Source organism: Quercus suber, unplaced genomic scaffold, assembly GCF_002906115.3.
Source record: "Quercus suber isolate HL8 unplaced genomic scaffold, Cork oak 2.0 scaffold_46, whole genome shotgun sequence".
Classification (NCBI taxonomy): Eukaryota; Viridiplantae; Streptophyta; class Magnoliopsida; order Fagales; family Fagaceae; genus Quercus; species Quercus suber.
In genome coordinates, this window is record NW_027069511.1 from 1,806,547 (window position 1) to 1,877,837 (window position 71,291).

A 71,291-nucleotide genomic window follows, 5' to 3' on the forward strand; every position below is an offset into this window, starting at 1 on the left:
GTATTGGAGCAAAGGTTCAACTGTAGATTTGATATTTTGGGAGAGACCAGGTATAGTAAAATCCTTATACTTGTAATCGCTTGTTCTTAATTAGTGGATTCTTGGAGTGCTAACCTGAAATTCATTCAATAGGGTTTTGCCTTACGAGAGGTTCCTCCATTCATCAACATATCACCGTGTCAATTTAATTTCCATTGCACTTAGTTTATTTGGTAATTTGTTGATGCCTCCACGATTTGCATGTAATTTGATCTAATAAATCAACTTGGGTAGTTAAATTAATTAACCGGGGCCAATCCATTTTAACCCAACATCAGCAAAAGAATTCTTTGGGCTTTTTAGTGGAAATAAGTGTTTTGAGTGTTGATTGAGGAATGACAATTTCAATTTGATAGAAGTTTGTATCTAATGCCAAAAGTCTTTAACCTTGGTGATATTATCTACTCTTTTATGAGGAAAACCAAAATTTAAATCCCACTCTCCTATTGTTGTAACTATTGTTTGTTTGTTTTTTTGTTTTGTTTGTTTTTTTTTTTTTTTTTTTGTAAAGAAGGAAAATAGTGAAGAATTCAATAGTTTATTTAGTGGACATAAATGTTTTGAGGTTGACCAAGAATGGCAATTTTCAGTTCAATAGAAATTGATATCTATTCAAGTCTTGTAGCCGATGATTTTATTTTTCTATCTCTTTTATGAGGAGAATTAGAGTTCAAATCCCTCTCCCATATTGTTATAACTAATGATTTTTTTTTTTAATTTTTTAATTTGGATATCTAATTCAAGAGAAGGAAGGAAAACGGTGTGATTTGGTGAAATCTCAGAATGTTCAATCCATGATATTTTTGGTATGATATTCTTCTGCATTTAGGCTTAGCACTAATCAGTTTTCATACACATCCAGTTTGCTTGAACAGAACTAGTCTCTACCTGCATATAGTCACCAATCTTGACTACTAATGTTCCGTGCACTGGAGGAACGTCAACCCAATGATCTTGATGGAGGACCTGCAGGCCACCAATATTATCTTGCAAGAGTATGGTTGAGAGGATGGGTCTGAATGCTTTGTTGCGCCAAGGGTCAAGTCGGGTTCAGGACAAGCGAGTAATAGTGGCACACAATGTTTCTGCTTTCATGCATTCTATGTTTTCTAGGTACTCACTGCTCAGCCCAAAGCCTCTGATAGTAATTCTGATAGTGCCTTGCTTAGTTCAATCATCTGTTTCACATATTCAATTACAACCTCCCTAAAAAATAAGACAAAATAAAGTGTTAGCTAATTTTGCATAGACATAGTGTGTGTATTATATTGCATGTAGTAGTATTATTAGTACCTGCATACTAGGGGAAGTTCATCAGGGTTTAGAGGACCATCTTGGAATTCAAATAAAATTGAATCCCTCCAATCTGCTGCTTTGGACACTAAGAGAGCACCTTGCAGTAATACTTAGCTTGTTGCTTCTGATCACGCGAGTACCCCCTCCATCTTCTCTTCCTTTGTTTGCTCAGGAATTATCGCACAGCTTCTAACATGTCTAGCTATAACACTAACTGGAATTCCATGATTAATCATCTGGAAGAAGCCCCATATTTCTGACGCTTTACGAACTTGATCAACGATCTCCATCCTTCGGCAACTTCGTTCAAAGCCTTGGACATATCACTGGAACGTGGAAGTGCGTAGTGGCTGGAGATAGCATTGGAAGGCTCTCTGGTGGATGGATGAGGAACCTTGGGACCTTGGTCACTCCAGAGTCCACTAGTCCTTTTAACTCCAGCTTTTGTTTAATCAAATCCTTCACTTCCTTGGCTCTGTCATAGCCCAATTCATCTCCTGGAGCAAGTTTATTTCCTACACTAGAAGTGAGTTCCATCCTAGAGGTAGTGGAATTTGGATTGTCAAAATGGAATTACTTACAATTTGAGGGTTGGAAGTGCCCATATAAGCAAAATAAAGAGGGTACAAGATGCCTATGTTGAATAAACTGGTAGATCAGATGCCTACGATTGTTGGCCTTCAAAATCTGTGGACCTTACAATATAATTAATAATATGTCTTTTCCTTTGATCGTTGGCCCTTCACAGATCACCATAACCAAAAAAAGAATGTCATAGTGATAAGTTTCGGCTACATTTAGTCACTACTAGCCAAACAAAATGAGGGAACGGTTGTGGAATTATAATCAATTGTGGTTAAATAATCACTGTTGTATACATTTCCCAACTGCCAGACTTCAAATTGAAATTATCCAACTTGGATTTTTGACCATCTACTGGCAAAAATCGGAAAGAACTTGAGTTGTTGATGACTTAATAATGTATTACTCTCTTTTTCTTCTTGTTCCAGAAAAAAGATGTAAATTTTTAAAATAAATAAAAGTTAACAAATTTTCTATAATCATTGATTTAGGAAATAGTTTAAAAAAAATTTTATGGAAAAAGAATAAAGTAATTGATTTTGTTTTATAACTTTTTATATTTTCCATATAAGTTATATAAAAAATTTCTTAAAATTGTCGTCTATAAAATAATAAAAAGTGAAGATATAAATTGAAAGTAATGGCAAAAGTTTATTAACGTCAATACAAATAGCTATAGAGAACTTAACAACTTAGGAATTAAAATTTGCAATGCCTTAAACATCAATTCTATTAATTGCTAGCATAGTTTATAAAANTCATCCTTTGGTAGTGAGATTTTTAATTTTAACAACATAGAAACTAAATCTAAAATTAAGTGAGAAGTGACGGATTTATGAAGAAATAAAAGAGAATAGTTGAATTGGTGTGGACGAAGTTTTCTTAAATACTTTAAACCCTAACAGTTAATACAATATATTAATATTGGGAATACATATGTGAATGAAGTCTTATATTAAATAATAATGAAAAATGTAACTTATTAATATAATATAATTGGCCTTCAACTCATCGGCTTAGGCCTTTTGTGTTAAACAGTGTCCTTATATGTTATGTCAACAATTACTAAACATAAATTTATTGTACTTATAAAGGTAAAAATAGTTTTTACACATGTTAAATATTTTTTAATTTATTTTTATGTCAGTTGTTAGGGTCATATTTACTATGTAATTGGTTAATCTTTTGACAAAACGTACTTTACTTGTAATTGAGTAGATCTAAGTTAGGTTTAATATATCAAGAAGTATGTTGTTTAAACATAATAGATGTTATCATTAAAGACAAGAAGTTTGATAGACATGAAGTTTGATCTAAGAAACAAATGAAGAAAAGCTATTTCATTAAAGCTTGACACAAGCTCGACACTTGCTGCTATTGAGGATTGATGAAAAAACTAGACACAAGCTCGATCTATCGAAAATTACAATTTTAGAATTCTTAGATCTAAAATTCGGCCCATGATGATTTGAATGATTAGGGTTTCTCTTTACAACCCTAGTTATATATAAGGCTTATTTTAAAAGTCATCAAGTACGGAAACAAAAACTAGAACTCATATACTTTGTCTAAAGCTATTGCGTTTGTATGTCTTAGGGTTTTGTAACCAAGTGTTTCCTGATCTTCATCGTTTATGAAATGAAGAACTTTACATCAACAACAATCAATCGAGTTGCTAGAGTTAGTCACGTATTAGGATTCGTGCAAAGGAGTTAATCACATATTAGAGATTTTGTAAAGCAAAGAAGTCTACTACACGATTAAGTCCAATTAGGTATTGGAGCAAAGGTTCAACTGTAGATTGATATTTTGGAGAGACCAAGGTAATAGTAAAATTCCTTATACTTGTAATCGCTTGTTCTTAATTAGTGGATTCTTGGAGTGCTAACCTGAAATTCATTCAATAGGGTTTTGCCTTACGAGAGGTTTCCTCCATTCATCAACATATCACCGTGTCAATTTAATTTCCATTGCACTTAGTTTATTTGGTAATTTGTTGATGCCTCCACGATTTGCATGTAATTTGATCTAATAAATCAACTTGGGTAGTTAAATTAATTAACCGGGGCCAATCCATTTTAACCCAACATCAGCAAAAGAATTCTTTGGGCTTTTTAGTGGAAATAAGTGTTTTGAGTTTGATTGAGGAATGACAATTTTCAATTTGATAGAAGTTTGTATCTAATGCCAAAAGTCTTTAACCTTGGTGATATTATCTACTCTTTTATGAGGAAAACCAAAATTTAAATCCCAACTCTCCTATTGTTGTAACTATTGTTTGTTTGTTTGTTTTGTTTTGTTTGTTTTTTTTTTTTTTTTTTTGTAAAGAAGGAAAATAGTGAAGAATTCAATAGTTTATTTAGTGGACATAAATGTTTTGAGGTTGACCAAGGAATGGCAATTTTCAGTTCAATAGAAATTGATATCTAGTTCAAGTCTTGTAGCCCGATGATTTTTTTTTCTATCTCTTTTATGAGGAGAATTAGAGTTCAAATCCCCTCTCCCATATTGTTATAACTAATGATTTTTTGTTTTAATTTTTTAAAAGTTGGATATCTAATTCAAGAGAAGGAAGGAAAACGGTGTGATTTGGTGAAATCTCAGAATGTTCAATCCATGATATTTTTGGTATGATATTCTTCTGCATTTAGGCTTAGCACTAATCAGTTTTCATACACATCCAGTTTGCTTGAACAGAACTAGTCTCTACCTGCATATAGTCACCAATCTTGACTACTAATGTTCCGTGCACTGGAGGAACGTCAACCCAATGATCTTGATGGAGGACCTGCAGGCCACCAATATTATCTTGCAAGAGTATGGTTGGAGAGGATGGGTCTGAATGCTTTGTTGCGCCAAGGGTCAAGTCGGGTTCAGGACTAGCCGAGTAATAGTGGCACACCAATGTTTCTGCTTTCATGCATTCTATGTTTTCTAGGTACTCACTGCTCAGCCCAAAGCCTCTGATAGTAATTCTGATAGTGCCTTGCTTAGTTCAATCATCTGTTTCACATATTCAATTACAACCTCCCTAAAAAATAAGACAAAATAAAGTGTTAGCTAATTTTGCATAGACATAGTGTGTGTATTATATTGCATGTAGTAGTATTATTAGTACCTGCATACTAGGGGAAGTTCATCAGGGTTTAGAGGACCATCTTGGAATTCAAATAAAATTGAATCCCTCCAATCTGCTGCTTTGGACACTAAGAGAGCACCGTTGCAGTAATACTTAGCTTGTTGCTTCTGATCACGCGAGTACCCCCTCCATCTTCTCTTCCTTGGTTGCTCAGGGAATTATCGCACAGCTTCTAACATGTCTAGCTATAACACTAACTGGAATTCCATGATTAATCATCTGGAAGAAGCCCCATATTTCTGACGCTTTACGAACTTGATCAACGATCTCCATCCTTCGGCAACTTCGTTCAAAGCCTTGGACATATCACTGGAACGTGGAAGTGCGTAGTGGCTGGAGATAGCACTGGAAGGCTCTCTGGTGGATGGATGAGGAACCTTGACCTTGTCACTATTAATTGCTAGCATAGTTTATAAAAGCTTAAAATGAGTAAGGGCTGAGTTTCCTTCCAGTCCCTTTGATATATAGTGAGCAACGTATTCACTAATTTGAGTTTCCCTGTATATGGGTGGGTTGCTGTCAGATAGAAACTCCTTTATTGGCCCAAGTTTTCGTGCAGGACTTGGATGGAGAAAGCATGCAGCTGAAATTCTGGGCCCAATACGTCCAGCCAGTACCCTATGCTCCACACTTCTGAACTTGTCGTTTGTGATTAGCTACAATTTATTAAAAAAATAATAATAATAAAAAAAATGAGAACAAGACTATGACGCAAAATGGATTATACTATATACTAATAGCAGAAGTATTGAAGCAGAGTATTTGCCTTAATCTATTATATTATCGGATGTATGCACCCTCTCTTTTAAAGTATTTAGGTGAATTCCAATTAATAATGTAGAATTCAAGTATTATGAGGAGAAATTATGCAAATTCACACAATGCATAAGAATATATAATTATTTTGTAATGTGGTATAATATATAATTTATTTTCTAAAATTTATTGAAGATAGTTTGTTCTCATTAAAAAATTGAACTATTTCTAAAAGTATTTTCCATTTCTCTATCTCTACAAATATATCATTCTATTATTTTGAGTGTTTTTTTAGAACTTGAGTGTGTTTGACTAATATTATTCTTTTTTGAAGTGATCTATATTTTTCAAAATTTTGTTATTGTGTGTTATATTTTCCTTTTTTCTTTTTGGTACAACTAAATTTTTTTTTATTTCAAATTAATTATTTAAATTTCTCATTTTCTTAAGTAAATTATCATGATAATCAAACTTCATAACAAATTTACAAATGATATTACTCAAATAATCGATAGACATATTCAAATATATAGCCATGTAGATTTTATTTTGATATAAACACAAACTCTCACTTCCAAAAATATCTAAGATGGGGAACTGATCAAAAAACACACCACCAAAATCTATCAACCAAAAGTAAAGATACAAAAAACACAAAAAATCATCAATTCAGAGTAGAGTTGCATGAAAGAATAAATAATCCACAGAGAGAGAGAGAGAGAGAGAGAGAGAGAGAGAGAGAGATTTATATAGAAGAAGATGAGTAGAAGAATACTGAAAAGAAAATGTATAGTTGTAAACACTAAGTTATCCAAGCCATTTTACGAAATAGAATAACATCATATCATTATATATATACTATATAATGTCATATGATAAAATCTAAAAATAAAAGCAAAAAGATAAAAAATTGAAACACAGCCAAATCACATCATTCCAAAATAGAGTTCAACCCAAAAAATTCATCAACCTAAAGTAGAGATGCAATAAAGAATTAAAAATCCACAAAATGAGAGAGAGAGAGAGAGAGAGAGACAGAGAGAGAGAGAGAGAGATGGAGAGAGTATTAATCTTTTTTTGTGTAGAAAAATATAGATTGAATAGAAGAGAAAATAACAAATTTTTATGATAAATAAAATGAGGAGAAAAAGAGTCAAAATGAAAGAAAAATGAAGGAATGGTAGAATTGTAACATTAAGGTATAAAGTAGTAGGGAAATAAAAATGTAAAAGTAAGGGGGTAAATTTTGGTGGAAATATAATTGTAAAGTGAGAATTTAATAAGGAGAAAAATAATTTAAAATGGAAGGGAAGTATTGGAAATAGGTGGATGATGTGGTTCAACAGAAATCAAAAGTATAGAAACAATAAATGCTACACTTTAGCTTATATATATATATATATATAATTTGAGTGATTAATATAACATAATTGGCTCTAAACTAATGAGTTAAAGCATTTTGAGTTTAGTGGTGTTCCTATAGGTTATTTCAACTACTAAATTGGAGTCTCCCAAAGTGTTATTTTCCGGATGGTTACTAAACGTAAATATATTGTACTTTATAAAGGTAGAAATAGTATCCAACACATGTTAACCATTTTTTCAATTTATTTCTTTATGTCAAAAAAAGAATAAATCTTTAGGTTTTTTGGTGGACGTAAGTGTTTTGAGATTGACTAAGGAATAATATTTTTCAATTTGATAGAAGTTAAAGGTAGAAGTAGTATCTTACACATGTTAACCATTTTTTTTGAATTTATTTCTTTTTTATCAAAAGAATTAATCTTCAGGTTTTTTGGTGGACATAGGTATTTTGAGATTGACCAAGGAATGATATTTTTCAATTTGATAGAAGTTTGTATCTAATGCCAACAGTCTAGTAGCTTGGTGATATTATCTACTCTTTTTATGAGAAAATCAAAATTCAAATCTCCTCTCTCTTATCGTTGCAACTATAGAATTTTTTATTTTATTTTATAAAAGTTGGTCTCCAATTGAAGATAAGGAAGGAATATAGTAAAGAATTCATTAGTTTATTTGATGGACATAAGTGTTTTGAGGTTGAGCGAGGAATGGAAAATTTCAAATTGATAAAAGTTGATATATAATGCCTAAAGCCTTGTAGATCGGTGATTTTTTCCCCATTCTTTTATGAGGAGAAATAGAGTTTAAATTCCATATTTCCTATTATTGTAACTATTGAAATATATATTTTAAAAAATAGATTTCTAATTCAAGACATGGAGAACGGTGTGATTTGGTGAAATCTCAGAGAGTTCAACCTGTGATTTTTTGGAATGATATATTTTCCTTCATTTAGGCTTAGCACTTCTCATTTTTCTTACACATCCCATTTGCATGGCACACGACTGAATAAAGACGGAAAAAGAAATATGTGAACAGAACTATAGTTTCTACCTGCAGAAGGTCACCAATGTTGACTACCAATGCTCCGTGCACTGGAGGAACGTCAACCCAATGATCTTGATGGAGAACCTGCAGGCCACCAATATTGTCTTGCAAGAGTGTAGTTAGAGAGGATGGATCTGAATGCTTTATTGTGCCAAGGGTCAAGTCTGGTTCAGGACAAGCCGGGTAATAGTGGCACACAAACAATTCAGATTTCATGCATTCTATGTTTGCTAGGTAGTCAGTGCTAAGCCCCAAAGCTTCAGATAGTAATTCTTTTAGTGCCTTGGATAGTTCAATCATGTGTTTCCAATAATCGCTTACAGACTCCCTGAAAATTAAGACACATATAAGATATAAATCATATAACATAGACAGTATAAATATATTACATGTATTTTTGCATTCATTTTCACTAGCTAGAAGTATTATTAGTACCTGCATGCTAGGGGAAGTACTTCAAGGTTTAGGGGACCATATTTGAAATCAAATGAAATTGAATCCCTCCAACTTGCTGCGTTGGACACTAGGAGATCCATATTGCTGTAGTACTTAACTGGTTGCTTGAGATCACGTGAGTACCACTTTATCTTCTCTTCCTCTGGTTGCTCATGGAATTGTTGAACTGCTTCAAACATTTTGTCCATAGCACTAACTGGAACTCCATGATTAATCATTTGAAAGAAGCCCCATGTTTCTGATGCTTTACGTATTTGATCAACGATCTCCATCCTCCGGCAACTTTGTTCAAAGCCTTGGAGATCAATCACTGGAACTTGGAAGTGGGCAGTAGCTGGAGATAGCATTGGATTTGGAAGGCTCTCTGGTGGATGGATGAGGAACCTTGGGACCTTGGTCACTCCAGAGTCCACTAGTCCTTTAACTCCAGCTTTTGTATCATCAAATTCCTTCACTTCCTTGGCTCTGTCATAGCCCAATTCATCTCCAGGAACAAGTTTATTTCCTACACTAGAAGTGAGATCCATCCTAAAGGTGGTGGAATCTGGATTGTCAAAATGGAATTACTTACAATTTGAGGGGTTGGAAGTGATCATATATATAAGCAAAAGAATGGTACAAGATAGATCGATGCCTTTGTTCACTGAACTGATAGATACGATATCTATGATTATAAAAATGCATGTAAAAGATAACTTACAAAAAGGCCAATAGAGATATTCACTCTTAGACTTGAGAAAATGCACCATCTGATAGATGTATATTTCTTTGCTCTCACATGAAGGTGGACTCTACATATATGAGGCCCACATCCATATGAAAGAAAGGAAACATGCATTTTGATGTATGGTATACCACATCTTTAGACTTTGGCCTAGACATTTACAATAATAATAATAATAATATATGTTGAACAGAAAATGTCATTAATTCCAAAGATCACAGATAAATATCATTGTTAATGAGGAAACGCTTGCGCAACTAGTGTAGGTTCATTGCCTAAAACCTGGATCAGTCTAGCTTTTCAATATTTTCTTCCTAGTTGCTTTCTAAATAATTGCTCTTTGTAAATTGTTTTTTCTAACTTGACTTTTTCATCACGGAAATGTGCAATGAATGAGCAGAACGGTGAAGTTTTCTGGTTGATAGTCTGTTTTCAAAACATTATCCTGAATACGTACAAAAATAGATATTCAAAGTAAGACAAAAAAAAAAAAAAGTAAGTGTTTTGAGATTGACTAAGGAATAATATTTTTCAATTTGATAGAAGTTAAAGGTAGAAGTAGTATCTTACACATGTTAACCATTTTTTTTGAATTTATTTCTTTTTTATCAAAAGAATTAATCTTCAGGTTTTTTGGTGGACATAGGTATTTTGAGATTGACCAAGGAATGATATTTTTCAATTTGATAGAAGTTTGTATCTAATGCCAACAGTCTAGTAGCTTGGTGATATTATCTACTCTTTTTATGAGAAAATCAAAATTCAAATCTCCTCTCTCTTATCGTTGCAACTATAGAATTTTTTATTTTATTTTATAAAAGTTGGTCTCCAATTGAAGATAAGGAAGGAATATAGTAAAGAATTCATTAGTTTATTTGATGGACATAAGTGTTTTGAGGTTGAGCGAGGAATGGAAAATTTCAAATTGATAAAAGTTGATATATAATGCCTAAAGCCTTGTAGATCGGTGATTTTTTCCCCATTCTTTTATGAGGAGAAATAGAGTTTAAATTCCATATTTCCTATTATTGTAACTATTGAAATATATATTTTAAAAAATAGATTTCTAATTCAAGACATGGAGAACGGTGTGATTTGGTGAAATCTCAGAGAGTTCAACCTGTGATTTTTTGGAATGATATATTTTCCTTCATTTAGGCTTAGCACTTCTCATTTTTCTTACACATCCCATTTGCATGGCACACGACTGAATAAAGACGGAAAAAGAAATATGTGAACAGAACTATAGTTTCTACCTGCAGAAGGTCACCAATGTTGACTACTAATGCTCCGTGCACTGGAGGAACGTTAACCCAATGATCTTGATGGAGAACCTGCAGACCACCAATATTGTCTTGCAAGAGTATAGTTAGAGAGGATGGATCTGAATGCTTTATTGTGCCAAGGGTCAAGTCTGGTTCAGGACAAGCCGGGTAATAGTGGCACACAAACAATTCAGATTTCATGCATTCTATGTTTGCTAGGTAGTCAGTGCTAAGCCCCAAAGCTTCAGATAGTAATTCTTTTAGTGCCTTGGATAGTTCAATCATGTGTTTCCAATAATCGCTTACAGACTCCCTGAAAATTAAGACACATATAAGATATAAATCATATAACATAGACAGTATAAATATATTACATGTATTTTTGCATTCATTTTCACTAGCTAGAAGTATTATTAGTACCTGCATGCTAGGGGAAGTACTTCAAGGTTTAGGGGACCATATTTGAAATCAAATGAAATTGAATCCCTCCAACTTGCTGCGTTGGACACTAGGAGATCCATATTGCTGTAGTACTTAACTGGTTGCTTGAGATCACGTGAGTACCACTTTATCTTCTCTTCCTCTGGTTGCTCATGGAATTGTTGAACTGCTTCAAACATTTTGTCCATAGCACTAACTGGAACTCCATGATTAATCATTTGAAAGAAGCCCCATGTTTCTGATGCTTTACGTATTTGATCAACGATCTCCATCCTCCGGCAACTTTGTTCAAAGCCTTGGAGATCAATCACTGGAACTTGGAAGTGGGCAGTAGCTGGAGATAGCATTGGATTTGGAAGGCTCTCTGGTGGATGGATGAGGAACCTTGGGACCTTGGTCACTCCAGAGTCCACTAGTCCTTTAACTCCAGCTTTTGTATCATCAAATTCCTTCACTTCCTTGGCTCTGTCATAGCCCAATTCATCTCCAGGAACAAGTTTATTTCCTACACTAGAAGTGAGATCCATCCTAAAGGTGGTGGAATCTGGATTGTCAAAATGGAATTACTTACAATTTGAGGGGTTGGAAGTGATCATATATATAAGCAAAAGAATGGTACAAGATAGATCGATGCCTTTGTTCACTGAACTGATAGATACGATATCTATGATTATAAAAATGCATGTAAAAGATAACTTACAAAAAGGCCAATAGAGATATTCACTCTTAGACTTGAGAAAATGCACCATCTGATAGATGTATATTTCTTTGCTCTCACATGAAGGTGGACTCTACATATATGAGGCCCACATCCATATGAAAGAAAGGAAACATGCATTTTGATGTATGGTATACCACATCTTTAGACTTTGGCCTAGACATTTACAATAATAATAATAATAATATATGTTGAACAGAAAATGTCATTAATTCCAAAGATCACAGATAAATATCATTGTTAATGAGGAAACGCTTGCGCAACTAGTGTAGGTTCATTGCCTAAAACCTGGATCAGTCTAGCTTTTCAATATTTTCTTCCTAGTTGCTTTCTAAATAATTGCTCTTTGTAAATTGTTTTTTCTAACTTGACTTTTTCATCACGGAAATGTGCAATGAATGAGCAGAACGGTGAAGTTTTCTGGTTGATAGTCTGTTTTCAAAACATTATCCTGAATACGTACAAAAATAGATATTCAAAGTAAGACCAAAAAAAAAAAAAAAATGATCTCATTTATACAAATCCACAACTATATATTTGGACACAATTTAGGCACGTTTATTTGCGAGGGATATATTTACTTATTGTTGAATAAAATGATACGTTTAATGATGTCAAAGGCTTCCTATTGCACGGTGCATATTTTTTTTTTGATGAACCAGCAATTTTATTAAACAAAAAACAGAACTACACAGACAAAGAAGGAGCCTCAGCTCTAATAACAGAAACAAAGCAATGCGGCCCCAGACTCACATCAAAAGAGCCAAAGTAGTTGTTTGACAAAGACCACTTGGCTAAAACATGAGTAGCAACATTTGCTTCTCTAGCCACCCAACTGAATCTACAAATTGAGAAATTCAACTTTAAGGCTAAAACATCAGAACAGATGGTTTTTATTCTCCAAGGAACACCCGGGTTAGGACAACTCAGTGCATCAATGCAGGACTTTGAGTCACTTTCGATGGAAATGGAGTCGACATCCAAGTTTGCTGCCAAGATGAGGGCCCAGATAATAGCCTCAGCCTCTGCTTGGAGAGGGAGAGTGGTGTTCACTCTTTTAGAACAAGCAAACACTACTTCCCCTCTCCAATCTCTAGCTACAGCAGCAATAGATGAACTCACAGAATTGCAAGCAGCATCTACATTGATCTTAATAGTGTCCCTATCTGGATTAGACCAAGCTGAATGAATCCTATTGCTTGTTGACCCCATCAGGATATCAAGAACCTTCCAAAACTCAGCAACAGATCTGGAAATCTTTAGTAAGGTCCCATCCAAATTTGGAGAACCTCCCGCAAATTGAACTTGGTTTCTTAACTTCCAGACCTCATCGCATATCACTGCACCGAATAATAAAAATTCTGCCTTGTTAGTTGAATTCAACCCAACTGTATCCGGAGGGGAGATTAATGTTTGAATGAATTGGGAGGAGGAGGAGAGGCCCAAACCATCAAATCTAAACCCCCAATGGCTGTTGAACCAAATAGCTTTAGTCAATGGGCACATAACAAATAAATGGAGACAAGTCTCTTCTTCCATGCCACATAATGAGCAAGACGTGTCTCCAATATTTATATATCTACGTGCACTGGAGGAACGTCAACCCAATGATCTTGATGGAGAACCTGCAGGCCACCAATATTGTCTTGCAAGAGTGTAGTTAGAGAGGATGGATCTGAATGCTTTATTGTGCCAAGGGTCAAGTCTGGTTCAGGACAAGCCGGGTAATAGTGGCACACAAACAATTCAGATTTCATGCATTCTATGTTTGCTAGGTAGTCAGTGCTAAGCCCCAAAGCTTCAGATAGTAATTCTTTTAGTGCCTTGGATAGTTCAATCATGTGTTTCCAATAATCGCTTACAGACTCCCTGAAAATTAAGACACATATAAGATATAAATCATATAACATAGACGGTATAAATATATTACATGTATTTTTGCATTCATTTTCACTAGCTAGAAGTATTATTAGTAGCTGCATGCTAGGGGAAGTGCTTCAAGGTTTAGGGGACCATATTTGAAATCAAATGAAATTGGATCCCTCCAACTTGCTGCTTTGGACACTAGGAGATACATATTGCTGTAGTACTTAACTGGTTGCTTGAGATCACGTGAGTATCACTTTATCTTCTCTTCCTTTGGTTGCTCAGGGAATTGTTGAACTGCTTCAAACATTTTGTCCATAGCATTAACTGGAACTCCATGATTAATCATTTGAAAGAAGCCCCATGTTTCTGATGCTTGACGTATTTGATCAACGATCTCCATCCTCCGGCAACTTTGTTCAAAGCCTTGGAGATCAATCACTGGAACTTGGAAGTGGGCAGTAGCTGGAGATAGCATTGGATTTGGAAGGCTCTCTGGTGGATGGATGAGGAACCTTGGGACCTTGGTGTCCACTAGTCCTTTAACTCCAGCTTTTGTATCATCAAACTCCTTCACTTCCTTGGCTCTGTCATAGCCCAATTCATCTCCAGGAACAAGTTTATTTCCTACACTAGAAGTGAGATCCATCCTAAAGGTGGTGGAATCTGGATTGTCAAAATGGAATTACTTACAATTTGAGGGGTTGGAAGTGATCATATATATAAGCAAAAGAATGGTACAAGATAGATCGATGCCTTTGTTGACTGAACTGGTAGATACGATATCTATGATTATAAAAATGCATGTAAAAGATAACTTACGAAAAGGCCAATAGAGATATTCACTCTTAGACTTGAGAAAATGCACCATCTGATAGATGTATATTTCTTTGTTTTCACATGAAGGTGGACTCTACATATATGGGGCCCACATCTATATGAAAGAAAGGAAACATGCATTTTGATGTATGGTATACCACATCTTTAGACTTTGGCCTAGACATTTACAATAATAATAATAATAATAATATATGTTGAACAGAAAATGTCATTAATTCCAAAGATCACAGATAAATATCATTGTTAATGAGGAAACGGTTGCGCAACTAGTGTAGGTTCATTGCCTAAAACCTGGATCAGTCTAGCTTTTCAATATTTTCTTCCTGGTTGCTTTCTAAATAATTGCTCTTTGTAAATTGTTTTTTCTAACTTGACTTTTTCATCACGGAAATGTGCAATGAATGAGCAGAACGGTGAAGTTTTCTGGTTGATAGTCTGTTTTCAAAACATTATCCTGAATACGTACAAAAATAGATATTCAAAGTAAGACAAAAAAAAAAAAAATGATCTCATTTATACAAATCCACAACTATATATTTGGACACAATTTAGGCACGTTTATTTGCGAGGGATATATTTACTTATTGTTGAATAAAATGATACGTTTAATGATGTCAAAGGCTTCCTATTGCACGGTGCATATATATATGCATTGCCTGCCGTAAATTATGTTAGTGACGTTAGGTAAGATGCAAGGGACATTTCACTTGTCAAGCTGATGCAAATAATCTTCGCAAAAATAGTATTTTTATCAAAAGCCTCCTCTCATTTTTTATTTGTATTTTTTAATTTGTTAAGAAATATATAATTACTAAATATATCTCTCCTCAACCTCCCTTCTTGGGCTGGAACCGAGTTCCAACATACCCCCAGGCCCCATGCGCTAAAGTGCATAAATAGGGAGATACCATCGATTAGGACTAAGAGCATTCGCATCAACTCTGGTATATATGTGTAAAATACACATTTTGATCACTTTTACACATTTTGAACCAAAAAACACTCCACATCAATCCTTTTAAAATCATGTAAACTTGTGGAAATTTATCAACGAGCTACAGTACCCGTGTATATTTACACGAGCACTGTAGCTCGTGTATTTAATTTTTTAATAATTTTTTCTCCCTCCTCTCTAACTGACGCTCATCTCCTACCTCTCTTCCCCAACATCCAGCGCGCCAGAATCAACTGAAAATGAACCCAAACAAACCCACACACAAACACACACACACACAAACAAACCCAAATGGACAGAGATATCGGTGCTTATCGGAGCGATCTGGGTCGCCGGAGCTCGTGGGTCGGCCGGTGAAGTGTGGAGCGGCCAATGAAGAGAGGATCTGGATCGCTGGTGAAGCGTGGATCGCCGGAGCTCGTGGATCGGAGTTAGGGAGATCGGAGTTGTGGATCGGATAGAGCTTGTGATCGGAGATGGCTATAGAGAGATAGACCGAGAGGGAGACCGAGAGAGATAGACCGAGAGGGATACCGGGAGAGATACGAGAGGGAGATCGAGATAGACTGAGAGGGAGACCGTGAGAGATAGATGGGTATAGAGAAATAGAATCAGAAAAAATGGAAAGAGAGAAAGAGAGAGAGAGAGACAGAGAGACAGAGCACATATAAAAGGGTAGGTGCGTGGGAAATAATAAAATAATTGAAAAATTTTATTATTTAAATAGAAGAGGGGATAAAATAGATGAACTGATGTGGGCGAATTGTAAAAGTGAATGTGTAAAATAGAAAAAGTAGGTTTTTATGTGTAAAATAGACACAAATTTTACATGAGCTGATGCGAATGCTCTAATAATGAGTTTGGTAAAAGCCTCCATGTTGAGCATTATTGAGCGTACTCATTACTCACCTTATCTTAATACAAAAGTTAAAGACTTTTAGGGCATCGCATATATATGAAATGAATCCAGCCTCGTCACCCACAAAGTGTTTGACAAGTTTCCTAAAGCTAAATTCAAGTTTGCTTCAATTTTTTTCTTTGATCTGTTTATGTTGTTGTGGATTTTCATTATTGTCCAAAATCTATTTGTTGATCCTCATTTGACACTTTTGAGGTTGGAAGAAAAAGAGGGGGCCCTTTTTTATAATAAGCTATATCTTCAAGTCAAATTTAATAAGTTGATATGGTTATATCATTGCTATTTTCAACCTGGTAAATGGATGGAATTGACTTAGTTTGTTGGGCATTAACTGCAAGACAACGAAAGTTCTCAAATTGAAGGATTTACATACACAAAGTGTTATTTTTGTTAGGTTAAAAATTATTACAAATATGTGTATACACATTTTTGTGTGTGGAAAGAACTGCACACACACACACACACACACACACACACACACATATATAAATTGAAGTGTAGTATTTATTTTTACTATACTCCTGTTGAGTCACATCAACAGCCACATTATCCCCCCATTTTTAATATTCTCTCTCTTATTTTAAACTCTCTCTTTTCTTATTAATTTCTCAATTGTTATACTTTATCTAACTTTTCCCTTCTTTTTTCATCTCTCCACTACTATATATCATAGTATCACTTTTTCTCTATCCTTTTATCTTCCTATAATTTTTGTTTTTCTTATTCCCTTCCTCCTACTATAAATTTACAAATCTCTTTCCCATTCTATACATAGTTTTCTCACACACAAAATGCTCTCTCTCTCTCTCTCTCTCTCTCTCTCTCTCTCTCTCTCTCTCTCTCTCTATTTTTTTTTTTCATTTTTGGTGGATTTTTTTTTCTTGCATCTCTACTTTAGTTTGATGAATTTTGTATTATTTGGAACTCTACTTTGGGTTGATGTGATTAAATTTTGTCTTTAAGTTGTTATCTTTTTTATTGTTTTTGATTTCATCAATGTTATCATATTGCATTATAAAGATAGTATATAATAATTTTCCTTTAAAAAAAAATTAGTATATAATAATATTATGTTATTTATTACATAACATGACTTGAATAATTTGATGTTATTACTATATGTTTTATTTTTACCTTTTTTTCTTCTCATATTAATTTCTACAAATTTCTTATTATTCTCTCACATTCTCTCTTGAAAAATGGTTATTTTCTTTCTCTTGATTTTTTATTCTTTTTTACAACTCTACTTATTGATGAATCATTGTGATTTTTAAAACTCTATTTTGGTTCATACATTTTGGTATTGTATTTTTCAGTTCTTCATCACAAGTACTCTCTCTCTCTCTCTCTCTCTCTCTCTCTCTAATAAAATTTAGAGAATAAATTATATATATTCAGTATAAATTTGATATGAGTTTTAATTATCGTGATAATCTCTTTTAAGAGAATGAAAAATTTATTTAAATAAAAATTATACATACATACATATATTTATTTTTCTTGAAAGTATAATCCACTGCATGCAATTCATTTAAAAGTAATGACGTTAAAACAAATGAATAACTATCTTAAAGATTACATTTGTATATTCGTAGCTATTAGGTTAAGATGGCTTGACTCCTGTTAATTATTCAATTACCCAAGTTGATTAATTAAGTTCAATTTGTATGCAAAATGTAAAGGAACCAACAAATCGTTGTTGATACCGTATTTTGTCTGCCCTCGATTTGCGTGCTAGACCTTGAAAAATCCAAAAATATTATTTTCTCTCCACGGGGCCATGACAACATCGAGAATGATGTGGCACAACCCGTTCGGACATTAAAGCAACCAAAATGCCTTTTTCAGCTAAAATGATCAAAATGCCCTTAGTCGACCTAAAGTTGACTAAAGGTCAAACAATGTCAAAGTCCTCACAAAACAACACTTTTCATGGTTTTTTATCAACCTCACAAAACAACACTTTTCATGGTTTTTTATCAAACCCAAGCTTCTAGGATATTTTTGGCTACTTTAACCAAGTTTGACTAAATTTGACCCGAAGTTGATCTCGGGTGGGCCAAAAAAGCCTAATTTTGATCCAGTTGTCAGAACGAGTTAGAACCAAAGTCATTGCGAAGATTATCAAATTCTCATTCTAATGACTATTCATGGGTCGTAATCGGAGTTAGAACGGCCAAGATATCACAAAAACTAGGATAACGCACCAATTGATGCACCACTAACTTTCGAGAGCCATAACTTTCGATCTAACCGTTGGATTTTTAAGATCCATACCTTTTCAGGAACTGAAAGTAAAAATAATTCTAGGGGTGTCAAGATCAACCCAATCCATGGCCATTTGGAGGTGGTGGCCCTTGAAGGGCCACAGCCTTGAATGGCGTGCCGGGGCCATAAAAGGCCCCAAGCACCCTTCAGACAAAAAAAAGAGGTCTCCCTTGGTTCTGCTCTCTGCCTAAACGTCTTCTACACATTTTTCCTCTCTTCCAAACACAAAAAACACACAAAAAACATATCAAAGTTTCTTAATTCTTCTCTCTTCACCAAAAACACAAGATATTGTTCTTATACCCAATCTTCTTCTCCTTGATTCTACATCTTGGATTTGGGGTTTAGGGGTGTGGATGTAGCTTTCTAGTTACTATCCACACCCCTAACCTTCTAAATCTTTTTTCTAGTATTTATTTTGCCTTTATGCTTTAATAACATGATTCATTGCTTTCTTTAGCATGTTGCTTACTTTATTTGTGCTTCTAGCCTAAATCTCCTCGCTTTTTATGTCTTATGCCATGTTTCATGCTTAGATATACATCCTTATATGTTTAGACCCACATGCCTTATGTTATATGCCACGTTTTCCTATGTTTTTTTTTTTTTTTTACTCTTTTTGCTCTATGTTGATGTTAGGGTTACATACTCACATTCTTGTATGATGTTGTTGGCTATACCTTACTTGGATCTATGTGGTTTATGTGTTTATATCCATGATATATGGTTAGATCCTTATCTTCACATGCTTATAAACTTGGATTCATGTTCTTCCACGTTTATGTGCTAAGTTTCTACATGTTTACGTGCACATTTCCATGGCTATATGTTTAGAGCTATGTTTTCACATGCCTATGTGATTGGATCTATGTTCTCTACATGCTTTATGCTATCTTCCATGTGCTTGCATGCTTCATGCCTTGTTTATGTGCTTAGGCCTAGACCTTGTTTGTCATGTCATGTGTTTCGTTCCTTCTTATCGCATTTTCTTATGTTTTAGCCTAATGGTTAAGACCCAATCTAGACCCTATGGTCTTTGTCATTGTTCATACATCAAGGCCCACATCAAAGGGTTTGGATCATCCTATTTGCATGTTTATGCTTGCTTGCTTCTATGCTTTATGCTTGTGTTAGCCTCTTTAGTTCTAGGCTTTGCCACGCTTGATGCCCTTAGTGGGTTTATGGTTGTGTGGTTACATTCGACGCCTATGAGGCCTTGTTTGGATGTTACCATTTAGGATGCATCACCATGATGCCGGTTGCTTCGTGCATACCTATCCCCTCTTCCAGTTCGTGTAATGATATGCTTACCATGCTTTTTTGTACTTCCCGTTGGCTTTCTATGCATCTTTACACGCTTGCTTACATGTCCATGCATGAGTCGTACTTGTTAGTGTGTCGTTCATGCTTCAACACAATTAAGTTATGGACATTCGATCGAAACCTACATTTGTTCCTTGCGGACACCACCTTTTGTTTGCTTTCTTGCTTGTTTTCCTTCTCGCTTATTTGCTTGCTTTCTTGTGCTTTGCTTACCATGTCTAACGTGCTTATCTGCTTTATGCCTCCTTCATATGCACTTTGCATCTTTTCCTTCCATTGCTTGTCTACTGGTTTCTTGTCTTTGCCTTTACATGTACACACATGGAGTGAGGACATATGGATCTAGGGCAAGGTCTCCTAGGTGCAAGCAAAAAGGGCGTGGATGCAAGCATGTAGATATAAGCTAAGTGGCTACGTTCAGTTAGGTTTAGGGGTTCAGCCTCTCCCTTTTGGTCATGTAATCTTTTAAAACCCCTTCCTCCTTCTTCCCTTTCTCTCTTAGATGGGTTGTATTAGGGATATCATGCCACGTACCATTCGTCCTCATCTCTAGAGTATGGTGATCCCTATTTACTTTCCTGTACCTATATTTTGGGCCATGCTCCAAGGATGCAGGCATTTATTTTCCTGCTTTGTGTGCTTGCATTATGCATGACGTATGTATATATATATATATACCTGCTCGCCCCTTTCGGTGTAATTGTCACAGCCCGTGCCAACTAAGGTGAAGCGATACCTAATTTCCACCACGAAAGTAGGGTAACATGTTGCCGGATTTTCGCCGTGAAAATCTGGTACTTTGCCTAAATGCCTTAGGAAAACATAGATTGGGACCACACCTATTCAAAAGTTTGTTAAGGTCTAAAAAGTCATGAAGTTACACCAAGGCCCAAAATGGCACAGAGAATTGAACTCTATAAAAAAAGTATACTTGAGCCCGCAATAAAGAAAAAGGATGGTAGGCCTAATATCCATTAAGGTTCTAGGGAAGAACCCAAACCCACGTATGAGTAAGCTTTAGAACTCATGAAATGAAGGGAAGAAGAAAATTTCAGCCCACCAAGGTCATGAAATCGCTAGGGAAGCCCAGTGGCATGACTCGGGCCAGGATACCTAAGGACTGCCAGGAGCTTAGGATCCTCGGGATGTGCAACGAAGCCAAGGTTGGATTAAGACAGATCAAAGAGGACGCCAAGAAACACAAGGAACGAGAATAGATATGTCCCTATTAGCCACCCAATGATGCAGAAAGGAATCACAAAACTTGGGAACCAACAATTCATGAACAAGGTGCTGGTATCTCGAGGAACCCAAAAAGAAGAACCATCAAAGGAAGTGGCTAGGAAACTTTCAACCTAATAGGAAGGAATTAGCTCACTTGGAAAAAATGACAAAGGGAAAGATAGCCAAAAGTTGAGTCTGAAAAGATGGGAACTAGAAGCCTTGAAAGGAGAAAAAACCCAAGGTTAGCTCTTCAAGACATACTAGAACGGAAAGACAGCAGGAGACTTTTAAGGAAAAAACACCAAAAGAATAAAATTATGAGAAATAAAGAAAGAATCAGCCACAAATGTTGCTGGCACAACATTGGTTCTGGTACCCAATGGAACAAATGGGGGGAATCAGTGGTACCTCAAAAACCCTAAGATGACACTATAAAAGAGGGAAGCAGCTAACAATAGGGGGGCATTCAGCAACAATGAAGTAAAATAGAATCATTGAGAAAAACTTTGTTAGAATTCAAAGAAAGTAAGAAAAGAGACGGAAATACCGCCCGGTATCCTCAAACAGCTACTAGAGAACACACTTAGATTCAAAGGGATTCAAACTTTGCAAGTCATAGAGACCTGAAAAGCCATCTAAGTTTGTAATTTTTGAACTTATTTGGACCTTGTGATACATCCTAGTGAGCATGATGTATTACATAATTGAAAAATTAATGAAATATTTCACAGTATCTTAAGGACCTTTAACGTTTATTTTTTGTCTTTCTCTAACGCATTGCCTCTTTATTGTTTCTTGCTATTCAATGCATATATTTCTTGTTTGCTAGTACGTATGTGTTGTAGGATTCCTACTCTATGCACCATCTGGTTCGTAATCAGTCCATTTAGCTACGGTAAACCAAGCCCAGACCCTTAAAACAACAAGTAAGAAGGCCTAAAGTCCTCGTTTCTACTTGGGCCTAGGTGTTGTCCAAAAAAGGACCCTCACAAAGCCAAACCTCAAAGCACCCATGCATGTTAAGCCCCAAAAGCCAATGTTAAAATTATGTTTTTATTGTCAATATCCAAAAATTAAGATTTTATCAAAATAAAGGACTGTCCTTAAACAAGCGTTGTAGGGTGCCTAACACATTCCCCACACATAACGAAACTTCCGAACTCAAGAATCAAGATATTTTTCCATTCACATTAGATTAGGAAAAATGCCATTTTTCTTAGCCTAGGATTGGTAATAAAATCAACTAGAAATAAGTAACCAATCACACCTTAGAAAAACCCAATGACTGGTGGCAACTTCACTTATCTTTGGTAATCCCTTAAATTTGGCTTATAATCCTACCACAACGCCAAAGGTAGACCTACCTTCCTCCACCGAAAGAGAGAGCACTTGGAGCCTAACCACACCATACACTGTTACACATGTGCACACCTAATCACTAATCAAGAAGGGGCCTCCAATGGGCCCCTGCACGCACACGGGAGTGTCGCCACGGCGGGTGATGAAACGAAGGCCCGACGACGGTGGCGGTTTTTCTGCTACCGTTTTCAAGGCCAAGCATCGACAATCACCAAAAAACTAAGTGCAGCGAAAAATAAATTTAACACAGTGATTTGTTGACAAATAGGGATAACCTTGCAAGGCAAAAACCTCACCGAATGATTTTAAGGTCATCACTCTTAAGAATCCATTAATCAATAATCAAGTGGTTACAAGTATAAGAAATCTTACCAACTATCCTTGGCCAATCCCGAAATACCAACCTACAGTTAAACATTTGCTCCAATACCCAATTAGACTTGATCTTGTAGTAGCCTTCATTCCCTTGATGCACAAACCTCCAATTTGTGACTAACCCTTTGCACGGATCCCAAGTACGTGACTGACTCCAGCAACTTGAATAGATGTTGTTGGCTACAAAGTTCTTCACTTCATCAACAATAAAGATCTAGAAGCACTCAATTACAAAATCCTATGGTGTACAAACGCAATAGCTTCACATAGAGAATATATGTCTCTTTTTGTCTCTAAATCTGTGTGTGACGGCCTTTAAAGTAAGCCTTATATATGTCTAGGGTTGTATGAAAAGAAACCCCAAACAAATACACAAGACTGGGCTGAATTTCAGATCTAGAAATTCTGAAATCGTAATTCTCGATAGACCGAGCTGCTGTCAAGCTATCTATCAAGCTTCACATTAAGTCTCGATAGCAAGCATCTCTTAAGCTATTTGCTAAGACTTAATAAACAGCTTTTCCTCACTAGTTTTTTGGACCAATCGTCATGTCTTTAATACTTGACTTAAACAACATGTTTCTTAAGGTACTAAACCCATTTTAGATCTACCCAATTACAAGTAAAGTACATTTTGTCAAAAGATTAGCCAATAACACAAAATATGACCCTAACAATAGCCTTTATGTTTAGAAAGACTTTCACTTAAATTTAGCTGTACCGAAGTAGACTAAACTGCTACGTTAATGTAGTTTAACAAAATCGTAGCAATAATAACCACTGTGCTTAAGATTTTAGATATTTTAATAAATTTGGATTTAGAATAAGTACTTTCAACCCAAACATGTCCTTTCCCATTATGTAACTACACAAAAATAGATTGAAGTTGACCAAATTGGACCAAGTGGAATAAAGTGGACTGAATGGACAGATTATGACCGAATAAGAACAAGGCGGACCAAATAGGACCGAAGTAGACTGAATAGGACCAAAGTGGACCTAATAGGACTGAATAAGAATGGACAGATTAGGAGCAAAGTAGACAAAATAGACCGAACAAGGACCAAATTAGACTAAAGTGGACCAACGTGAACTAAATAGGACTAAAGTGGACAAAATGGACCGAATAAAATCAATGTGGACCGAATGGAACCAAAATGGACTAAATAGAACCAAAGTATACCAAATTGCACTAAAGTGGATAGAATGGATTGAATAAGACTAGAGTGGATAGAATGGATCAAATAGGACCAAAATGGATAGAATGGACCGAATAGGACCAATGTGGAATAAGACCTAAGTAGACTGAATATGCCCGAATGGACTGAGTAGAGCTTTAGTGGATAGAATTGACTAAATAGGACTTAATGGACTGAGTACAACCATATGGATTGAATAGGACAAAATTGGAACGAAGATGATAAAATGGACCAAATAAGACTTTTGAACATTTATCATTTTTATTGCATTTATAGGGTTCATATTTCTAATTTCTAATGCCTATTTTCTCTGTATTTTTTAACTCAAAAATAAAGAGTTTAGCCCAAATATAATAATTTAATACTTTTAACCCAAAAATTGAGAAAAAAAAAAAAGAAAAAAGAAATTTTGAGCTAAACTTGAAAAGAAAACCTACAAAAGGAATCAACTTAAGGCCCAATTAGTCTAAAATGCAAGGAAGGGGACCAAAATTGGCCGAGTGGACCGAATTGGACCGAGTGAACGAAATTAGACCGAATTAGACCTAATTGGACCGAAGTAGACAGAATTGGACCGAATAGAAATTGTTAAATTTTTAGGGAAAATTATATATTATATTACAATAAAAAATAATTATTTATTCTCGTGCATTGCGTGGATCTGTAGCTAGTATGTATGTAACAAACAATGCTCTTTTTGTTAACTGATTTTATTTGTTAAGAGTTTCATCCTTATTTTAGTTAATTTGTATTCTCTTGATTTTGTCCCCATTTATGCTCTTATTTACTATTCCTAGATACAAAGATAAAAAAGTTTTTTTTTTTTTTTTCACTAATGAGTAAAAGATTGAAGAAGCAAGAAGGAATTAAATAATATATAGCTTTCATTTATTACATATATTTTGTTCTTCTATCATTTTTGTGATGATTGATATTCAATTGTTTTATTTTTCTTTAATGTTTGAATATTTCACAATAAACATGATTCCAGTTTGAAAGTATGCTTTGAGCCATATTATAGAGTAAATATATATATATATATATTTACTAAAACATGTTTTGCAGATTTACAATCAATTCTGAGTAAAAACTTTTGGTTCAAAAGATCACTTTGAAATTTTGAAATGCATAGTACTATAGATAAAATTTCTTTTTTAATAGTACTATAATTGAGTTGTGTGGGAGTCCAAATTCCTGAATGGAAACAAACAATTTTTCAGGGGAAGTGGGACTAACACGCTGAAGGAGAATACACCATAACCAATGTTAGAGGCATCAGTCTAGACAATCTTGAAGGAATTTTCTATGGAATTCCTAAACAAGGGAGAGACTTGACATATTTTTTGGTTGCTTGGACAATGGTAGTATGATTTGAGGTCCAAGGAGGAGGATTAGCGCGAAGTCTATCAAAAAGGGGTTTGCATTGCTGCCTGAGATTTTGATAGAAATCAGCTATGTAGTTGAGAGATCCTAGAAACCTTTGAAGCTGAGTTTTATCTAGGATTTCATCTGGAAACTTATCATCAAACGAGATAGCTCTATCTATGGGTTTGATGACACCTGGTGGATATCAAAGCCTAAGAATCGAACTTTAGTTTGGAAAATTTAATTTTTGGGGCTGAAACAACAAGACCATTGAACTTGATAATATTAAAAAATGTTCTCAAGTGTTTCCAGTGTTGGTTCAGGTTTCTGAGAAAATGAGTACATCATCAATGTACACAATGATGTGACTGGAGAATGGATTAAAAATCTCATTCATGATGTTCTGGAATTCAGAAGGTGCATTTTTTAGTCCAAAGGGCATTACATTCCATTCGTAATGGCCAAAGGGTGTGGTGAAGGCTGTCTTATACCTATCAGACTCTGTGATTTGTATCTGCCAAAAACCACTCTTCATGTCAAACTTACTGAAAACCACTGCTTTGCTAAGCCTGTTAACTAAGTCCTTTTTGTTTGGAATAGGGTATCTAATCCATGCTAAGACCTTGTTAAGGGGCTTGTAATTTATGACTAATCTAGGAACCTCTTTCTATTTCAGCATTTTTTTGGACATAAAAGGCTGAACAGGACCAAGGGGACCTAGAATTCCTGATGATTCCCTTTCTAAGGAGATCCTCAATTTCTGCTCTCAAGTATCCGTCAGTTCTTGGTTCATTTGGATAGGTCGAGCTTTGGTTGGGATGTCCTTTTCTGGAAATCTTTGACATAAGGGAAAGCAACCTCATGCCTCTTCCTATGCCAGAAAGCTTTGGTAGATCAGAACAACTCCTGTCTAGTTTCTCTTCGAACTTCCTGATCTCTTCTTGGGTATTTTTACAAGCTAGTTGTTCTTCAACCTTCTTGTATTTCAAATCATCCTGGAGGTAATTAAGTTGGTGAGTTTGGCATGGATAAGGTTAAGGGTCTTAGAGAAGCTATTTCCTGGAGAGTGCTGATATCTCTAGGTTCAGGGCTCCTAAGAAACTTAAACTTAACAGGTTGGCCAAAAGGATGGGTAGTGATTCCTTCACTATCCGTGGTGAAAGGGTATAACAAACACATAAAGGGATTTCCTAATATCACTCTATCTGTCATGTTCTTGACAAGGACAAATGTGCTTTGAAACATGCGTTGTCCTAGCACACATGGGCTTTGGGTATTTTGAATTCAATCTGCATTTTACCACCACTCGAGAACTTAACCTTTTCTAGTTTTTCTAAGTACTTAATGGGAATGATTCCTTCCTGAATGCAGTTGAGATCACACCTGAATCCATTAAGGCATGGTCTCGAATTCAAACTCTTTGCTGATAACAATCCTGACTTTGGAATGCCATTTCTGGAAATTAATCCTACTAATGGCTACTAAGAACTTGTCATTGGATGGACAGGGTCTTGAACCATATCAGCAGTTGGATTAACTGTATCTTCACCTTCTTCATCCAAGGGTTTTGAAATGAGGTTCCTTCCTCATTGCCTTGGTGAGAATTACTTTCCAAATTCTTTAATCTTTGATCAAGGAAATTGTGATCAACTCTAAGGATGGTAAGCTCTTGCTTAAGAGTTCTAACCTCAGACTTGGTTTCCTTGATTTCCTTTTGACGGTCGTTGACTGTAACTTCCTTCTTGGATTTGGTAAATCTTTTTAGATTTGTTCCAAATCAACTTTGGGTTCTGAAACTTAGTTTCGGGTTTACTAGTTTCCTTAACTAAGGTTCTCTTAAACTCTATAAGCTTCTAGGCTTTGATGACTGGGTCTTCGATCTGTTCTATGAGATCTAAGAGGAGTTCTTCTTGCTTAGAAAGAACGTTGAGGGTTTTGTTCCTACAACAACTATCCATGCAAGCTATGGGTTCATCCGGGCCACTAGAGGTGCTGAAGAAGCTCTAAGGGTTCAGAGGATGACTGGTAGATCTGACGAATCTCACTACTAAAAGACTCACTATTTGAGTGGTTGAGTTCTAGGAGCTTAAAGATTTCATCTTTACCTGCTTGGTCACTAATAGGGTATTGATAAGGGTTTTGGCTTATTTTACACTCTTTTCTGAAATGACCTCTTTTCCACAGTTGAAGCATTTTCCAAATGCTTTGGGTATGAACTTTCCTGTGGACTTGGACTTTCCTTTCTTATAGAAATCATCTTTGCTATACTTCTGCTTTCTATAATACTTGGATGAAGTTTTCTTCCTATGAGGGTGCTCAGAGGATTCTTTGCCTCTATACTTGGATTTCCTTTTGGGAAGGATGGAGGGTAGGCCATACTGTGTACAAAATTTCCTACTTCGTACTTGGCTTTTCCTTTGTTGGCTTTGCTCTGGATTTTGAGATCTCTGCACATCTTCATTCTTTCACTTAGAATGGTGCTAGAGATGTCTCCATAGGTTAAGTTATCATAATCTATGACACCTAAGGGGTTATACAAGGTTTCTTTGACCTTTTCTCCAAAAAGGGTAGGTAAACCATTGATGAACTTCTCCTTCCAAAATGGAGAGTTGCAATCACTTCTGTGCATGGCTCTGGTAGTAAACACATCTTCGTACCACCTAAAGTCACCAAGGTTTTACATCTAAGGTTACTCAACTGGTCGTAAATCCTAGATGTGATGTTGCTGGGTTTTCTACGAAGTGTTTCATGATCGTATAGACCAGAGTATTGACTCCGTCAGGAATACCTCTACCTAAGTTGGTATCAAAGATGGGGATTCCTTCCTCATCTTTCTGGACAGCATGCTTAATGTCTTCCTTAGACTCTTCTGTTAGGCAATTGTTCCACCATTGGAGGAGTTTACCTGTGAATCCTAAGGAGATGAGCTCTATAGTTACAACTCACAAATACCAGGTTCTAAGTTAAACAACTTAAAGCATACATAATGTCTCACATAAATAACTCAAAGCAAATAACGATGTCAGTACCTGATGACTCACATAAATAACACAAAAGTAATAACACTGTTTCAAACAACACCATAAACACCAATCATCAAAACCAAAATTTTGGTTTTCTTTGATGGGTTCCTTAAAGTATGGTTGATCATTATAAACAACATTCTCATCATTGTTAGCGGAACTACATATTTCAAACCAACATACCCTTCGGTTTTGAGATGTGAACAAAGAGGAGGAAAATGGGTAGTGAGCTTGGCTAGGTTCAGTTGACAGATAGAGAGCGAATTTGGTTTTGTTTGAGAGAGAAAGAGAGCGACAGAGTGAAGGGAAAAATGGGTAGAGGGATTAGATGATTGGGTTGAGTGGCAACGGCAACGATAACAGCAGCAACTACTATAGCGACAACGGCAATAGTAGTGGTAGCTGCATGGGAGAGAAAGAGAGAGCAATGGGTAGAGAGAGAAAGCATTAGAGGGGAGAGAGAGAGAGAGATGAGATATGAGAGACTAGGAAGAGATTAATTATTTTGGTTAAAAGAAATAGAGAGACATAACAAATAATATATTTTATTTTTAGCCACACTCCTACAATAATCTATAAGAGCATTAGCATTAGGGGTTATAAAATCCTTAGATTACTATTTTACGATCCCAAAATGTCAAAATCCATCTTTATCCGAGAGTGTAAACCCAAATTGTTTTACAACCATGCTACAGTGAATTCTTACTTATAAGAATTATTGTAGCAAGTTGTTATAAATTCTTTATTGTCAAATATTTTCTCTCTCCTCTTCCTTTTCTCAAGAATTCTCTCTCTCCTCTATCTTCTTTTCTCAAGAATTTTCTCTCTCCTCTTTGTCTTGTCCTTCTCTCTCTCTAGCCCTTTCTCTTAAACCTTGCCACCACTTCCTCCAAGGTGTAGATCGATGGTTGTGGTAATGGTTGTTCATTGTTTTGCTTGGCTTCGTTTTGGGTATGTGGTTGTTTCGATTTGCGTATGTGATTATTTTGATTTGGGTTGATGGGTTTGTGGTAGGTGGTGGATGGGTTTGTTGTTTTGGGTTTGTGTCAGATTTCGTTGGGTTTGTGGTTTTGGTGGTGGCTGTTGATTGTGGTGTGGTGGTGGCAATTTTGGTTGTTATGGTTGGCAGTATGACTAATTGTGGTGGTTGCTTTGGTTTTGGTTGATGGTGGTGGTGGGTTTTAGTTTCCGTTGTGTTGGTGGCTAAGTGTTAGGGATTGGGTTGATTTGGGTTTAGGTGTTGGGCGATAGATGGGTTGTTTTGGGTTTGGTTTTGGGTAATGCATGGTTGAAAGAGAGAGAGAGACAAAGAGGAAAAGAGTCTGAATCAAAGAGGATGAGAAAGGAGAGACAGATCGGATAGTTTTATATTTATTTTATTGGGTAGTTTATATTATTTTATTAGGTTGTATGTAAAAATAAGAAATGAGATGTTAGGTGTATTGTTAAATGAGTTGGTAAAATATATAAAAATAACTTTTTAGAGTTAAAATAGGTATTTTTTTAAGGAACCCGAATGCGAATGCTCTAAACGTAGCAGCCTACTATAGTAATTTTCTAAAAGAATTTAGCAATAGCAACCCGAATGTTGCTTCAATTTAGTAATTGAGGGGTAAAATAAATTATTTGGGGTTTTACCTACCTGCTCTTTAGCATTTATGGTGCTAAAAAGCCAAATTGCTATTTTTAACACCTCAAATACTAAAAAGCATTTTGCAATGATGGTGCTACTATCTAAATTTTTTTGCAATATGTGAACAATAAACTCCTATCTTTAAGAGAATATTGTAGCTCCAAAGACTATTTTTTATTCATTTTTCTCATTAAAAAATTTCTTTCTCTCTCTCTCTTTTTCTCTTGCCCAGCCCTTTTCTCCCTCCCTCTTGATTGAATTGACGAATCCACTAAATCCAAAGTTTGACTTAGATTTGTGGTGGAGATGGCAAAGGAGATGGCGAAACCACCAAACCCAAAACACCGAAGATCCATTGATTCTTTGGGGTTGGGTTTTATTGGGATGGTGGAGGGATTGATCTGTTGTGGCAAATTGTGATGGTTTAAAAAAAAAAAAAAATCAAATTTGCAACAGGCTATGGGTGTTTGGGGTGGCTGGTTGTGGGTGTTTGAGGTAGTGGGTAGTGGGCAGTGGGTTGCGGCGATTTTGTGGCTATTTGTGGTGATTGTTGAGGTGAGTATGTGGTGGTTGTTGAGTTGAGTTTGTGGAGATTGGGCTTTTTAAAAAGAAATTAGAGTTGCTATAGTTTTTTGGTGTGTTTGATATGAAATATATATATATATATATATGTATATATATATATTTGGGACGATGAGATTATGGTCATGGGTTGTGGTGGCTGGTTGNAAAAGATGTTGTTTTGGACACACCGACACACAAAAAAACAATGTCATTTTTAGGCAGGGTATCAGTGAAGATGTGACAGACCTAATGTAAGGCACATATTGATATCATTGCAATAGTTGGGGTGTAAATTGCAAGTTTTGAAAGTAAATGGGCCAATTTAGAAGAAACCTCAAGGTGAAAAGTGCATTTTAGCAAACATAAATAAATAAAAGTGAAAAGCAATTATAAACCAAAAATCTGCAACAACATTGCAATGATGACTTCCACATCAAAAACGGTGATCAACAACTTTCCGACCAACAGGTTTTCAACAACTACCTTTGCTAGCATCAAAATACAAACAAAATCAGATAAGAAAGGATACTTAAACTAACATCATCAACCATTAGAAAATGAAAATAGTTTTCATCACATTACAGAATATTTCACTGTGTCAACTACTGCCAATCAGTATGAGGGGGTTTGAAAAATTATTAACATTTTTCTGCACTTATGTCAAGATACCATATCTCCTTCTTTTTTCTTTTCTAAAAAGAAGAAGAAGAAGAAGAAGAAAAGTTCAAGACCATATATCCTTAATAAGAAAACAAATTTTAAAATTTTTACCGCATGATCTACTTATAATTTTTAATGAAAATTGATAAATAATAGGTTAAAAATTAAATCTAATAAGTTTAATCATGTATCAAGCTCCAAGAGGGTGAAATGAGAAAAGAAGGGGGGGGGGGGTTCTTGTGGTTTTAGCTTCAGAGAAACAGGTCCATCTTATACATTTCCCCATTCAATAAGACAATCTAGAACAAAAATCCTATTAGGTGCTTAGACGTGTCTATGATGAATTCAAGGTCTATATTAGCCCCTCTGATTGTTTGCAATTAACCGCTGAACTGAACTATGAACAAGGATTGATAACATAATAATAAGGGCATGCTTTCACTTGATATGGCACTCATTCAATCAGTTATGAGTGATATTCATACAAATGCAACGTATCACTGCTGGGCCATTCAAATTCTTAAAATTTTATTAAGAACGTGCATTCTAAAATAGGCAACCGACAATGTTGGATGTATCAAGCTTTTGAAATATCCATTGAAATCAAAAGTACAGGTTAGAGAGAGCGAGAGAGAGAGGACATCACACATATATAAGAAAGTAGAGCAATAACCACGCATCAACAAATTCAGATAGAGCAATTCGAATATTTAGACACGCATAATCAGAAAGTAACAATTATGGAAAACTTTAAAAACAGATAAATGATTTTTTTTAATTATCATACCTTTATTGTTGCAACAAGGCCCAACCTGAAATATCCAATGATTGCATCAGCTTTTCTAAATTTTTGGTTATTTTATTTTTTTCTTTAAGGGAGGGGATGTTGAAGAATAGTACTATAACAAAATGCAAAGTTCAACAAGAACATGACAAATTAAAAATGTATTATGTATACTTATTCTCTGTACAAAATCTACTTCTCTAATTACTAAAATTCACCAAATTGAGCCAATGAAAGGAGCATATATTGAAATTACATTGCACTGCTTTTAGCAAATCATTAGAATCTTTAAGGGTAGAAAAACAAAGAGAGAGAAAATCCAGTTGCTCGAATTACAAGAAGAAAAAAGACTAAACTTTGAACAATATTTTCCTAACCATAATTGGTTTAAAAAGAAAAAGAAAAGGAAAAAGAAAAAGTAATACTTTAGACTAAACTTTCATAACAGATTATGAAAACCACTTAAAGTAAATCCCACTCAATCATCCCATTAGATTACTTGTCCAACTTCAATAGTAGTATAGGACTCATTCTCATTATCCAAAAAGACAAAAAGATTAATAAAAAAAGACAAACACAAAGGACCTACCAATTTTCAACTCTTTTCTACTACTTTCTCACCCAGCAAACAGAGAGGGACCTGAGCATAATTTAAAATCTGAAATTGGTTCCTTCGAAAACCAAAAAGTCAGCTTCACTTATCCAAATAGATAGGAAAGTCAGTCCAACTCAATAACTTGGTTCCATCATATACAGTAATTTCAATTTTTTGGGAAAACCAAAACAAAACACTAACAGCCCTTTCCATTTCGAACTTTCTCACCAACCAAACGGGAAATTAAGAGGCCCAAGTTTGAATTTTTCTTTCTCTACAGTAAAGTTTATACTTTCCAATTTCAGGAAACAGAGACAACACATAACTAAACCTTTCAGAATTGTCTCTAGCTTCCCTCTCACTTTCTCACCAACCAAACACACAAACAGACTCTTAACTCTTTTAGAACTACAATTTTTTTTTTCCTTTTTTCAAAACTTAGTTCAATACTTGAAATTCAAGAATTTTATTTTATAAACAAAAAAGAAAACAGAGGAATTTAAACGTTTTCGAAGACATCTCATTTTCCTTCACAACCGAACAAAGTTAACCGCTAACCCTCAGAGAGAGAGAGAGAGAGAGAGAGCGCATAAATACCTAAAATTTGCATGGAAATTTTAAAATTTGATCAGACAAAGAAAACAAAAACAACCGCAATTCCTAAACTTTCCCTAGCTTTCTCACCAACCAAACAGAGTATGGATACCTAAACCTAAAGTTACATAGAAAATTCAAACTCAATAAAAGTAGAAAACAAAGACAGCGAATTTCCAAAGTTTCTCTCATTTTCTCATACTTCCTCACCAACCATACAAAGAGAGAAACAGAGTATGATTATCTAAAAGTTGCATGTAAATCTTCAAATTCAATCAAACATGAAAAAAAAAACCGCAACGCTAAAGTTTCTCTTCCCCTAGCTTTCCCTCTAACCAAACAAACAGAGAGAGAATATAACTATAAACAGCTAAAACTTGCATGTAAAAACTTCAAAATTCGCTAAAAACAAAAGCAGTCCTAACAAAACTTCCCAAACTTTTTTCTCAGCAACCAAACAAAGAATAACATAAAAAAGCGCGACCCAAACGAAACGAACCTATCAGACATGGAGGCAATGGCTTTAAAAGCTTGAAGAAGCGAGCGATCCGGGTTAGACCCACGGCTCTGCCACCGGCCCAAACCCGAACCCAAGAAGTCACTCCCACCGTTCGCATTATTGGGTCTTGAAGATATCACGGTGGAGAGGCCGCCGTCGGAAAGCAGAAGGTTGGAGGGCCCTCCGACGCGAACGGGGTCGTTGTCACCGGACTCGTTGGTGAAGGTGCGCCACTCTGAGGTCTCGTCGATGGAGTGAGCCTCGAGAACTAGGCCACACTCGGAGCACACGGTGTCGCCTGCTGAGTGGTCTAGCACCACCTCCGTTGCTCGCTTGCACTCTGGACATAACCACTCTGACGATAATGATGATGCTGACGATGCCATTATCTTCCACAATTGGATAAGTCTTTTTCTATTCTTTTGTTTCTATTTATGGGGTTCTGTCTGTGTTGTTTTTAGGATGTTTCGTGGGTCCCATGTTTATTATGTCCAAATTTTTGTTAAAAAGTAATTTAAGTAATCGGATTAAAAGAACAAATAGCAACTTACGTAATGGTTGGACACACCTTCTCACCCTCACGTTGCGTTTTTGTAAGGACCCACATATACCGTGCAGTTTGTCCATTTACGTAGTTCAGCCACCGTGTGCTGTGCACGTGATTCACGCAGTTCAACCACTCCATTCATGCAGTTCAGCATGCGTAAACAGTTTGTCCAATGCTCATGTGTGCACTGTTTAGTTTTATTTTAAAATTATTTGGTACAGTATTTTTAGTTTTTAATAAAATAAGTGATATTTAAATAGATTTATCTATGATTTGTTGTGAAAGTATTATAAAAATATTGCATATGTAACACTTCTCTATGTTTAATATATCTTGCAAAAGTCTTGTAATTCAAACTACACATCTAGCTTTCAAATCCATAATTTCTTGTTATAACTGCTAAATTATCTTTAAAAAAGATAATGTTTATTATGGATCTGTTTGGGTACAGTTGAAAACTAAAAACTAAAAAATACTATAGCAAATAATTTTTAAATGTGTAAATAGTACCGTGGGAACTATTTTTAATGAAAAAGTTGTGAAAAAGTGAAATTTGTAGGTCCATGAATAGTGTATACTATGCACTGTTCACGAAAAAAAGTCAAATATTGCAGCTACTATTCATGAACAGTAGCCGCAACAGTGAATGAACAGTAAAAAATATTAGACGAATACGCATGAAAAAAAAAAAAAAAAAAAAACTGAAATGCAAATGCGCGTTTCAACTGTTTCAGCCCAATCCAAACGAGCTATATATCTAGTTTAACAAAGTTTTTTCACAACTTAGTGTGCGTTTGGATTGGGATGGAAAATTAAAATTATTTTACTATTAGCTTATTTTTGCTAATATTCATAGGCTCATTGCACTTTTTGGTACTATTCATGAACTTCACTGTGCTATTTCAACTAACTTTTACCTTTATTTACAGTACTTTCAATAATAAGTTTTCAGTTTCAGTAAAATAAGTGATATCCAAACACACCCTTAGTGTTTTAAAAGGATAATGTTTACTATATCTAGTTTAATAAAGTTTTTTCACAACTTAGTATCCGTTTGGGAACAACTTATTTAGTTGAAACTGAAAACTTTTTACTGAAAATACTGTAGATAAATATAAAAATTAGTTGAATAGTACAGTAAGATCCATGAATAGTACTAAAAAATGTAGTGAGATCCATAAATACATTGAATAGTAGTAAAATAAGCTGAAATTACAAATAGGTTGAAATTTTCAACTTGTCCAAACAGACACTTAGTATAACTAAAGGACGACAATGAGATGCAACAAAAATAAGATCATAAGTGTTTTGTTTCTGTATTGTCTCCTCTTCGAAGCGTGAAAGCCTGCATAGGACAAGAGTGGAACAAATTAGATGCAAGACTTAATTAGGTGGCTTCAATCTTTGACATTGGTTAGGGAGGAAAAATGAGAAATGGTTGACAGAGTGGGGCAAGGAAAACTCATTTCCATCGTGTTCCCTCTTTTAGGCAAAGCATAGCGAGGTAGGGGTATGGGGGGCTTTTTTTTTTTTTGGATAAATGTATAATAACAGTGGTATCAATAGTTAGCTCAGTTTGGTAACAGTGTTTAAACAACGAAAATTGTTGTTTAAATACCATAACACGTAATTTCTTATTTTTTTACTCACATGTATTTTTACAAAACTACACCAACGTTATTGGACATCTCTTACCAAACAGGCCCTAATTCATGTGAAGTGATGTTCAAAATCACAATTTGCCTATAATTTCTCTAGCATTGTTGCTTTGCATTAGTATCCATTTGATGTTATTGTCGTCAGATGTAACTATTTCTTAGGACTAGTATTTTTAAGATTTTCTAAGCTTATTGGAGAGGGAATGAACTTCGTCTACCCTTTGAAAAATCAACAATCTAACATCTAGATTGGTCACTTGACACCCAAATCAACCAGCAACGCGGATCACAAATGAGCAACAATAAGGCTGTGTTTGGTTCTCGTAAAATATTTTCTGAAAAATAGCCTATTTTTTGGAATTGCTATTTTCGGGAAAAGAAAATATTTTCAAGTGTTTGGTTGCATTATGAAAATTGTTGCAGAAAATATTTTCATGTGTTTGGTTCTATTCTGAAAATGCTATTTTCCTACATATTTTTCACATTTTCTCAGCATCCAAACAAATTTTATTATGAAAAATTTCAAAATCATAGCCAAATCCCAATCCACAGAACAAATCACAGCCAAATCCCAACACCACACACCACCGAAACTCCAATTCAACCCACGGTAACAAATTCTAGCAATCAAAAGCCATAAAAGAAACAAAACCAAAGAAAAAAAATCATCAAATTTGGTCAGATCATTGTGGTGAGGCGACTGGGTTTGAAGGTGAAGGCGTGTGAGGCGATTGGGTTCGATCGGCGCGGTGCGACTCGCTGGGTCTAGGTCGAAGGTCGAAGGCGAGGGGTCTGGGTCAAAGGTTGAAGGTGATGGGTTCGTTGGTTCGTGGCGATGGGTCTAGGTCTGGGTCGAAGGCGATGGGTCTGGAAGTGCAATCGACGATCGGTGTGGCACGGCGCGATGCTGCGATCGACGATCGGGGTTTGCCGGCGAAGTCTCTTCTTCCTCTCTCTTTGCGACTTGGGCTCTCTCTCTCTCTCTTCGAAAATGCTTTGAAGTGAAAATAGGAACTGAAAACCATTTCCGTGGTCAAAGGGAAAATAGGAAATGGTTTTTTGGAAAATTTTATTTTCCGTAACTACCAAACACGCAGGTCAGGTGGAAAATAATTTCCTAAAATTGTTTACAACCAAAACAAACGCAGCCTAAGTGACAAAATACAAATGCTTTGTGAAGAGAGAGGGGGTGTTAGAATTTAGGATAGAGGGGAGTTAAGAATAAAAATAATTAACAAAAATTGGACATAAGATTCTATAATGACTAGCCAAAAAAAAAAAAAAAAAAAAGAAAAAGAAAAAAGAAAGAGAGTCACTATAGCAATTTTATTTGTTCGAGATTTATAGTTCCAATAAGTTCAAACCTATAATAGGCTCATATATTTCTAACACGGCCTTACAGTCTAGTTTGATCTTGGCCAACTTCGCATAGTACTAAAATCCAACACCCCCTCATACATATTAAAACCAACCACAAATTCTTGGGCCATAAAAACTTAAACATTATTCATGTTGTCGAGTGAGATGTAGCATAGTTTTTATGGGCAACTCACAATAGTTTGACTAAGAAATGATATGTCTAATAGGGCGTTTATGCTTTAAAATTATCCCATTATCTATACAATTTAGAATCGCTTTAAGAACTCATTTTTGATAATTTAGTGCAAGTCAATATATTTGCTTGATAATGCATCCATACACAATCAAGAAACACTCCTAACTACTGTTTTTATGAATTTGCTCCTCCTTTGCCAACTGCAACTCCCAAAAGGATTGCACAAGCCTCTGTTGCTATTAAGCCACTACTTCAAGAACTTACCATCCTAATCAGATAATATCACTGATAATCTAGCTATATTCCACTCTCACCACCCTTAATCCTCTTATAAAACTATCACCAAAACCATCAATTTCTCCAGCTAAACATGAAACCCACGTTCATCACCAAAACCATCAATTTATAGCTATTACCTCTTCTCTTTTTTTCAACTCATTAGCCCATGGCCTTCCAAATTTTGTGGCCTAGGGATGGCCACGGCCCAAGTTTGGGTTGTGTCTACCCAAATCTAACCCGAACCCAATACCTAAAACCTGATTCAATGGTGTGGAACATATGATATTTATTTGATTTCATGTGTATTATATGAGTTTTTTTTTTAAAGATAATTAGGTTTTTTTTTTTTTTTAATGGCAATGGTCTAGTATGATTGGATTGATATATCAATCCAATCATACTAGACCATTGCCATTAAAAAAAAAAACCTAATTATCTTTAAAAAAAAAACTCATATGACCGTCTCCTTCAATTGTCTCGTAACGAAGCTTTGCAGCCCTTGCCATGAAAAAAAGAAAAAGAAGCAAGCTTGAACGTGTCTCAACATTGGATGGGCTTGTGGATGGATACCTAGGTATTCACGTGAACTTTAAATGTTATAAAGAATTGGAAATAAATTGTTCTCGATTCTTTTGTTTGACTAGTTGAATTGGTAATATCATAAATACTTTGTTTAATATATTTAAAATTATAAAAATAAATATATAATAATTTTATAACTAGGTATTTACAAGAAAATATTTAAAATAATTTGTAGTTCAGTTTTAAAATTTAATGAGTTTAAGCTCTATACTTTTCAATAAATTTGAATTTAGAATAAGTATTCTCAACTTAAACTTGTCTTTTCATATTCTTAAGTAAGATCTGATCGTCCAAAGTAAATCGAAATGCTATGCTTATGTCGCTAAACATGAACATAACAACAATAAACATTACAATTAATGATGATTTTTGTTAAAAGATTGGAAATACGCTAATTAAGGAGAGAATTGCATGCATGCATTAATACATTTCAAATGTGGGCTTAAACCTAGGCATCTCATATGGGTTGTGATGATGTTCGAAAATAAATAGGCTGGAATGCTTTAGACTACGGTGATGGCTTTAGGACTTGAATGAAAAGAAAAGACTATCAAGGGTAACCGGTGTAACTCGATCAAAGATCCTTCGATGGTTAAGTCAGTTTTCTCTCTAGAGCACAATGATGGGAATCTGTGAATAGTTGAACATACCTTTATTGAGGCTTGATCCTTTTATAGAGAACCAGAAGTGGGTCTACTTACTTGAATCCACTATTATCATGGGAGATGTGTGGAGTTAATGGAGAAAATAGAGTGAATTTATGGGAACCCTACCCATGTTCTGGAATGATTGATCATGGTTTGGTTGTGTAAAGTTTGTAGATAATTCTTCTGAAATTTACTAAGTGTCGTATGACCGTCCATACCTTCGCGATCTATCTTTGGATGGTCATCCTTGGTCGTCCTTACCCTTGTGAGCCATGGACGATTAACTTAATTTGGACAGTTATAATATCTCATGGAGGGATATTGCTCAGGTTGGGGGTGCTTATATTGGGCTTCTTCCTTTATAAAACCCATTGGACGTGTTCTTACCATCGACGACCATCATGGACGAACCAAACTTAGTTTGAACCCTATCAGGCTGCATTCAAGGATTTAGTTCTCCCTTTTGTTAAAAAAAAAAAAAAAATTGTTGAGAATTTGAGAAATAGAGAATAGTCAAAAAAGTAACACAACCCCCATAAAAAACCGAAGTTAAAGTGGATAGCTTGGGCCAGAACTGGTAGTGTAACTAATAAAAATTGGTCCACTCTTGTTAGTAAAAAACTGTCGAACTCGGCCCATTCGAATCACAAGGCACAGCCGTAGCCAGTAAGTGTAGTACCAATGAATCCAAATACCCACTAACACCAGATAAGGGCTTTAAAGCCTTGAAAAAGTTAACCTCTCTCTCTCTCTCTCTCTCTCTCTCTCTCTCTCTCTCTCTCTCTCTCTCTCTCTCTCTCTCTCTCTCTCTCTCTCTCTCTCCCTAAAAGCCCATGGGCCTCCAGTAAATCCCAATGAAAAATAGAAATCGCAAAAAAAAAAGAAAAAAAAAAACCCTAGTATATATACCACTAATTAAACCCTAGCAACTAAATTCCTTTGCCCTCAATGATCAAAGTATCAAAAAAACACCTGGAAACCCTAGCAATGGAGACATGCAAACTTCAACCTCCCCTTCACTCACCTCCAATTATCGGTGTATCATCAAAAAAAGCTAATAGCCTACCAATAATAAGTAGATTTCCAAAGCACTTGGGTTTGCAATTAGCTAAGCAAAATCTTCCCAATGAAGCCGAGAAGGATTTCGAAAAAAAACTTGGCTTGCTCACTACTATCAATTGCTACTATGATGAATATGCTTACTACGGGATCAAGCAAGTATGGATTGAAGGATAGGCTTTCTTCTTTGGGTTGCAAAACCAGGATGACCTCAACAACCAGTCTTTATAACTAATGGACATTGTATCGAGTAAGGACACTTGGGAGACTGGAGATCCTCTTCTCACCTTCGTTAATGGTTGTTGGATTGACCAAAGGTTTTCTTTGAAGCCTTCTTTTACAAAAATTCTCCAAAATATTTATAAAGTTGAACCTAAGGCCTTGGATTTTGAAAACAATAAGGTAACCTCCATTTTATTTTTAATTTTTTTACGTATATGTTTTTTTCTTTATTTAAAAAATAAAAAATAATTAATATATATCTAGAAATTTGGAATTTTTTTAGATACATAGTAGTTAGGAAGTTGATATTGATTATTTCTTGTGATAGACACTATCTTTAAGTTCCTTTACGTACTAGAAGTACTGATGTATCCAATTGATTCAACTTAATTATGGGGAACATTTAGAGCCTTTTTATATGGCATGTTAGTTTTAGTAATGAATCCATTCATATTGTTTCCCAAAAAGCAAAAGAAAATAAAAGGTCCATTCATATTATATACAGTGGCACACGCAATATGTGTAGCTTTTTTTTTTTTTTTTTTTTTGGGTTAATTAATATATAAGTCTCTCCTAGACTTGGGAAAGGGTGCTAGAGGTCTGGATGTGCTACACTGGGATGCAGGTCTATCTCTAAGAGGGATAGGAAACTGCGGGAGGTGGGTTGCTTAGATGTAGGGAGCTTGACAAGAGGTTTCTCTAGGGTCTTGACAGGTTTGTTAGGGTTTCCTGGCTGGGGAATAACCTTGCTATCTACCTTGTCTTCTATTCTATCAAGCTGTTTTTCGATGACACCTAAACACTGGTTGGTGTAGTTGTTTTACTCTATAACCTTCTTCACTACCGTTTCTATATATATTAATTATAGGTGTGTAGTGTAGTTATAGGCATAAGAGGTAAAGAAAGGTTAATTATTTGAATAGCTATAAAGAGTTATTCAGGTTTTAGAAGAGAGACTTGAAATGAATGGAGGAAAGTGAAATTAAGTGGTTCTAGAAGCCTAGATGGGAAAAAGAGTAGTTTTGTTTTTGTTTTTATTTTTTAGAAACAAGGCATCAACAAGAGTTGGAATATGAGTGATAGTAGTTTATGAATTACTAAATTTGGAGTCCAAATCTTTTGTCCCACCTTTCCTGCTCCACTTTATACTCTACTAATAAATACTTGTCATATGTTCACCTAATTAATTAAATACTACTATTAATTAATAACTGTAGTATTAATAAGTCAATAATGATAATATTTAATTAATTAGGTGAACACGTGGCAAGTATTTACTGGTGGAGTATAGAGTAGAGCAGGAAAAGTGAGATAGAAGATTTGGACTCCTAAATTTGAGAGGTCTAGACAAGAGTGTTTTGTTGTGTTGTTGTTATCATCCTATATACTATATTTAATTATTTTAAAAACATATGGATTTCAATTTAGTATTATAGATTTATTGGGTTATTATTTGAAACTCAAAAGAATTAGGAAGTCGATCCTTTTTCATAAATGATAAAAATGTTGTGTTTTAATTTTGAGAAAATTTATGGACACAACTTTTGTGGCACAACTATTACAATAACCTTAACATGGTTGATTGTAAATGGTGGAAAAAAAATGATAGATTCATTTGAAAGTAATAGACTATCATTCAAAGATTGTCACATTAGAATTGTGATATAAGTTGTGATATAAAAGTTATAGCGTTGGAAAAACTTTTTAATTTTAATACATTTGGTAGGTAGAATAGATACAAGGAAATTATTTATGGCGCCTATGATAAAACACCCTCTATTTCAGTAAAGAAACGTTTTTATATATGATCACTAATTCTAATAAATAATAAGATAGTTTACTCAAAGAATATCAAACAAAATTTAGGCAAATATTTTATTTTTGGGTTGCTTAATTAGTAGTATAGAATAGTTAATTTTAATCGGTTTCAACTAATATATAAGATGTGTCAGAAATATTAAAAAAGAAAAGAAAAAAGAAAAGAAGAATTAAGAAGCTCAACCACTTCCATATTGTTATATATATATATATAGATGTTTTCCAATATACGTGATAATCGTTTTTTTATTTTTTATTTTTATAAATAATAATAATTCGACTATTGCTACCTCTCATCTTGTGATAAATTAATTGTTAATCGTCGAAATGATTTTGTGAAGGTTGATGTGGTGGAAAAAGTGAACTAATGGGTTAACAATGAAACTAAAGGGCTTATAAAAGAGATTCTAAAGAATCTTGATGATCAAACAGCGCTCATCCTTGCGAATGCTCTTTACTTCAAAGAAATTTGGGAAGATCCCTTTGTCGTTGAAATGACTAAAGATGATAAATTTTACCTACTCAATGGAGAAGAAGTCGAGGTTCCCTTCATGTACCGGGGACCTGGCACACATCTTTATGGATCCTTTGATGGTTTCAAGGTTCTCAAGTTGCCTTATAAAAACAAGCAAGACCAACGACAATTTTCCATATATTTTTATCTTCCAGACGAGAGAGATGGGTTAAAGAATTTACTACAACAGCTTAATCCCAATTCAGAGTTCTTAAAGCATCAACTTATGTTGAAAAAAGAGCGAATTAGAAATATCAGAATTCCAAAGTTCAAGTTTCCATATGATTTTGATGTTTCAAAGGTTATTGAGTCATTGGGAATGACACAACCTTCCATAGTGCTTCATTCTCCTGATGGTAATGAAGTTGTTGTACTTGGACCTGCAACAGCTATTGAGCACAAGGCATATACTGAAATGGGAACAGAAGCAGCCGCTGTCACCTCTAATTGTCTTGCAGGTTGTGCTCAATTTCAAAAAACCACCGCCGCCCTTGACATTCAAGGCTGATCATCCATTCATGTTCATGATCATGGAAGACATGTCTAGGATACCCCTTTTTGTTGGAGCTGTGGTTAATCCTCTCTTGGAAACATGATGTTGTTTTCTTTGTTTTTCCTTATTTGTCATTGGGATGATAAAGTTTAATATTTTCTTTTTTGAGTAACAATACTTTCTCGTATATGAATTGTTTTTAGCTTTTAATATATATATATATATATATATTTTCAATGTTATAAGCTTAAATCTTAGTGCGGAAGGTAGAGTGGTAGACATAACGTTAAAAAAAATCCTACTCACATTTATGCTATATCTACTAGGCAAATAACCCATGCTTTGCATAATATGTCTCTAATAAACAAAGTTGAAACAAAGTTTTTTTCTATCCGTTTATATAACCTTTCAAGAGAGCTTCATAATTGTATCGGACTTTACAAGAATTTCTATTAGCAAATATGTATGTGCGAGCGTGCGTATGTTGAAAAGTCAGTTAATGCTCACTATTAACTTTATTTCATGTTGGCTCCGGTGTAGAAATTATACTAAAAACATATGTGAATTTTAAATTCTTACTTTTATGGTGTAGAGATTATACTAAAAGCATACATGGATTTTAGATTCCTACTTTTATTCAATGATGAATACAAATAAATGATAGAAATTAAATATGATTATTTCTTCTTCTTTTTTTGAGAAAACAAATATGATTGTTTCTAAATAGATAGCCATTGCCATTCTTGCATAATTTTAAATTTAATTAGGCCATTAGAACGGCTGTTCCAAAATCTGCAGTACATGAACTCAGCAATTACAAGAGATAATTTAAAAGCTATGCTCTGGAAGATGGCATGGAAATTGAATAAGGATTTTTTTTTTCTTTTCCTCAATTTTTTTTTTGTTTTTATTTATTTATTTATAGAATTCGATATTTATAGTTGAAGATGAGAGATTGCACCTTAAATGCCTTCATTAGAAATATCAAGAGATATCAAGTATTAACTAGCTAAGCTACAAGGTTCTGGATAGAAAGTTGACAAAACATTGGTCAAGTTCACATCAATACATAAAACAAAAAACAATTGCAAGCCTCTCTCTCTCATTATATAGCTGGCCATCTTGCATGCATGAACTCACCCTTTCATTGCATTTTTATGTGGGTAGGAAGTGCCATTTGAGTAAGCATTCGTTGGCTAGTGGCAAATCACAACTTGAGACCTAAAACAACAAATTACCATCGAAAATAATGTTACATAGAATAATGTTACATAGAATAAAATAACTCACCTAGATATATGCATGTGCACTATGCTTTATGCCTAGTCTTGGACAATTACAAACTATTGTAGAATGGAAGCTTCTACAATAATACCAAATATTCTTGAGAGAATCATGGAAATTTTGCAAATGAAAGTGGGTAACACCAACCTATTGCTTTGGTTTTTCAGCTTTCCAAAAAATCCACAATGTTACTGAACAGGCTCTTCTGTTATTCATTTCCTATTATCACATTCAAACATACACCTTTATTTCATGTTGGCTACTACTCTTTGGATATAGTTTACTTTCAAATCGATGTATAGGAATTATACTAATAGTATACGTACATACAAGGTTGTCAAAATCGGGATCCTACGTAGGATCGTGGGAGGTAGGTAGGATCGTGGATTGCAGGATCGAATCGTGGATCGTAAGATCCTATCTATTTTCAGATTTTAAGCAAAAAACCTATTGATAATGACTTTGTATGTTATATAATCACTTAAAATATGAATCCATCCATTAAAAAAAATTGCATAATAAAATGTAATTTGCACATACTACAAAGTTCTTATGTCATTCTATCGAAACAAAATATATTTAACTTTTGACATAATGTATCTAAAAAGTTTAGTACATGTTTAATTAGCAACTTAGTACCAAAATATTATCTACACATATGGAAAATATTTTCCAAATTCTAAGTTCCAAATCCAAAATAAGTTAGGCTAGTTAGCATATAAAAACTAGCTAACATAACTACAAATTTACAATATGTAATCCAAAAGAGATTTCTCAATCTAAGGTAAACTAGCTAATTGTGTGCAATTCTAAACTACTAATTGTGTTTACTAATATTTCTCAAAGAATCAAATACTGAAGATCCTGTTTCATAATTTTTCAAATTTTACTTAATTTAGTTAACAAAATAGAAAAATAAAAACTTTAAAAGCTTTGTCAAAATCATATACACAACACAACAATCTGGAATCAAGCTATCAAAGTACAAATAAATGATAAACTACTAACTACCAAAGCAAATTACCATAAAGCTTAAAGGCAACAATGGGATGGCTCACGGCAACATCATTGAGAAGGCTGAGAGGGGCTGGGTTTTCGACAGAGGGCTGTGGAGGCGCGGGACAGAGGTGCTGGTTTGCTGGAGCTTAGTGTTTCTAAAATATTTAGGTTTTGTTTTTGAAAACATTTAACTTAATACTAAAGGTTTTTTTGAGATTTTATGTTGAGATAGGGGTAAATTTGGGACTTCAATTTATTATTGGGTTCTGATAACCCATTGGGCTTGTGGGTTTAGGACCTTTAGGTGGACCGTGGATTATCTTACTGGACTTACCCAAATGACCCAAATGAATCCCACATTAAAAAAGAAAAAAAAAAGAAAAAAAAAAAAGCCAAATGGTAGGATCGGTAGGATCCCATACGATCCTATGATCCTATACGATCCTACACGATCCTACCTACGATCCTAACATTTTTACGATTTTACTACGATTTTAATCTTTTTGGTGAGGTGGGATCGTAAAATCATGCGATTTTACGATCCGGATCGCGATTTTGACAACCTTGCGTACGTAGATATCAACTTTCTACTTTTATAGTATAATCTTCAATATATATATATATATAAATTTTAAATTATATGAAATTAAAACTATTTGATGTTGAGTAGAAATAAATAATAGAAATTAAATATGACATTTTTTCTAAACCGATAGCCATTCTTACATAATTTTAAGTGTCTAATCTAAGTTATCCATAAAAATCACTAGGAAATCCTGACCATAATCTACGTACAACAGAATTCGCATTCAGCCGGAAAAGAAAATTAAAAAATTGACACTTTCAGGCAGAATCAACGCATAGCATGCCACACAAAAAAAAAAAAAAAAAGAAAAAGAAAAATCCAAAGAGCAGCATTATTTCTGAGTTTTTATGCTGTAAGAGGTGGACTTTGTGTGTGGCCTTTTCTCACTTCAAATCCCCCACCTATGCACCCATCAGTACTCTAACCAAAGAATAGATTGCTCTTTAGCAGCTAGTGAGGCGACTCAGTAGCATCTTTGTGAAAAGTATGGATATGCTTATCTAGTGAAGGAATTGATGATTACCCTTGAATTTGAGTGAGGGAGAGAGATAATGAGAGAGGAGGATGTAGCATCTAAGAAACTATATTTAAGTTTTGCTATTTCGGAATATATTTTTTCATGGTTAGTGGTTGTTAGCTGATCAAATAAGTCTTTCCTTGAAATTTATCTTTTAAGTTTAATTATATATCTTTCTTTGGACTCAAAAAAAAAAAAAAAGATTTTTGAATTATTAGTTAATATACTTTTATGATCTTAATTTAATTGCTGTGTTTTTGAGAAAATTAATTTGAACTAAATAGTAGAGCTAGTTCTAAAACTAATGAAAAATGGAAACCAAAAAAATCATATTCTCTTAATAAACAGGAACTAGGAAGGGATAAGAGATAAGATTATATTGCTTTTGGTGAATTATTGGAATCTTAAGGGTAGTAAACAGAGAGAGTTGTTAAAAAAAAAAAAAAAAGAAGAAGACTACCAATTTGTCATAGTTAATAAATATCAAGTATGAAAATAATGTCTTTCTTAATATATATATATATAGGGTCCGTTTTTGTAGCCCAAACTCAAAAGATATGGGTTGAAAGCCCAGCGAACCCAGGACAATAAATTTGTAGAGAGTGGACGAAAGAGCTAGACTGGTTATGAAGTAAACAATGGTTGGCTAAGTTACTTGCAGTGATGATAACATGAACTAATGCTTGAACGACTCCATAAATGAATGTCCGAAGAGATGTTTTATTAAGTGAGCAATGGTTACAACATTCAAAGTTACAGTAAAACTTTTCTCTTCCTTTTTCTCTCTCTCCTCTGTCCCCCTGTTATCAGGGACCCTTCTTCTTTATATAGCATCCTCTCCTATCATCTCCATCGTCCACCTGTTCTTCATCTACGTATCTACTCAAGTGCATGTCACGTTATGTGTCTACTTTAGTTCTTTATGAGTGGCGATAGCCGAGGTTACACTGTTCAGGGGTCTTCTCCACATAAATGCGGCCAGAAAAGCTGTTGCAATGCATTAAATATGGTGGTAGCAGCTTTTCCTTTAGATATTTTTTAGTTCTGATCATCTCCGGATCCACCCAGATCTTATCATTATCATTGGGATTGTTAGGAAGATTATTCGAACCTTCCACACGTTTGTTTAATCAAGGCTATTTGTGGCCGAGGAGTAAGACGTCTTCGGACCAGTAATGACCCCTTCGGACGGTACTCCCCCTTTACTTCTGGGCTTCCTGCTTCAGATGGGCCGCCCCAACTACCTATTGCTCCTCGGAAATATAATAGTCCTTAACAGGGTGTCCCGGGCCCATTAAGTAGCTCTGGTTTTTTTCTCCCCACAATATATATATATATATTAATCCCTGAAGTTTACCCTATATGTGTAATTGGTCCCTCAAATTTCAAATAAGCACAATTAGTCCTTCAAGTTTTCAAAATAAACAATTGCACTCAAGTTAACCGAAGAACTTATTTAGAAAATTTAAAGTACCAATTATGCTCACTTAAACCTTGAAGGACCAATTGCGCACATATGATAAAATTCAAAAACTAATAGAGTATGAAAATAATGTAGAGAGAGAAAGCCTTAGCGTGAATACATGACCTTTCCAGTTTCTGTGACAAAATATATATTAGCTAGTGCAAAATCATAATAAAACCCTAGCAGGCTAGCACTAACAAGCCGTCTTTGTTCCCAGCCAAAACCATGGACTTCAATTTGCAAATAGTGAAGCAAGCCCTTCTCAATGAAGCCAAGGAGGGTTTTCACAAAAACTTTGCATGCTCACCATTGCCAGTCGCTACCATGCTGAGTTTGCTCACTGCGGGAACAGATGAGCATATGGATTAAAGGACTTTCTTTCTTCTTTGGGTTGTAAAAGCATGGATGAACTCAATAGCAAGTCTTTAGAATTGATGAATGTTGCATCAAGTAAAGGCTCTTGGAAGCCTAGAGATCCTCTTCTCTCTGTCGCTAATGGTTGTTGGGTGGATCAAAGATATTCTTTGAAGCCTTTTTTCAAAGAAACTCTCCAAAGTATTTATAAAGTTGAATCCAAAGCCATGGATTTTGAAAATAAGGTAATCTACTCGTGTCTTTCTGTGTCTTACGTATTTACTCTTTTTTTTTTTTTTTTCTTTTTAGAGTTCGTTTGGATACAACTTATTTTGCTGAAAACTGAAAACACTATAGCAAAATAATTTTTAAATGTGTAAATATTGCTATAGGACCAATTTTTAATGAAAAAGTTGCTGAAAAGTAAAAAATGAATAGTCTCATGAACAGTACACAGGAGAAAAGTCAACAACTGCGGCTAAAAAAAAAAAAAAAAAGAAGAGGAAAACGCTGAAAAGTGAAAACGCAGATGCGCAAACGTGAATCCAAACACTCACTTAATGTGAAAACCCTAGCAAGATTTTTAGCAATTGAAATCTTGTAAAAAGAAATTTCGAACATGATGAATCTTGCCTTTGGTTAATTATGACTACGTTTTGATAATCTGTTTGCAACAAGATTTTTTTTTTTTAATAAAAAAATAATAATAGCTTTTACAATTTAGAATATTAAATTGTCTCCTTGGCCAAGAAAAAAATTAATATTTTCTTTTGAAGAGAAAATTTGATATAATCATTGAACAATTTGTTACTGATTTTGACTAAGTTTAAAAAAATTGATAGTTTCTATATTTTCCAAACCAAATAGATGAAAGCTGGAGTCAAATGCCGATTCAAATTGAATCCAAAATCAAATGTTTAAATATTAAAATTAATTTTGTATTTGAAGATTATTATGAATAAAAGATGAATGTATGGATTGAATGGTAAATAAAATTTGATTTAAGAATATAGTAAATATGTAATTCAATGAGATTCAAAAGAAAAAAAAAAAATTAATTGCACAACCTTTTTTTGATTAAGTAATTCGACTATTGCTGCTACTATTCCTCCTCTGCATGGTTTCTTTGGCTGTAAAGTGCTGATGAACATAGATTGATTGTTAATCATTGATATAATTTTGTGAAGGGTGATGAAGTGGTGGATGAAGTAAACTCATGGGTTAAGAATGAAACCAAAGGGCTTATACAAGGGATCCTAGACAGTAGTGAAGATCTTGATATGCTCAAAGTTATCCTTGCAAATGCTCTTTACTTCAAAGGAACTTGGGATCCTATCTTTGATGTTAGCAATACTTCTGATAAAACTTTTATCTACTCAATGGAGAAGAAGTCAAAGCTCCCTTCATGTACCAGGGGTATGGATGGGAACAATATGGATCATTTGAGGGTTTCAAGGTTCTCAGGTTGCCTTATCAAAATGAGCAAGATCAACGGCGATTCTCAATGTATATCTATCTCCCAGATGAGAGAGACGGGTTAAAGAATTTACTACAACAACTTAACACCAATCCTGATGAGTTCTTAAAGCATCAACTTATGTTAAAACCAACAACAGTGAGCTATTTTTGGATTCCAAAGTTTAAGTTTTCGTGTCGTTTCCGAGTTTCACAGGTTATGCAGGAATTGGGATTGAAAGAGCCTTCTATAATGCTTTGTTCTCCACACGGTCAAGAATTTCCTGCATCTGCATCTATTAATCATAAGGCAGTTATCGAGGTTAATGAAACAGGAACAGAAGCAGCTGCTGTTACTGAGTTAGATTGTGGTTGTTGTTTAGATGCTCCACCACCCGTACCATTTGTTGCTGATCATCCTTTCGTGTTCATGATCATGGAAGACGAGTCTAGGATACCCCTTTTTGTTGGAGCAGTGGTTAATCCTCTCTTGGGATAATTGATGTTTGGTTTTTGTTTTTCTCATTATAATTTCATGGTAAGGGGATTATAGTATTGTTTTATGTGTTGCCAATGATTTATGAATATTTTTTCTTTATTCTCTCAATTGTGATGGTTGCTTTTATTCCTAAAATAAAAATACCAAATTATTTACTCTAATTTTATCAAACAAACAAGATATGATTTCATTTAATAAATCTTTTCCAAATTGATCAGTTTGACATGGAAACTCAATGCTAATCTAATTTGAATTCACTCAGCCATTGTCTTTTTGTCTAATTATATCATTTGGATTCTCTTGATTATAGTAATATTAAGATTTGTTTGTGAAGTACTACGAATGGCTATCAAATAGATAAAATTTCTCTCCCAACTAAGTTTACAATGGGCTTTCAAGTAGCGGTCCAAGATTTTATTTATCAGGATTTGGTTTTGGCTAATATGCACATTAGGTTGTTGCACACAACCATACACATACACACAATTTGCAATGAAATATTTGTGTATGATTGTATGCAACAATTGATGTGAAACAAACATTGCTCTCTTTTTTTTTTCTTTTTCTTTTTTCTTTTTCCTTTTTTTTTTTTCCTTCTTCTTCTGTGGCACCTATAGTCTTTATATCAATTAATTCACAAAAATTAGCAAGATAATTTGAACAAATCTCACAAGCATGGTTTTTCTGTTTATTTGATTCATCAACAAGTGATTTGTAAGATAAATTTGGAATTTTTCAAAGTACTAGTATGATATGAAACAGCCAATATTTAGTTGTCTTTTTCTTTTTCTTCTTTGTAACAAGTGATATGAAAGGCTTTTTTGTTGTTGCTTTAAAAATTAAAATGAAAGTCATCATATGTTAGCAGGATGTGCAATATTTATGTTAACTTTTTTTCCAGCAATATGGCACTACAGTAGCTATATAGAGGAGCATTTAGTGAGTTAATACAAATTTTTATATGAATTCATAAGAATGGGACCCCAGTGGGTTGACCTTCTTATAAAAAAGCCCCATTTTACATGATTAAATGTCAGAAGTCGCTTGCAGCTAGATAGTCTTACACTTTACAGTATTATTGCTACTTAAAGTGTGTGTATATGTCATAGCTACTTAATCTTAATGATTTTTTATTATAAAAATATATATTAAACAAGTTAATAATATTCTATCTTAATGATTAAGATTACATAATTATGGTACCCAAAAAAAAAAGTATGTACCATATAAAATTCTATTGCTTTTGCATTATACTCTTGAAAATTCAGCTTCTATTTAATGTGGGGGAACGTGTTTCAATTGCATAGGTAGTTGGAGTAGATTTAATCCTTAGAGCATATGATAAGAATTTTTTATTTTGAGGGACAAATACCTATAGATTTTGGAGTGTGTAGTTATCTATATCTATTCGTGTATGTAATAATTAGACCTGTTTTTTATTTTAAAAATATATATTAAACAAGGTAATATCCTATCTTAATGATTAAGATTACATAATTATGGTACCCAAAAAAAAAAAGTATGTACCATATAAAATTCTATTGCTTTTGCATGGGTCATGCTAACGAGTGCGCTTAAGGCACTTATTAATAATCAATTTTAGGAAAGTTTTGATACCACTTTTATGAGAAATATTGAAAAAAACTGTCAAAATATTAATTAATTTTTTTTTTCATTTCTAATAAAACCTTTCTTTAAATGAGTTATTAACGAGTGCTCGTTAGCATTTCCTCTTTTGCATTATACTCTTGAAAACTCAGCTTCTATGTAATGTGGTGGAACATGTTTCAAGTTTCAACTGCATAGGTAGTTGGAGTAGATTTAATCCTTTGAGCATATGATAAGATTTTTCATTTTGAGGGACAACTACCTATAGATTTTGGAGTGTGTAGTAATCTATATCTATTCGTGTATGTAATAATTGGACCTATTTTCATTGGATTTTCTTGGTTCTTTGTCTGAGATAACTGCTACTACGGAGTATTCATTAAAGCTCTGCCCCCCAAGTTTAAGGCCTCTAAGTCTAACTAGGTCTGGTTGTGGTTTTGGTTTCCCATTCTTTGAAGAAGTGAAGCACAATCTGGTAGTACTATCATTTAAACGGCAGTGTATCAGATATGTTTACCATAAACGACAGAAATCTTGATGTCGTCTAACTAAGTCATCCATAAAAATCAATAGGAAATTCTGACCATAATCTATGCACATATCGGGTTGGACGGTTTTTTTTTTTTTTTTAAAATAATAATTACTATTATTACTATTATTATTATTTGAGGAAACAGTAATACTTTTTTTTTTTTTTTTAGAGAGTTTTAACCTATGGTGTTCGCTCCTGATAATTACTCTTTATTATCATACCAAGACACCAATCAGTTTTTGTTGTAGGCAGGGATTGAACCACGGATCTCTTATACAACCATCAGAGACTTTACCAGTTAAGCTAGCTGGAACCCACAACAGTATTACTTATTAGAACACACAAACACGAAAGTAGTATATATAGTTTTTTAAACAGACTTATAATATATTACATAACTAGAGTACTACTACAAAATGACCTAACATTTGTAGTAGTAACTTAGAGTTATAAAGACTGAAAATTTATAATAAAATAAGAGTAAATTTATAACTAAATAATCCTAAGCATGACATCAAACTATATGGAGAGAACTTAGAGTTTGTATTTTATTTAGGAAAATGGGCAAAAAAGTAAATAACAAAATTGCATAATATTTTTAAAAATATATATTAAATATAGGTGGGTTAGGTTAGATTAGATTAGGCAGATTTATAAATCTTATGACCCGAACCCAACCCGACCCACTGTAAAAAAATAAAAATAAAATAAAATTATTCACAACTTAACCCAACTCACTAACCTCTAAGAAAACGGTTCAACCAGGCGGATTGGGTTAGATTGGGGTAGTTTTTTCGAATTGACAGGTTAGCAACACACCCCTAGATACCATCTTCTCTCTCTTAACCATATACACACATTTTCCGCACATATATGGCATGTGCCAGTTTACTAGTGCTCAATTACCAATGAGTCGTGGCATGTGCCATTTTACCAATATTTACCATTGAAATGTGATACATATTACGTAAGTACAGCCTAAGAGCATTCCCATCCGGAAACTCTATCATATTCTATTTTACCATCTCAAAAAACTACTTTATCAATTATACCATACCATTTTACAATACATCTCACATCCCAATTTTTATTTTACAATACAACATATTAAAATAATATATTTCAAAACATAAATAAAAACCAAAAATGAGACACGGAGAGAGAGATAGAGATTGAGACGTGAGATAGAGTGTGAAAGGAGAGAGGAATGAATAAAAAAATATTATTTCCTTTTACAATTGTGCTACAGTGATGGTACTGTAGCACAATTCTAAATTTATTTTAGGATACAAGACAAATACAAAACCGGATGTTGGCTTGCTTTTTTGCTTTGATGCTAAAATTCCTCTACATATACCATTTACCTTGCACAATGCAAATGTTGTACAAGAAATGCGAGTAGGAATAGAAAAGAAGGTTTTAGTTCCGGAAATAGATCATGTTTCATGTGTGTTTCTTGGCCGCAAAGAGCTCTTCAATTCTGTCATGTACTACTATATAAAAAGTATATACAAATACTATTTAGCTAGCTAGCTAGCTATTCCTCACCGTATAACTACTAACAACTTTTGCTTATTTAATGACTAAATACCATACCATTCCTTGGTTGGCATGACAAATTAGTATCACAATCGGAGTCACTATTGTGAAATGTTTCAAATTGAAACGAGTGGACCAAGGGTCTTAATTACTTGCACAGATTAATAAAGCATTGGTTAATAGTTATAAGCAGCCATCAACTTTATCAAAAACCTAACCTAGTAGGCATATCCAGCTGCACACTTTTCATATGCACCACCACCCCGCATTAATTTCCTTTACTTGCCACCCATATGATTCTCATCTAAATTCTAACCCACAACCATTAACTCTCACACACACACTCTCTCTCTCTTCATAATTTTTGTATGCACATCCATTCAAGGCAACATTGATTGGTAGGTGTCTGGTGACTGTTGTTCTGTCACATAATGTAAATGGCCGTCTGTACTCTTTTCTTTCTTATTAGTATGCGTTTTGCTTGATCACCTACACATCTAAAAAACTTTTAGTTTAGGTGTGGTGGTAGATATACTATGGAGATTGAGGTAGCTAGTAGTTTTCATAGAGGTGGAGGTGGTGAAAGTAGTGGTGGTGGTGGTGGTGGTGGTGAGAAGGTGGTATGGAATGGGGGAGCTGAGAGAGGGACCTATTTGGCGTGGGAAGATCTCACAGTTGTGCTTCCAAACTTTGGGAAAAATAAACCAACCAAGAGGTTGCTACATGGACTAACTGGGTATGCTGAGCCTGGTAGGATCATGGCTATAATGGGTCCTTCTGGGTCTGGGAAATCCACACTCCTTGATTCATTAGCAGGTTTGTTACTCTCTCTATCTCTATCTCTAGGTGTCCTTTCCTCTCCACTTCCCTCTGTTCTAAACATATCTTGAGAGACACAATATGATAATAATAATGTACAAAATTCTTATCATTGTGCAATTTGAAAAAATAAATTGGTAGATAGTCTTGAGTGGAAAACAATTACTCAAGACTGTCTACCAATTACTTTATTCAAACTGCACAAAGATCAAGACTGTCTACTAATTACTTCTTTCAAATCGTACTTGCTATACAAAATGATTGGTGTGTTTTCGTTCCCACCTTCTAGGAAATAATCTGAATTTCCCTCACTTTTTGGGTGACAAAGTAACAAAAATAATGTATACTTTCTAGGTTTCTTTCTGATTCATAAATAAAGTTGTGATTTAGTCTTTTTTTTTTTTTTTTTTTAATGGTGTGATTTACTTGATTGTGTTTATGGCAGCATTTTTTGGTGAAATGCATGTTTTTGACTATTTGTTGTGCCTGGACAAAGAACCTTTTCTAGGGTTAAAGATTTGCTTTATTGGCAGTTTGGGAGCACAGACATGTAAACCATAGTTTTCTATTTAAAATCATGAATTTGGTTGACCACTCTTTCCCTTCCCAAACTTGAATTTTCTTCATAATTTTCAATTTTTTTTAGCTGACTCTGTCAAACAGTAATTGGCCCAAATTCATCAATGTTTTCTAGTATCATCAAACCCCTTCTCTCTTGAATTTATTTTTTCTAAGAAGAAGAATTGAGTAGTGGATTTTCTTTTCCTTACAACAAGAAGATATTTGAATTTGGGTTCTCCCTATGGGAGATAACCACAAAACTCCTAGTAATTTGTAAAGGTCCGCCACACCAACTAGTAGATTGTTGGAAAAACATTGATGAATAATCAAGAAGGTTTCCCAAGAGGGACTAGATTTATCCCATCAAGCTATGGGACAAACTTGGTTTGGCACACGCGTCCAAATCATGGATAAGATCTAGAGTTGCTGTAACATCACCACCGACATATATTAATGAGTCAATGTTCAAATGCTTCCTATTTTGATCCTTCAAATAAGGTTGTCTGGGCTAACAATTTTTTGCTACAATTTTTGTCACAAAGTGGGAATTAGGGCCTATCATAAGTGATATTCTATTAGCTCTTGAAACCAAAGAATGGTCAGCCCAATAGGACCACAGATCAGGTAATTGTGCAACCTGCCTAACAATGTCTATTTTGAGGTCCCATCTCAATTTCAGCCATTTCCATTAATATCGAGTGGTTCTAAGATTATAATTTTTGTACCACAACTTTGCTATAGCTTTAACTTGGCAAACTATGAATAGCCGTTATATTTTGGTCACTTTTATATGAATTCACATTTATATGAATTCACAATTTTTTTATTCGCCGCATACACTTTTCAGAGTTATGGTCCTAACTGTTCTTCCTGTTGTGCTTTGTTCTTCTTTCCTTGTCATTGGGCCTCCCAAAACAAAAGGCCCAAGTTCTTCACCCATTGGACGACCATAATAATATCCTAGTCATAGACTTAATTTGATATTGACAGCCGACAAGAAAAATTAATTCATTGTTGACTAATTGTGGCCCACTACAGGGGTTGTCCATCTCATATTATTTTTCCTTGCGTGATAATGTGGGAAAAGTAAAAAGAAATTAGAAAAAATAAAATAAAATAAATTTTCACTTTAAAAAAAAAATTGGAACTATGTCTTTATGGTTAAAGATGAGTTCCTCTTCTACTCTAAAGTTTCTAATAGTGTAGAGTTTGGTCTACAACTTGTCTCAAAAATTAAGTTGTTAAGAAATTACAAATTTCATCATTTAATTATTGTCCTAACATTACTACTCATGGTGAACTCAGACTCCTTAACATGTTAGGCTCAACACTTGGCATTTTTAATATTAAAATATTACACGTTAAGTTATTAGAAACATGTGAATTAATCATTTAACTATTATTCTAATAATATTTACCTCTTGTTATTTGGCAAGACAGAAAATGTATTTTTATTTAAAAAAAGATCAATCTAGTTATTGACTTATTGTCTCCTATATTTTTTTTACATATAAGAATCCTTGACCTTGACACAGGTAGACTCTCAAGAAACGTTGTCATGACTGGAAATATTCTTTTCAATGGGAAGAAGAGGTCACTAGACAATGGTGTTGTTGTAAGTATCGTACGCTAGCTTTTGAATATCATGGATTTAAATTCAAGCCTTGAAGCACTAGACTATGGTGCTGTTGTAAGTATCGTATGCTAGCTTTTGAATATCATGGATTTAAATTCAAGCCTTGAAGCATCCAGATTGCAATAAGAATGTCCTTCAATAGCTACCTCAGTTTAGTCTTTTATGTGTCCATTGAATTGATTTATCTATATTGGGTTCATCTGTCAAAATGATTCCTTGAATGATCAATCTAGATACAGTGTTAAAAGGCCACATATTCATCAAGTAAGACTGTTGGTTACATTAACCAAAAAAAAAAAAAAAAAAAGGTGTGTGACAGGACTAACACTAACACATTACAACAGTTCACTTTAAAATTATTTGATAACTTATTAAAACAAAAAATGTAGTATTTAGATCACTTTCCTACCTCAACTTAAATAAAATGAAATACTATCATTCATAATTTCTTTAGACATTGCAGATTATTTGTAACATAAAGTTTAAGTCTGTTGAAAATGCTAAACTTTTGAAACCTCGAGATCAAAATGATCAATTAAATCCATATGCATAAAATTGCTGTAAAATGATTGCAATGGTCATCTAGCTGACCCTTTTGTCTTTAAATCTGCACGTAGATTAATTTTGTTTCAATTTAATTCACTATTGTATGTGCAAATTTCAGGCTTATGTAACTCAAGAGGATGTGTTGTTAGGAACTCTCACTGTGAGGGAAACCTTAACTTACTCAGCACATTTGAGGCTTCCAACTAAAATGACCAAAGAAGAACTCAATGGCGTTGTGGAGGGAACAATCATTGAAATGGGTCTCCAAGATTGTGCAGATAGATTGATTGGCAACTGGCACTTAAGAGGCTTAAGTGGTGGTGAGAAGAAAAGATTAAGTATTGCACTCGAAATCCTCACAAGACCTTGTTTATTGTGTCTTGATGAACCCACCAGTGGCCTTGATAGTGCCTCAGCTTTCTTTGTAGTTCAAACTCTTAGAAATATTGCTCGTGATGGACGGACCATTATCTCTTCAATTCATCAGCCAAGTAGTGAAGTCTTTGCACTCTTTGATGACCTTTTCTTACTGTCTAGTGGTGAAACTGTTTATTTTGGAGAAGCAAAGATGGCAATAGAGGTATAATAGTTTACATATTCCTCTTTATCACAAGCATGGCTTTGCAATATAAGAGTTTGATGCTGGCACAATAAATTTTTGCTGTTTTAAAAAATAAGAACATCTCACTCTTAAAAGGTTTAATTTGATTTAAAATTCATAATGAGTATCTTCTTGGTAATCTAAGCTGTTTCATGATTCTTACAGTTCTTTGCTGAGGCGGGTTTTCCATGTCCAAGTAGAAGGAATCCTTCTGATCATTTCCTACGCTGTGTCAATTCAGATTTTGACGTTGTAACTGCCACATTGAAAGGGTCTCAAAGACTTCACGTATGTTTTACTTTGAGCCAAACTCTTTAGGTGGTATATGGATACTTGGTATATATTACTGTGGCTGTGTTTAATGTGAAATTGCTGTGGCAAATCCCCTTTCAATTTCTTTAATTTCTGTATATATTAGATGTGGAACATCTTTGATTCTTTTAGAATCTACTTGACTTTGAAGTTCACTCAAAATATTCATTTTCTTGGTGATTGAGGGTGTAACATTTGCCATCTTGTCATGAAAGTCACTAGGCCTCTTATTAGCAAAGCATGGCTGGTGTAACACTGATAGAAGTAACAGGATCCAAAGTTGTTTCGTAAATTTCCAATGCAGACAATTCATTTCAGAACTACCAAGTTCTCACCTTCATGAAATAATCCCTGAGATATCAACTTCTCTAAGTTTTTGACAGCAGCAACAATTCATATTCTCATAATATTTTGTACTTAAGGATTACATAAATATCCTTAGTAGTACAAAGAAACATGTGAGACACATTTTGTTTCTTTCCAGATTTGGCAATCTATCAATTATGCCTTGACATGGCATTCAATCATAAGGTTTTATAATCAATTATCCTAATTGCCTTGCAAACCTTCCCAGAAATTCCGAACTTTGTCTCCAAGCTCTCATAAAGTTCCTTTCTATTCTAGTAGCAGCTATTACTGTTTCTATTGATTTTCAAAGTAGAATGTTCCTGTTAATTTAAAGGCTATGTAGTTCTCATTTTGTTACTTAACCAAATAACATGCCGACTGTGAACAAATTTACTTTCTATACCAATTTTTTTTGTTGAAGGAAGGAAGCAAAATAAACTCATGTCTGAAAGCCCCCTTAGACTCTTCAAACTCCTCATCTTTTTCATTTTTATTCCAAACTGTGTTTGATACTAATAACTATTATTTTATAGTTTCTAATCATTACTACATGCCTAGTAATTATTATTCTCTGGCATGTTATTATAGGATGTCCCCACTTCATCAGATTCTTTAATGAATTTGCCTACAGCAGAGATCAAAGCAAGGCTTTCTGAGAAGTACAGGTGGTCAACATATGCAAAAAGGGCAAAAACTAGGATTCGAGAAATATCAACCATTGTAAGCATTTCAACCTAGATATTCATTTTTATTCCAGTGATGATTTCTGCATGGTGCATATTAAGATCCACAGTACACCAATGTCACCAGAACATGTAAAAAAGAAATTTGTACTAATATGTTTGATATACAAACACAATTATATCCCAAAACGTGAAACTGTTATTGAGTGATGTCAGATATGTTTGTTATTTTTCATAACAAATATGAATGAATTAATGTTTGCAGGAAGGAATTGCATTTGAAACAAAAAGGTCCAGTCAAGCAAGCTGGTGGAAACAACTTTTAACATTGACACAGAGATCAACTGTGAACATGTCTAGAGATGTGGGATATTACTGGCTGAGGATAATAATCTATATTGCTGTATCTATATGTGTTGGTACCATCTATTTTGATGTTGGCACTGGCTACACAGCAATCTTAGCCAGAGGAGCCTGTGGTGGTTTTGTAACAGGGTTTATGACATTTATGTCAATTGGAGGCTTTCCATCCTTCATTGAAGAGACGAAGGTAAACAACCTCATTCATGAAATTATATGGAAAAAATGTCTACTGAGGACTTTCTATCCTCTCATTTTAACCTCATGATTTTTTTCACCCTTGAAACAGATTTTTTATCGAGAGAGGCTTAATGGGTATTATGGAGTAGCAGTATATATTCTATCCAACTTCCTTTCTTCATTTCCATTCTTGGTTGCTATTGCAGTTTCTACTGGGACTATTACATACTACATGGTGAAATTCCGGCCAGAATTTTCTCATTATGTCTACTACTGCCTTAACATTTATGCCTGCATTTCTGTTATAGAGAGCCTCATGATGGTTGTAGCTTCTTTGGTTCCAAATTTCCTAATGGGAATTATTACAGGGGCAGGAATTATTGTAAGAACATATACTTAAGACAAGTCTTATTTCCATCATCTTAAGCATGCCATAGTTGTCATCATCATCACTATTGGTTGTTTATGCAGGGAATATTCATGATGACCTCCGGGTTCTTCCGCTTGCTGTCTGATATTCCCAAGCCATTTTGGCGCTACCCAGTTTCCTATCTCAGTTATGGCTCATGGTCACTACAGGTACAGTCTATGTGAATAAGTTATGCATATTTTGCTCATCGCTCATGCTGTCAAAACAACTGAGGTATCTGATGGGGTTGAGAAATATATTTAGTTCAGTTATGACTCATGAAATATGAAAAATGAAGATAAATCAAAATCAATACCAAAAGTTGTAAAAGTAGTTACTTTCTTCCTCTTGGCTAGATGAGTTTTTTTTGGTATTTTACAACCAGAAATGTGTTCCAAGGCCCAGAATGTTAAGTAAATTGTTTTACTTTTAGGTGCATAAACAGCTCAGAAAGGTTTACTTGGTTTTGTTATATGATTTACTTTCCAAAAAATTGTGACCAAAGAAAATTTAAGGCCTCCCAATAATGTTTTGAGATATATAACTGACTGCATCTGGTTACTTTAAGTTTAAGAAATAGGTCACTAATTAGTTTATTTTATAATTAGTCCAACTTCCACTGTACTGATGAATGATTTTGATTATTTTTTTTACCAAAATTGGCCAGGGAGCCTACAAGAATGACTTGATTGGACTCGAATTCGATCCTCTTATACCAGGTGACCCCAAAATGAAAGGCAAGGATGTTATCACAAAATTGTATCGCATGCCAGTAGATCATTCCAAGTGGTGGGACTTGGCTGCTCTAGTCGTTCTCATCATTTTTTACCGGCTACTCTTCTTCATCATTCTCAAGTTCAAGGAGAGAGCTTCACCATTATGTCAGACACTTTTTACTAAGAGAGCCCTACATCATCTTGATAAGAGGCCCTCCTTCAGGAAAATACCATCATTCCCTTCAAAGAGGCATCAACCTCTCCACACACTATCTTCTCAAGAGGGTCTCAATTCTCCTCTCCACTAGAAGCACCAACTTAGACTTTTGATTTACAAGCTACAGCTGTTATAGTAAAACTGTGGCTATTTATGAGCATTGTTATTGCTCAAATATAAGCAAATGAAAAACAACAATACAAAATTCTGAGTTTTTAATATAGGAATTTTTTAGTATTCTAATGCAGATAAGAAGTATCAACACACATGGGACATGGCATTGCCCAGCTAGTGTTGCTTTTTCTTATTTTTCCAACTTGTATTTACTGTATGTCTATATAAACTTAAAGCACCACTTGACTTTCTGTCCTTTTGAACTAATTGACAAATTACCCAAGATGAGTAAGAGCGCGATCGAACTGGAGACAGTACCTCCAGATCATCCACTTCAAGAAAACATATTTCTAAGTAATTGTTGCAAAGATTCTATATCTATTTTTATGGAGAAGAAAATATCACATAAAAATAGACTTCTTATTTGTACAAAAGGTACTTTGATCTAGGAATGAGCATTAAGAAACTAACGATACTGCTTTATCTTTGAAGTTGTCTAACGATCAGTCACTAATCTTTGGTGTTTTATTTAGACCAAATGAAGAAAAAAATTCACTGGTGTTTACTTGGACCAAATGAAGGAAATGATTCTGGTCACCAGAGTAATGGTGGAAATTTAAAATAATTTTTTTAGAGATAAAAATTCTACTATAATCCATGTAGGGACTCAGTTTGGATGGGTTTTCAGCCCAACAAGCCCAAACAATAAATTTATAGAGAGTGGGTTAAAGGTTTAGGCGCTGGCCGTCGATCATCAAGCATGAACCTTTATTTATAAAAAGATACTTAGAGTTTCTATACAACTGGGAGGAGGCTCCTCGGCCCATGGCCGAGGAAGCCTTTTTCTTCTTTTTTTTCCTCCTCCTTCTTTTACTTTACTTGCTTTCCTTATATAGTCTTCATCTTCCACTACAAAAAACTGGTCCTATAGTGGCGTTTGTGAAACGCCACTATAGGTACTAAAAACGCCACTATAGGCCCATTTTGGCTATAGTGGCGTTTGTAAACGCCACTATTGTACCGCCATTATAGACCTATAATGGCGTTTTACAAAAACGCCACTATAGGACCACATGCAAACGCTATTATAGATCAATTTTTTATTTTTGAAAAAGGTTATAGCTTTTTTAAAAATTTAAAAAATTAGTCTATAGTGGCGTTTGTAAACGCCACTATAAGTATAAAGTGACGGAACAATAGTGGCGTTCTTGAAACGCCACTATAGCCAAACCACCGCCAAAAAAAATTTTGATTACCAAAAAATTAATTTTTGGTAATCAAAAGAATTTTTTTTACGTGAAAAAGTTTTTTTTTTTTAATTGAATTAAGATTGTAATTAGATTAATATTACAATTTTAATTAAATTAAATGAAACAAAATACGTTCAGCAAATTACAAATCCAAATCTAAAAAAATACAAATTCAAAAAAATACAAAATACAAACACTATAGTCCAGCAAATTCAAAATGAAACACAATCCCACCAAAAAAAATTCAAAGTTAAACAAAATATGCTCACATCCAAAAAAAGAAAAATAGCAACTCCACCCGAACACATTCAGCCACCATAGACCAACCTGCAAAAAGAAATCATCAAATAGATTTCAAAATTTTCACTACTTTTTTGGTTCTATTAACAAAGATATTATCACACTTGAGATCTCTATACCTACCAATAATAAAAAGCCAAAGAATTCACAAAAATTAATCAAGGAAAAGACCAAAACAATCATTAAAATTTTTTTAAAAAAAATACTTACTTGCAGCACCATCTTCAAATCCAAAACCCACTAACATTAACACTACCACAAATAAAATAGGGGAAATAAAATAAAATGGAGAGGAAGAGAAAAGAATAAATCTAGGTGTGTAGTGAAAGAATAGTGAAAGAAGGAAAAAAAAAGAGAGAAAAGAAGAGTGGAGAAGCTAGCTAGACGTTGAGAAAAAGAATTGATAAGGTGAGTGGGAGTAAGGGAGAAAAAGAAGTCTGAAGAAGTTTGAAGAAGTGGAGATAAGGGAGAAAAGAAAGAAAGAAAGGGAAAAAAAAAAAAAGGAAGTCTGAACAAGTTGGCTAAACGTAGAGAATATGAATTGATAAGGTGAGTGGGGGTACGTGGGGTTAGGTGGGTTTTGAATTTTGAATTTTAAAATTTTTTTGTTTAGTTCTTTTATATATATACATATATAAATGATATGTACATAATATTTTCACAATATTTTTACAACAAATTTTAAGTGATAGGTTGTTACTAGTTGTTATTATTGGGAAAAAAAAAGTAATCTTAATGTTAAGTTCAAATTTGAACTAATAACAACTAACCACTTATGATTTGTTGTGAAAATATTGTAAAAATGTTGTAAACGTAGCACCTCATATATATATATATATAGAGAAACGCATGTTCACAACATTTTTACAATATTTTTACAACAAATTTTAAGTGGCATATTGTTACTGGTTGTTACTATTGAGGCAAAAAAGTAATCTTAGTGTTCAGCTCAAATTTAAATGAATAAAAACTAACCACTTATAATTTTTTGTAAAAACATTATAAAAATGTTATTAATATAACACTTCTCATTTAAATATAAATATATAATAATATATAATTATATATTTATATATATATATTACCTGAACGTTGAATCAATTCATACTGCTGTCTCCGACCTAGCCGTGGCCAGGAAGCGAGCTGAGGATCAAACTAATCGCTTGCAAGACGTTGAGGGTCAATTACAAACTGTCAAAGAGAACATTACCTATATGAAGGAGAAGTTGACCAAGGCAATCCATGAAAAAGGTGTTGTCGAGTATGCCAAGGACGAGGCTGTGAGAGCCAAAGACGAGGCGGTATTTGCAAAAATAGACGCTGAGCCTCTGTGGAAAAGGCGGAGGAGGATGCTTTCGCAGATGGGGTGGCTAAGACTGAAGCCACCCTTCGGGCTCAAGTTCCTGAGTGTGCAGGCATTACTGTTCTCAAACCTGGCATGAAGCCCTCAACCAAGCAGGGGTTGATGCCTCGTCTGATCTTAGAAGGGAGGACAGGGTATATTACCCTATTGCCATTCACGAGGTTGCACCTGCTGCTCCCGAGGAGGGATCCTCATTACCAGCGGTTAGAGTCACGATAAGACCGCCGAGGATACATCATTAACTGACCAACCATCCGAGGAGGTTGAGCCCCAGAAAACGTTGGAGGAAGTTATAACCGAGGGTCAGGAAATACCACAAGACGTAGCGAGGCCTACGGCAGAACCTTCGAGACCAAGCCCTTAGGCCTTGGCTAAAGCCTTTTGATTTGCTCATCGGATTAATTTACCTACTGAGTCAGGGAGACTAGTATACGACATAGGATAATTTTGTTTATTTTCTCTTTTATTTCATTTTGTTTCTTGCCTTAGTGGCGTTGTAAGGAAATTGTGTACTTTCCGTTTGAACTGAATACTTAATACTTTGCTTCCAACTAATGATATTTTCTTTTATTCTTTACTATTGTATTCTGCTCAATATTCGTATTCTATTCTGGAGTTAGCCTCATGAAACCATCTGTTATCCTTCAAATATAAATCTAAAGACCGTATTATAGCTTGACTCTAAGTAACGCTTTGGTTTTTCTTCAAATAGTTATTTTCTTCATGGGTTCGAGTCCGAGGACCATGCAATACCTTGGTTATGTCTAGTACTTCCATTTTTCTATAAGTATAGTTTCCATAGGTTTGGGTCCGAGACCATGCAATACCTTGGCTCTGTCTAGTACTCCTTTTTCATAGTATCTAGTTTTCCATAGGTTGGTCCAGGACCATGCAATGACCTTATGCAAGTACTCTTGTCTCAGTGTCTACCATTCTTCTATTTTCTCTGCAATAGAGTATCTAGTTTTCCATAAAGGTTTGGGTCCGAGGACCATGCAATACCTTGGCTACCTTGTCTAGTTCCATGTCATATCTGTATCCCATTTTGGTATACATGGTGTCGAATGATATGCTTTTACCATAGGTTCTTCCAAGGTTTGGGTCCGAGGACCATGCAAGACCTTGGTTCTGTCTAGTACCCAGGTATAATGGTGTGTATAGTTTTACCATAGGCTTGGGTCCGAGGACCATGCAATACCTTAGCTCTGTCTACCACTTCTATTTTTCTGTAATATTAGTTTCTCCATAGTTTGGGTCCGAGGACCATACAAGACCTTGGTTCTGTCTAGTACCCAGGTATAATGGTGTGTATAGTTTTACCATAGGCTTGGGTCCGAGGACCATGCAATACCTTGGCTCTGTCTACCACTTCTATTTTTCTGTAAGTAGAGGTTTGTCCTCGGACTGCTTTACTGGAGATGATTTCTCCTTGGGTCAGATTATGATCTTTACACGTGGCGTTGATCTCGCCTCCAGCTCAAGGCCCCATCTTTTTCATTTATGAAGCGCCTTTGTCCGTTCGTGTTCCGCGCTTGACGCTTCGGTGTGCGAAACACGCCTTCATTAATGTCCTCGTAAATTAACACGAGTCCAACGGTCTATGGCCTCCTTGGAAATTGGTAGCTTCATTATTAGCCCAGCTGATAATTCTCTTTTCGAACTCTGCATGAATTAATTCTCACCAACCCCCACACCCTATAAAAGGTGGCGAGATAGTTTCTCCACAACCCATGGACCTTTCAACACCAACAGAAAAACAGAACACATTCTCCCAACTTCCCAAGCCCTTTCAACAACCCCGCCGGAATTGTGACTGGAACTGGGAAAAGCCGGTATGGCCGCAGCCCCCACTGGGCTTTCGGTGCGGCAGAGTCTAGGTGTAACCCCGATGGCGCCCTACAAGGTGTCCCAGAGGGATGTTGTTAGAGTACCTAACGTCTCTCCTCGGAGCGCACCCCCGACGAAGAAGACGTGCGAATTCACCTTATGGGCGGTACTCGAGTGTTGCCGTCTCCAACGGCCAACACTCGTGAGGATTGGAGAGAATCAAGGGAACATCATGGGGGAAGGTATCCCGGAGCCCCTGCATCTGCTCCTCTCTTTGTTCCAGCTCCGCCTGGCCGAGAAGGGAGTTGTCGGTGGCCTGGAAACATGATGGCCCTCCCCCTTCTCTGCCTCTTGTCAAGCTCTCCCATTCTCTTTATACCAATAAAGGGACGGCTTGACACTTCCCACCGGTTAGTTTTCTCTTAGGGCGGCTCCACCTGGGCCTCTGATTGTAGAAATAGCTGGTAGGATTAGCTTGTAAATTTGTATGTGAAACACACCTGCCTGAGCCTCTGATTGTAACTTGTACTTTTTCTATTCATGAAATAATAATATCAAGATCTTTCTTTTTTTTCTACTGTCAAATCTTCTATATTTTTTTTTTCAATCTACTGTAAAACGAATACTTAGAACACTCGCCTGGTGCGCCGGCCAGCACCCTAATCCTCCCCACAGACGACGCCAATTGTAGGGACTCAGTTTGGATNGGTTTTTTTTTTTTTTTTTTTTTTTTTTTTTTTTTTTTAGAATAGTTTAGAATATGCCATAGAATATTCTATGGCATATCCTAAAACAAATCATAGTTTTTGTGTTTACGGATTGATTTTTTTTTAGTTTTTTTTTTTTTAAGGAATATTTTGGAATATGCTATAGAATATTCTAGGAATATTCTATGGCATATTCCTAGCTAGAAATATCACCCTTTTTTTTTACGGATTATTTTTTTTTTTTTTTTTTTTTTTTAAGAATAGTTTGAAACATACCATAAAATATTTTTACAACAATATTTTTATAACAAATTTTAAATGTGGGTTGTAATTGGTTTTTATTGTTGGGTTAAAAAAGCAATCTCAGTGCTAAATTCAAATTTGAACTAAAACAATTAATTACCATGATTTGTTGTAAAAATGTTGTTAAAATGTAGTGAATTTGTTGTAATGTTTTTTTTTTTTTAAGAACCTATAGTAGCGTTTGACAAACGCCACTATAGGTCCACACTTACAAGGGCCTATAGTGGCGTTTGTCAAACAAACGCCACTATAGGTCTATTATAATTATAAAAGAAATTAAACCAGCCGAAAAAAAAATTAAAAAAAAGTAAAAAAAAAAAAGTGCCTATAGCAGGTTTGTAAGACCATGGGAAACGCCATTATAGGTCGGACCTATAGTGGCGTTTTTAAAAACGTTGCTATAGGCCCTTAAAAACGCTGCTATAGAGTACCTATAGTAGGTTTATATAAAACGCCATTATAGGACTTGCTGAACGCCCTATAGGGTCCTATAGTGGCGTTATTGCCACTATAGTACAGGCGTTTTTGACAAACGCCCTAAAAAAAACGCCACTATAGGCCAAGTTTTTTGTAGTGTTCCTATCTCCTTATTCCATCTGTTGATCATTCATTTGCCTCTCTTCTGGCCGCCCGTCCATCAGAGGCCTTATCAGTACTCAAGTGGTTCACTCTGATCAACGTTGCCCTGCCAAGGGGTTATATCCCATAATGCGGCCAGGGGGGGTTAGGTGAATGCATTAAATGCGAGGGTGACAGCTTGCTTTGAGCTTGGTCTTTCCCGAAAGTCACCATTGTCAGGATGAGGAGGTCTTCGGCGTGGATTGGGAAAAGAGGTTTTCCCCAATTTAGCCCTGAATAGTCAGTGTTCCTCGGCATGGGCCTTGGGCCTACTACCCGATGGGCCGAGGCTATCAGGCCCACGGGCCCCACAATAGCCCCTCAAAACCTTGCTGCACTTCGTCCTCGGACGGGGATGAGGGTTTTGATACCTGCGAGCTCTCTAGACGAGTCCCCCACTTCAGTTCGTGTTAATGCTGGCGGCTTTTTGACTGCCTAATGCGTGTTTTTAGCGTTTCAAGACTCAATGGGTGCCACATTAAATTTTTACGGCAACACGTTTCCCACTTTCAACGATATGATCTCTTACTTTTATGAACAAGCGGTTACATTTGGGGAACCTAAGGGGGAGTATAAGTACTTGTTTTGAACCGCCTGGTTTCATCATTTTCGCGCTTACAACCATTGATGCGTATGACCTAAGTCTAGTTCAACTTGCACTCTTCCTGAAGAGAATCGCATACTTCTATAAGTCTTCTTTTCTAGCGACCAAAATTTCCTTGATTTTACTCTTCCTTTTCTCTTTTAGAACTTTTAGTCATCTTTGGAGAATGGGTAAGTTTAAGAAGTTGGTTGAGTCCGACGAGATGATGAACAAATTCATCGTCGACTATGGAATACCAATAATGTGAGTTTGAAGTACTGTGAAGAAGGGGAGTGGTACCTTAAGAGGAGAGAGGGTGAAGTTGTGATCCAATATTCGCTTTTGTAGAAGGAGGGATGAGAATCCCTATGAGGCCGGTGACCCTCAATTATCTTAGGCATTTCCGCCTGTCTCCTACCCAGTGTGCCGCGAATGTGTTTAGGATATTAGGGTGCGTAGATATCTTGAATGAGAAAATGGGGCTGAGACTAACTCACCACGATGTGAACTGGTGCTATAACCTTCATCACCTGAGGGGTAAGACGTATTATATGAAGACAAGGGACGATAGGATTCGTCTCATCCAGTGTCTTCCTGATTCCAACAGGGGTTGACTCAAGATTTTCTTTAGTGTCGGAGAGTGCACAACGGCTTTCATTGCCAACAGTAGAGAGGGGAGCCAGGGTAGGACATCCGAAGTAGGAGACAATTTAGGTTTCAGTATTTTCAAGTTTTATAACTGTATATTCGATTTGGTTGACTAACCATAGGAGTTTCACTTTTCTTGCCATAGATCCGCACGCCTTTGCACGTCATTTCCATCTGGTTAACAAAGCGGATTTGGAGACCGTTCTTAGGTCGGACCTTTTCCTAAACGAAACCGATAACCAGGTCAGAGCTGCTCATCACATCCTCGGATGCGACCCAGCTCAGAAATCATTCCCAGTCCTGAAGCACGTAATTAGAGCTCGTGACCCTCGGCTTACGCAGATCACCGTGGTGGAAGACGGTTTTGCATTTACTGGGGGTCTTATATACCTGAAGGCATTCCGCTAGCAGGTCCCTCCTTATCTCAGCAAGTAACGGTGGCCGAGGAAGGACTATCTAAGAAGGCAAGGGAGGTGGTTGAACTGAGTTCTTCTAAGGACGAATATAGCGTGTTCAACCTAGCTGATCAGTCCGAGGATCCCTCTGGTGATCTAGGAGACCCTCATTTGTCTGAAGCCGATCTCCAGTCCTTAAGAGTTGGTACTCCGACTGAGATGGGTTTAAAAAGACAGCCCCAAACCAATCTTCTTGACCTGCTCGAAGGCAGTTCCAAGAAAGGTGTACCAGAAGAGTTGCAGCCCCAGCCCCCAGCACCTCCGCCCTAGATTTTAACTGTGCAAACCAGGTCGTATTCTGCTTCCACAGTAACAGGCCCCCAGACCGAGTCTCATGACCCGAAAAGGAAGAGACTTTCCAAGGGTAAGGAGCCAATGGATGGGAGCAAATCCTACTCCCCGCCGAGGAGGGTAGGTTTCGCAGGCCTCAGAAGCAACTGAAGCTCGGTGATCAACGGAAGAGTAAGAAGGCCATCCACAGTCCAAGGCTCAAGCCTGGCTGCCCGCTGCCATGCTCCATGATCAGCCCCTGATGGATAACGCGTCGATGCGGGAATCTCAAGGAGCCAAGGGGCTCTTGTAGCCGAGGCCCTAGAGAAATCTCTTCTTCTTCCCACTGACATGGCCGAGCTAAGAAATATGACTGGGGTAGAGGTTGTCCTCGACCTTAAGAAGTATCTAGGAATGGTGGGTCCTTTGGCACCTATTCACTTTATTCAAAGTTTGTCACTTAATACCTTCCTTTCTCTTTACGGAGTTACTTGTTTTTATTGGCAGGCTATCCAGGCCCTTTTCAGGTTAGGCGAGGAGGTCGATGACCATAGCAATGCCTTAGCGCAAGAGCGTAACAAGTTCTTAGAGGCTGCCAATACTCTCAAGAGATCTGAGGCTGACCTAAAAAAGGCGACCGAGGATCTGGCAGAAATGACAAAGGCCAGGGATACTGCTGTCTCCGACCTAGCCGTGGCCAGGAAGCGAGCTGAGGATCAAACTAATCGCTTGCAAGACGTTGAGGGTCAATTACAAACTGTCAAAGAGAACATTACCTATATGAAGGAGAAGTTGACCAAGGCAATCCATGAAAAAGGTGTTGTCGAGTATGCCAAGGACGAGGCTGTGAGAGCCAAAGACGAGGCGGTATTTGCAAAAATAGACGCTGAGCACTCTGTGGAAAAGGCGGAGGAGGATGCTTTCGCAGATGGGGTGGCTAAGACTGAAGCCACCCTTCGGGCTCAAGTTCCTGTAGTGTGCAGGCATTACTGTTCTCAAACCTGGCATGAAGCCCTCAACCAAGCAGGGGTTGATGCCTCGTCTGATCTTAGAAGGGAGGACAGGGTATATTACCCTATTGCCATTCACGAGGTTGCACCTGCTGCTCCCGAGGAGGGATCCTCATTACCAGCGGTTAAGAGTCACGATAAGACCGCCGAGGATACATCATTAACTGACCAACCATCCGAGGAGGTTGAGCCCCAGAAAACGTTGGAGGAAGTTATAACCGAGGGTCAGGAAATACCACAAGACGTAGCGAGGCCTACGGCAGAACCTTCGAGACCAAGCCCTTAGGCCTTGGCTAAAGCCTTTTGATTTGCTCATCGGATTAATTTACCTACTGAGTCAGGGAGACTAGTATACGACATAGGATAATTT

General features: G+C 35.3%; 6 protein-coding genes, 1 long non-coding RNA gene and 3 pseudogenes across 7 annotated transcripts in view; 4 read left to right on the top strand and 6 right to left on the bottom strand.

The window, feature by feature from the left end:
• Positions 1–1,872, bottom strand: part of LOC111983715 (1-aminocyclopropane-1-carboxylate oxidase homolog 1-like) — a 3,964-nt pseudogene extending 2,092 nt beyond the window's left edge.
• Positions 1,873–4,576: 2,704 nt separating this feature from the next.
• On the bottom strand, positions 4,577–5,450 carry LOC112012436 (1-aminocyclopropane-1-carboxylate oxidase homolog 9-like; annotated as a pseudogene).
• A 4-nt stretch (positions 5,451–5,454) lies between these two features.
• On the bottom strand, positions 5,455–9,245 carry LOC111983718 (1-aminocyclopropane-1-carboxylate oxidase homolog 1-like). Its single transcript, XM_065771641.1, has 3 exons — positions 8,660–9,245; positions 8,231–8,552; positions 5,455–5,712 (listed from the first exon to the last, which is right to left on the bottom strand). The coding sequence occupies exons 1-3, from the start codon at positions 9,205–9,207 to the stop codon at positions 5,467–5,469; spliced, it is 1,116 nt and encodes a 371-aa protein (XP_065627713.1). The 5' UTR covers positions 9,208–9,245; the 3' UTR covers positions 5,455–5,466.
• Positions 9,246–9,777: 532 nt separating this feature from the next.
• LOC136066784 (1-aminocyclopropane-1-carboxylate oxidase homolog 1-like) lies at positions 9,778–11,675 on the bottom strand. The gene is made up of 3 exons (XM_065771631.1): positions 11,090–11,675; positions 10,661–10,982; positions 9,778–9,849 (listed from the first exon to the last, which is right to left on the bottom strand). The coding sequence occupies exons 1-3, from the start codon at positions 11,635–11,637 to the stop codon at positions 9,778–9,780; spliced, it is 942 nt and encodes a 313-aa protein (XP_065627703.1). The 5' UTR covers positions 11,638–11,675.
• Positions 11,676–13,720: 2,045 nt separating this feature from the next.
• LOC136061072 (1-aminocyclopropane-1-carboxylate oxidase homolog) lies at positions 13,721–14,381 on the bottom strand (annotated as a pseudogene).
• Positions 14,382–42,734: 28,353 nt separating this feature from the next.
• Positions 42,735–43,262, top strand: LOC111994122 (serpin-ZX). Its single transcript, XM_024025980.1, has one exon. The coding sequence runs from the start codon at positions 42,735–42,737 to the stop codon at positions 43,260–43,262; it is 528 nt and encodes a 175-aa protein (XP_023881748.1).
• A 5,237-nt stretch (positions 43,263–48,499) lies between these two features.
• On the top strand, positions 48,500–50,406 carry LOC111994124 (serpin-ZX). The gene is made up of 3 exons (XM_024025981.1): positions 48,500–48,697; positions 49,640–49,958; positions 50,069–50,406. The coding sequence occupies exons 1-3, from the start codon at positions 48,500–48,502 to the stop codon at positions 50,404–50,406; spliced, it is 855 nt and encodes a 284-aa protein (XP_023881749.1).
• A 3,949-nt stretch (positions 50,407–54,355) lies between these two features.
• On the top strand, positions 54,356–61,719 carry LOC111994149 (ABC transporter G family member 15). Its single transcript, XM_024026009.2, has 9 exons — positions 54,356–54,901; positions 57,001–57,080; positions 57,766–58,227; positions 58,414–58,536; positions 59,497–59,628; positions 59,857–60,141; positions 60,241–60,513; positions 60,603–60,710; positions 61,208–61,719. Exons 1-9 carry the CDS (start codon positions 54,622–54,624, stop codon positions 61,562–61,564), a joined length of 2,100 nt encoding a protein of 699 aa, XP_023881777.1. The 5' UTR covers positions 54,356–54,621; the 3' UTR covers positions 61,565–61,719.
• A 1,237-nt stretch (positions 61,720–62,956) lies between these two features.
• Positions 62,957–63,638, bottom strand: LOC136066791 (uncharacterized). The gene is made up of 2 exons (XR_010628273.1): positions 63,348–63,638; positions 62,957–63,164 (listed from the first exon to the last, which is right to left on the bottom strand). It is a non-coding gene; the product is annotated as an uncharacterized LOC136066791 (long non-coding RNA).
• Positions 63,639–70,262: 6,624 nt separating this feature from the next.
• Positions 70,263–71,291, top strand: part of LOC112018336 (ABC transporter G family member 15) — a 10,862-nt gene continuing 9,833 nt past the window's right edge. The window contains exons 1-3 of the mRNA XM_065771632.1: positions 70,263–70,328; positions 70,419–70,574; positions 70,698–70,883. Of these exons, the coding sequence (XP_065627704.1) occupies positions 70,263–70,328; positions 70,419–70,574; positions 70,698–70,883 (408 nt within the window). The remainder of the gene's footprint in view (positions 70,329–70,418; positions 70,575–70,697; positions 70,884–71,291) is intronic.

What these genes read in the sequence shown, in the direction of transcription:
- LOC111983718 (XM_065771641.1), bottom strand. Translation starts at nt 9,207, where the DNA reads ATGGATCTCACTTCTAGTGTAGGAAATAAACTTGTTCCTGGAGATGAA. An exon ending in GTACTTCCCCTAGCATGCAG is followed by an intron (nt 8,553 to 8,659) that starts GTACTAATAATA and finishes CTTAATTTTCAG; the next exon opens with GGAGTCTGTAAGCGATTATT. An exon ending in ACATTGGTGACCTTCTGCAG is followed by an intron (nt 5,713 to 8,230) that starts GTAGAAACTATA and finishes AATAAATTGTAG; the next exon opens with CTAATCACAAACGACAAGTT.
- LOC136066784 (XM_065771631.1), bottom strand. Translation starts at nt 11,637, where the DNA reads ATGGATCTCACTTCTAGTGTAGGAAATAAACTTGTTCCTGGAGATGAA. An exon ending in GTACTTCCCCTAGCATGCAG is followed by an intron (nt 10,983 to 11,089) that starts GTACTAATAATA and finishes CTTAATTTTCAG; the next exon opens with GGAGTCTGTAAGCGATTATT. An exon ending in ACATTGGTGACCTTCTGCAG is followed by an intron (nt 9,850 to 10,660) that starts GTAGAAACTATA and finishes GTACGTATTCAG; the next exon opens with GATAATGTTTTGAAAACAGA.
- LOC111994122 (XM_024025980.1), top strand. Translation starts at nt 42,735, where the DNA reads ATGACTAAAGATGATAAATTTTACCTACTCAATGGAGAAGAAGTCGAG.
- LOC111994124 (XM_024025981.1), top strand. Translation starts at nt 48,500, where the DNA reads ATGGATGAACTCAATAGCAAGTCTTTAGAATTGATGAATGTTGCATCA. An exon ending in CCATGGATTTTGAAAATAAG is followed by an intron (nt 48,698 to 49,639) that starts GTAATCTACTCG and finishes AATTTTGTGAAG; the next exon opens with GGTGATGAAGTGGTGGATGA. An exon ending in GATCAACGGCGATTCTCAAT is followed by an intron (nt 49,959 to 50,068) that starts GTATATCTATCT and finishes AACCAACAACAG; the next exon opens with TGAGCTATTTTTGGATTCCA.
- LOC111994149 (XM_024026009.2), top strand. Translation starts at nt 54,622, where the DNA reads ATGGAGATTGAGGTAGCTAGTAGTTTTCATAGAGGTGGAGGTGGTGAA. An exon ending in AAGCAAAGATGGCAATAGAG is followed by an intron (nt 58,228 to 58,413) that starts GTATAATAGTTT and finishes TGATTCTTACAG; the next exon opens with TTCTTTGCTGAGGCGGGTTT. An exon ending in CCTTCATTGAAGAGACGAAG is followed by an intron (nt 60,142 to 60,240) that starts GTAAACAACCTC and finishes CCCTTGAAACAG; the next exon opens with ATTTTTTATCGAGAGAGGCT.